The sequence below is a fragment of the Lactuca sativa genome, chromosome 9, assembly GCF_002870075.4.
Source record: "Lactuca sativa cultivar Salinas chromosome 9, Lsat_Salinas_v11, whole genome shotgun sequence".
NCBI classification, from domain to species: domain Eukaryota; kingdom Viridiplantae; phylum Streptophyta; class Magnoliopsida; order Asterales; family Asteraceae; genus Lactuca; species Lactuca sativa.
The window spans coordinates 34,784,515-34,856,603 of record NC_056631.2 but is presented as its reverse complement, the minus strand read 5'-3'; the positions used below and the strand labels follow the sequence as shown (position 1 = coordinate 34,856,603).

Sequence of the window (72,089 nt, the reverse complement as noted above, 5' to 3'; positions counted from 1 at the left end):
AACTATGCACTTGTAGGCAGTGTACCTAGTCAAATTATAGTATAGCTTGGGTAAGTCGGGTGTCGATCACAGGGAACGGTGTTATTAATTAATCTATTTACTACTAAATTAATCTAATTATTAACAAGCTAAAAGGGGTTTTTATCTGATTTTGCAAGATCAGACTAACTTAACTCAAATTCAATCAATAATTAAAAACACTCTTATCTAGTTCGAATCCACTTCGTCATTATGGCTAGCTAATAATTATGGATTATTAAGTTGGTTGTTATTATATTAGTAATTTAGGTCTAAATTTACCAATAGTTAATTAATTCATGTATAAGTATGTATGGTCACACACAATTAAACACATAACCAATTATGCTTATGAATATGCTATTTAAGATTTATCATGCAAACACAATTATGGTCATAATCTATGTTCTCTAGCACAACAAAGTTAATTACTTCAATTACTAACTAAGATTTTGGTTGATCCTAGCTCTAGCAATTCAATGTTCGCTAAATTACTAGGTTATCAAGTTCATGCAGTTAATGGTCACTAAGCTATACATAACATGAATTTAAGCAACTAAAGCAACAACATAAGCATGCTAGGTAACAATAAATCAAACACAAGCAAATCACCAACTAAATAAATCCATATAAAATTATGCTATTCATAAGTTAGAAGCTTCATCTAGCCAGATAAGAGTATCTAGATTCAGCTACTCATAATAGCAACTAACACATAAACACAACTCAAATAAGAAAACATGTTCATAAGTATCAAACAAGTAAACTAATTATGGACTTTTGCTCTTTTGGTGTTTAAAACCCTTTTTCCAGAACCTTACTTCTGTTGTAAATCGCCTCCTGGAACCTCTTCCTTCAGCCAAAAGTCCCCCAAATCGTAATGGGCAAAGGTATTTATATTTTTTGATTTTACCGAGTTCACGTCGTGAACCATAAGGATTCACGTCGTGAACATGAGATAACCGTGTTCGGCAAGGATTCATTCACTCGGATGCTTATCTTCTAAAACTCTATACTCACGTCGTGAACCATGAACTGTTCACGTCGTGAGTACGTCTTTTGGGTGTTTTTTCGTTCTTCTTTTCTTCAAGCCCCCCAAAGTTCCAAGTATTGTCACTTATGGGCCCTTTCTTTGAAAATGCTTTATTTTGGCTGCAAATAACATTTTATCCTCATAAGTACCATAATTTTGTGCAAATAACCAAAATATTAAATAAAATCTAGATCAATATTGCCTAAAACTGTGTATAAATATGGCAATATCATTCCCGAGAGGATACTCAGGTGTATGATCGCCTGAATTATATCGAGAAACTGGTGGTGATTCTTGATTGTAAGACGAAAACCTTGAGGAACAAGGTTGTTGAGTTGGTGAAAGTACAGTGGCAGCACCGCAAGGGTTTATAATGGATGTGGGAGCCAGAGGAACAGATGAGGGAGCATTACCCAGAGTTATTTGCGATAGCAGACTTTGAGGACGAAGTCTGATCCAAGCAGGGGAGAATTGTAACATTCATAATTCTTGGGTATGTTCCTTTTAACCCCTAATTGTAATTTATTTTCATTATTGGTCCCTAGCCAAGTATGTTAGGTGTACTCTATGAGTACGTTGAGCATACTGGCTCAAAGATTAGACGTGAAGGTAGCCATGTACGCTCGACGTACGTGGGAGTACGCTCAGCATACACTAAGCAGGGGCAAACCCTAATTTGTAGGGTTTGTGCCATATTTAAACAGCTTATGTCTCCTTGGGTCCATCTTATGGTCAGCTTCCACTTCTGTAAACCCTAAGAACTAAACCCCAATCTTCATTGAGTGTTTGTGAGTCTTTGTGTGAATTTTTATGGTGTTTGTGCCCCTTGAAAGAAGTGAAGCTTGGTGGCGAGGCTTTGGTAGACTTGGATCTTGAAGATTCAGTATCTTCATCAACTTGGTAATTTATTTGAGGTATAAAGCTCCTAACTTTATGGTTCCTAATGCTAGATAGTTTATGGCTCTATTTGTGCACCTTTGGGTCCTTTAAGACTTGTTTAGGAGTATGGGCTACTCTAACATCTTGGGATGATAGATCTAGGCTTTTCTGAGGTCCCTTGTACATAAAAATGATAACTTGATAGGTTTAGCTCAACCATGCAAGGTTGATGTTCTTCTTAATGGAGTTAAGATGCTAGAATTGGACTTTGGGGTGTTTTCAGCCATGCAAAGGCTTAGAGTCTTCGGATTTATGGTTTAGGACCTTAATATGATGTTAGTTACAGGGTTGGATGTTAAGTTCTTAAGTGGTTAAGACTTTTGATCAAGAACTTGGAATCAGGCTAGTACGTGGGGCGCACTCCTAAGTACGTTGAGCGTATTAGGTGCGAGACCCGTCTCCGGATCAATCGCATATGTAGGGTGTACGAGCTTGGTATGCCGAGCGTACGCTAATCAATGGGCCGAGGGAGTTGTGGGATTGGTTTATTTGGGTTTTTGTTTTGATTGGGCTTGGACCCTTAACTTCTATGGATCATTTATGGACTTTGGGTTATTGTTGGACATTTGGCTTTCTTGGATTGGTTTATAATGGGCTATGAGTGCCATTTAGGGATTTGGGCTATATTGGGCTTTTGGAGCTATTGGGTTGGGCCTTGGCTATTGGGCCAAGTGAGAAAAGGGTAAAATGGTCTTTTACCTTGGGAGTTGGACTAATGATTGAGATTCATAGCTTTGGTGTATGGGCCAACTTATTAATTGGGATTTATTTGATTGGTTAGCACGGGGATTTTCCGGATCATCAATCCAAGATTTTATCTGAGATATTCGAAAGCTTGAGGTGAGTTTCCTCACTATGCTTGATGGGTCGAAGGCACCAATGTCGACCGATGATTTGTTATGGATAGGATGCTAGTTGTCTTTGTGACTCTTGCATGTGTTGTATGTGATATGTATACCAGACAGGGACCGATGCCAAGCGAGGGCTAGCAAATATATTGTATGTTATTTGTCTTAGTGATTATTATATGTGTTCCTGTGTCTATATGTATACCGGGTGGGGCCCGATGCCAGACGTGTCCTGATGGATGTGATGTGGCAGGGCCCATCTCATGATATTGACAGATCTGTTCCGAGCGGAGCTCGATGGGTGTTGGGCAATGGCTCATTGTATGTTAGATATATGGTATGTGATGTTTTGGGGAACTCACTAAGCTTCGTGGTTACGATTTTCAGTTTATGTTGCAGGTATTTCCGGATCAAAGGGAAAGAGCTTAGGGTGATCACATCGTACACATCATATTGTTCCGCATTTTATTTGACTCTGATGTATTTGGATGTTTTGGTCATACTCTGATTTTATTTTGGTTTTATGAACACGTTTTGAATGATGATTTTATTATTCTAAAAATTGAAATTTTTGGTCTTAACTTTTGGGACGTTACAACATATATTGGGCATGCATGTCCATAAAGTTATGATTTTTATGAACCTTTAGGTTTCCATGAAGCCTTATGGAAAGTATGAGAAGTTGTCTTAATAGATTAAGGACTTAATGAAGATTTGGATCTGCTAGCTTGACCACGACGTGGTCGAGTGCTGACAACGGCGTGATGTGCAGATCCATTGTGTTTTCTAATCAAATAAGTCCACAGTGTGGCCAAGGTCTTGCCACGACGCGGTGGTATGTGTGGTTGACTTTGACCAGTAACCGTTTGACTTTTTGATCAGGTTGACTTGGGATCAACTTGTTGGGTTTAGGTAGTGGACTGAGGTTTGACCTTTTGATTAATGTTTAAGTGGTGTGTAGTCCTAACCTTTACTATTGCAATTGCAAGTTGTGGCGTTAGTCTATTTCGACTATAAGGTGAGTCTTCTCACTATACTATATAGGACATTTGGTTTCATGTTATGTTAGATTTTCTTTGTGACTTTTGCGTGAAATACCATAAGGGGGCCATGAAAATTGTATGAAAGACAATAGGAGACCATGACAATTGTATGAAAGACTATGAGGGGGGGGGGGGGGGGGGCATAGTAGAAAGACTACAACGGGGCTGTAGCAACGGAAGTAATTGTAATATTATGGGTGGACCATAGCGTTCACATGTGTTGAAATATATCCCTAGGGCATGGCATATTGTTATGTGTTGTATGTAGTATTCTGGAGAATTCACTAAGGTTTATGCTTACGGATTTAGCAAGGAAAAGAGTCATACTTGATTGCATCGCACCCGATGAAGATTTACACAGTATTTTTTTATGTTTCCACTATGATGTTTTGTAACTATAACTTATTACTTTGATTTTTTTTATGAAATGGCATTGAATGGTTTTTAGCGTATTTTGAAAATGAATCCCTTACTTTATATATTGGGGACGTTACAATAGGGCGATCAGTGGACATTATGTGGATTAACAAATACAAATGTTAGGCGATGATGGTTAAATTTATTTATATCAATGTTAAGAGAATATATTTAATTAATAATTTTTGTAAAACAAACAAATCAAATAAATACATAACTATACATATTTTCTATATATAAATTCCACATTTTAAAAATATAGCTAATAACCGATATTAAAAAAATTTCATGAATATATATATATATATATATATATATATATATATATATATATATATATATATATATATTAATTACCTTATAAAGCATTTTTGGTCAAATGTTGAATTTTAAGTCGTACAAACATACAATGCATTTGTACAATCAATTTATGCATTACAAAAAGAGTAGAGTACATATGGTCAACAGTTGAAAATGTCAAATCTCTTATCCCCTATTCTTAGGCTATTTTGATCCGGTTCATTCCTTATCTCCGTATTTCCCAAATCACGCAATTTTTGTTCGCAAATCTTGGATATATATCGTTGACGTTTCCATTTCTAGGGTTTAATTCATCTTTCAGCATTCAACCACCATTGTCATACCCGTCGCTTGACGTGGGTAAACGGCTAGTGTGTGTGTGTGTGTGTGTCTATATATATATATATATATATATATATATATATATATATATATATATATATGAGGTTTCAATTGAGAAAAAAAAAGGTTGAAATGGGGGAATCATTCTCAGTCAATCATTTAATTAGCATCTTAACTTAAAATACACGGTGACAAACTTGTAAATATGATATGATATCCTTCAATCACAGATATGTAACTGTGGATAATTTGATAACAATTCAAATTCATTACTACTCGATCGTTCATCATCTAAATTTCTTCTCTAACGTTCAACGGTCATCCAAATTTCTTCAATTAAATCATCGATCAACAACATCTAGTATTAATCAATCATCCATCTTCGTCAAAAACACGTTCATCAACATCATTCAACAGTAGACCAAAAAAAATTGTTTTTGGTTCTTTCAATCCAACCTTCAACTATGCTTGAATACGAGAATATCTTCAACATCTACGATTAATTTTACTCCAAGTGTCATTAGATCAATATCATCGATAATCAACATCAGTTTCACTTCATATCATTCATTCAACATCGATCATCAAACAAAACTTCGAAATTAAGGTTAGAAAAACATCAAATCATTTTTTTTTGAAAAATTTCATATAATTCTCTATCAATCTACTATTTTGTAAGTTTTAATTAGTCAAAGTATCATGTTTTTAGCATTTTTAAGAAAGCTTACTTGTATGCACTCCAACTGTTTGATGAAATGAATAAACTAAATTACCACGTTATATTCACATATTAATATGTTTTCACACTTTAATCATATATGACTATTAAAACACAAAACAAATATACAATTTTATATGTTATTCATATGTGAATAACATATAAAAATGATTTATATTTGTGAATATATCTTGTAATATGCATATGTTAATATCCTGTGTAATATTCATATGTGAATAAACTATGTAATATTCACATATGAATATATCATCTAATATTCAGTGAATATATCATCTAATACTTAATAATTGAAAATACTATGTAATATTCACAAGTGAATGCATCGTTTAATATTTAAATATGAATATCCTATATCATATTCACAAGTGTATATATTATATATTATTCATATATGAATATATTGTGTAATATTCATGAATGAATATATACTATGCAATATTTAGATGTGACTAGAATGTGTAACATTCACAAGTAAATATATCATATAATATTCACATGTGAATCTACCATATAATATTCATATGTGAATATGTTGGATTAGTGTCTAAGTCCATAACTATTTTGGTATGTACTTGACCCGATGGTGCATGGTCCTTTTGGGTTGCCTTCACCAAAGCAACTTGATAGGATGAATTATGGAGAGAAAGGATTAAATATGATTTATTAATATATTATGAGAATAATATATTAAAGGAGAAATCATATTGTTTAATTAATATTAGTCAAGAATTAATTGGTAATTAGTTTTGTAACTAAAAAAGATAAATTAAACTTAAGGGACTGGAATTGTAATTATAAGATAATTGCAATATGGGCTATGGATTGTCTTAAATTAAGGAGTGGACGAATTCTATGGGAAACCCGTTGGGAAATCGTCCAAGGCCTTAATTAAAAGAGTCCATGGGTTGCTTAGGGCTTAAGCATCCAAATTAGGGTTTCCTTGTTAGATAACCCTAATAGCCTCACTATATATATGATCCTTATGACCCAAAAACGTGGCTAAGCTTTGTTCTAGGGTTTCACACGTTTTTGGGCAGCCTCCATCCTCTCTCCTCTTCATCCTCTTGCTTATGGTGTTTGTGAACCATTAGAGGAGTGACATTTGTGACTCTAAGCTTTCTAAAGTCAATACAAGGAGGAATTGGATTGTTATTGCTACATAACAATCAATGTAATATCTTAAACCCATTCTCATATTAATATGATTACTTGTATGCTAGAATTAGGGTTTATAGTCTTGGATAACTTGCATGTACAATAGAAAAACCTAGATCCAAGCATTAAGGTTTGTATGAGCACATAGGACGTTCTTATAGCTAAAATCCATCAGAATATACTATGTAATATTCATTTGTGAATATACCATGTAATATCACATGTAAATGTACAATATAAACAACATATATCATATAATATTCACACATGATTATACATTCATATGTGAATATACCATGTGATAATTAGAATGTGATAAATCGCTATTATTATGAACTAAAAGTATATTTTTAACATTTTTATGTGTATTCACATGTTTTTCAGGCATCGTTATAACTCAATAAAAGAATAACATTTCAATCAATGGTTGGTTCATATCTCGGTGGTTGACGATTGGTTGACGTAATTGAGAAGATATCATTGACAAAGACAATATATTTTTATATTCACGTGTAAATGTTATACAATTTAATATATTCTTCATTTTGATCGTATTAAATTCAAATGCAAATGATATTCATTAACCAATACAATGTTGTATATCTTAGTATAATGTTGATTTTACATATAAAATAATATTGTTACATTATACAAAAATAAACTATGCACAAACCAATTCTTATAGTGTATTATTTATTTTTATATATAAAGGTTGTATTCACAAAATAAATAAATCAACATGTATAGTTTATTCACATAAATAAAAGTAACAAATTACAATAACGATGTTTTTACTAGTAGGATTGAAGTTAGTAACATCATCAGTAATTATGTCGTAATGATTTCTAAACTTTATTCATATATGAATAATGATGATGTCATCACTAGTAGGAATGAAATTAGTGACATCATCAAAACAATTTGCCGCAATGAAGTTTAGTGTCGGAATTGGACGAAATACGCATATTTGATGTAAAATGGTGCGATTTACAAAACTCACCGCTTCGCCGTGACGTTCAGTGTTTTTCGGCCATTCGGGACTGTTTAGGACCTCAAAATGACGTTTTTCTATTTTTATAATTTTCTGGAAAAAAAAGTTATAATTTATTCACAAATGAATATAACATTAATAAAAATATATATGCTTATATAATTATTTTATTAACCTAAAAAGATTAGTTGTATGTGAATAAATATATATATATATATATATATATATATATATATATATATATATATATATATATATATTCTTATCAAATATTTTTTTATCTTTAATTTTATATATTTTATAGTCCTCGTTTTATTGACAGTTTTATTCATTTGTGAATAATACATATATATTCACATTTAATTATTACATATATATTCATTTGTGAATATTACATATGTTTACATGCGGATATAATTCTTATATGTTATTCACATATGAATTACAAACTTGCTTAGGACGTTAAAATGACGTATTACATGTATTCATTTATGAATATTACCTGTATTCATTTGTGAATATTACATGTATTCGCATATGAATATATTTTTTATATATTATTCACATATCAATTACATACTTGCTCTGTGTTTTTTAAAAGATATACATTGAATCTCGTATAAAAGCATATTCACTTGTGAATATTACGTGATGTATTTAGTTTATTCATTTCATCGAACAGTTGGCGTGCAAATAAATTAACTTATACAACTATGGTAAAAAAATTCACAATTGAAGCCAATAATTACAAAACAAATCAAATCCTATCAAAATCGATTAATAATCAATAGGTTTATATAAAAAATTGTGAAAAAAAAATTTGTATGAAAAACGATTTTTAAAAAAATCTTCAAATATATGGTTATGTTGATGAACTTTCGATTGCTACCTGTTGTTTGATATTGGCGAAGGTTCCTTTGATGAAGTTTCGATGATTGGTGATCACTAAATGATGTGACATCAATAAATGTGGATTATTTTAATGATTTTGCTTGATGTCAACGAAACTGGACAATATTGAATCACGAGTTACACTTAATAGTACAAATAAATGTTTTTAATGACGAATCACAACATTTTGATGAATAAACGAAGATTTTTGATGAAGAATTGATGTTTTTATGAAGTGTCGATGTCTTTTTTTATGAAGAACATGTGATTTTGATAGCGAACAAGTAGTAGAACGTATGATGTTGAAGAAGAACATATGATGTTGATGAAGAACATAGAGGAACAATCGAGATAAATGAATAACAGATGGTGTTGATGAAGAACAGATAAACGATCGAGAAGAAATGATATTTGTGATTGAAGGTTAATATATCATATTTACAAATTTGTCACCGTGTATTTTATGCTAATATGCTAATTAAATGATTGGTTGAGAATGATTTCCCCATTTTCAACATTTTTTATTTTCTCAATTGAACTTATCTCTCTCTCTCTCTCTCTCTCTCTCTCTCTATATATATATATATATATATATATATATATATATATATATTGTCAACAACTCAAGCAAAAAATTAATTTCTAACATGTTTTCACATGAGTTGTTAACATACTAAGAAATACTTACTTATTTCAATATTTATACACTAATTATATCTACATCCAAAATTACATAAATATTGACGGTCTTTTAAACCCTATCTTTTTGTTTTGAACTATGGATTTTATTAAGAAAACTAGCAAGATGCTAGTGAAAGTTACAAACAACTATTACAAGCAAGCATATGAGAACAGCACCATGTATTCCTATTTAAAGAACTGAGATCAGCACGATGCTTGAACAACTGTAAGAAATAAGTTGAATCTCATCCGCCATTTTCATAAGGGAGCACCTCATCTTCTTGAAAACAAAAGTATTCTGAGCTTTCCAAATCATCAATATGCTATATTAAATAAGACCAAGCTTCATCATTTTAAACTTTTGCTCAAGCCGTAACAACACATCTTTGGAGGCCCCAAACTCGTCGAGTAGGAATGGAATTGGACGCAAGTTGTAAAGTCTACTCGACGAGATGAGAGCCTCAACTCAACGAGTAGGACTGGCAGAAGGAAACCCTAATTTTCATGGTTTTGCACCCTATTTAAACACCTTAACCTTCATAGGCTGGCCTCATTTACAGCCTCCAAGTCCCAAACCCTAAATCTCGAAACCCTAATGCATTGTGTGAGTTTGTGAGCCATCCTTAAGAGAGTTTTGTGTGTTTGAAGCTTGGGGAAGAAGAAGAAGCTTGAGGACTTAAGAAGGAAGTTTGTAGATCCAGAAACTTCACCTCATCCTCGTCACTTTTTGGTAAGCAAGTATCAAACTTGCCAAATGATTGTTTAGATCTCCTTTTAACACTTTTATTGGATTTTTGGTCCAAATATCTTGATCCTTGGGAAATGGACGTCCTAAGTGAATACCCTTTCAGATCTAGGGTCTTAAAGGGCTTTCATGTCATAAAGGTGCAAACTTTATGGCCATAAAAGCCCCATGAAACCTTTAAACTACCATTTTGGCCTTTTAAGCTCCAAAGGGCCATGCATTAAGAGAAAGTTGAAGGCTTTACGTGTTCATCTAGTATCTAAGGTCCATATCTCCGTTTGTACACCCTATCTTGAAGTATTTATGGATTTTGGATCAAGATCTAGGTCTTTTAGAGTTAGTGTTTGAGTTAAATATCTTGGAGAAGGGTATTAACGAGTAAAGTTGGAAACTTTACCCTTCTAAGGACATTTCCAGTCTATATCTGAAGTATGGAGCTTAGATCTGAAGATTAGTGACTTAATCCATTAAGAAAGCTTAACAGACTGAAGAACTCGATGAGTTGGGTCGAAGTGCCCCAATTCTAAAGAAGGAAAGACTCAACAAGTTCAGGACAGACTCGACGAGTGGGGTTGGAAAGTCCCGATTTTGTTGATAGGAGAAACTCGACAAGTTCGCAAAAAACCCGACAAGTTGGGTCGCGTTTTCAAGTTTTGTGATTTATGGAACTCAGCGAGTTGATGGATTAACTCGGCGAGTTGAGTCAACCCAAAATGTTGGCTTTGACCAGGGTGTTGACTTTGACTTTGACTTTGACCAATGTTGACCCTTAAGGGGGTTATGAGTATGAAAGGGTGATTAAAGGAAATCTTTTATGTGTAGGAGTTTGAGTGGGGTTAAATTTTGAGCCGAGGACAGTTCAACTACTTCATAGCATTTGAGGTGAGTTACCCTTTAGTAGAAGTGGGTCGAAGACACCAATACCGACCCACTAGTAGTTTATTATAGTTGAGATGATTGTCTTTGTGATAATTGTATGGTATGTCACTATCTGTTATGCTTATTGTGCTACTATGCTTTGATATTATGTAGTAGTGGTAGGAGGGATAGGATAGACCTCGTTACCGGTCGAATGGACCAAAGCGGTAGGCCAGCACTCAGATATGCTAGGCAGTATGTGACCTATGTGTTTATGTATTAGGATGATATGTGGTAGTAGTAGGGGTAAAATGGTCCCCGTTACCGGTTGAAAGAGATCGAAAGGGTAGGCCAACACCCATATATGCTAGGTAGTTACCGGTTGAAAGAGACCGAAGGAGTATGCCATCCCCCTGATATGCTAGGCAGTTACCGGTTGAAAGAAACCGAAGGGGTAGGCAAGCACTCGGATATGCTAGGAAATATGTTATTGTATGGTATGTGGTATGATGGGGGAACTCACTAAGCTTTGTGCTTACGGTTTTCAGTTTTGGTTTCAGGTACTTCATGTTCGAAGGGAAAGGAGCGGGCATGATCGCAGCGCATCACACTACATTTTCCGCACCAAAGATCTTTGAGATTTATACTCTGATGTTGTTTTATCATGGCATGTTTTGACTATGGATACATTGGCTTTTGATATGAGTGATATTATGATTGTTTTCAGACAAATGGTTTTAAAATTATTTAATTTAAAATGAAATTTTTTGTCTTAAATTTTGGGATGTTACACCTAAATAGAAACATTTCCTTAGATACCTATCCATACTTCAAAACCCATAAATGGTCAAAGTTGGCCAAATTCAAAGTCAAAGTCAACGCTTCGAGTTGACTCAACTCGTCGAGTTATCCCACAACTCGCCGAGTTTCCATCGAGCACAAAATCGCGATATTTCGATCCAACTCGCCATGTTTCCCTTTAACTCGTCGAGTTCCTCCTTTTTCAACAAAATCAAGACAACCCCAACCCTACTCGCCGAGTTCCCTTAAGAACTCGTTGAGTTCTTCGATCTGCCAACCCACTTAATGCATTAAGCCACTATTCTTCAAACCGAAGCCCTATCTTCCAGATCTAGACTGATAATGCATCTATAAGGGTAAAGTTTCCAACTTTACCCATGAAGAACCACCCCAAAGGCATTAAGCTCAAACCCTAATCTTAAAAGGCTTATGTCTTAATCCAAAACCACCATATCTTCAAGATAGAGCTCATGAACACATATTTGGACCTTAAAGGCTAAAAGGTCACGTAAAGTCTTCAACTTTACTCACATGCATGGCCAAAAGAAGCTCAAGAGGCCAAAACAAGGGCTTAGAAGGTGCATGGAGCTCTTATGGTCATAAAGTTGGCACCTTTATGCCATGAAAGCTCCTTAAGACCCTGGATCTGAAATGGTTTGTCCATATGGTACGTACAACTCCCAATGACCACTTTATTTGGAAAAAATCAAGTAATAGAACACTAAGATGAAGATCTAAGTAACCACAAAGCAAGGTTGAGACTTTTTACCAGAAAGATGTCGAAATTGAAGCAAAAATTCTGGATCTAGTAACTCCTTCTTGAATCTCCAAGCTCCTTTTTCTTCCTATGGATTCAAACACACACAACACACTCAAAAATGGATCACAAGCACTCAAAGATGCCTTAGGGTTTCGAGATTAGGGTTTAGGACAGTGGAGGCTGGAAATGAGGCCAACTGATGGAGCTTAAGTTGTTTAAATAGAATGCAAAACCCCGAAATTAGGGTTTTCATTTCATCCATGCATCTCGTCGAGTCGAGGCCTCCCAACTCGTCGAGTTGGTCACTTAAAACACACGATCCTTAACATTTCAATACGACGAGTTGGGGCTACCAACTCGTCGACTTGCTCTACAAAAATAAATAATTTAGAAGTTTAAATACATACTAGGAACCAGGCGTCACACAAACAGTCTACGAGAATTAGCAGTCGAAAAAAAAGAAGCTTGGTACCTTCATTAGTTGCATTGCAAAAAGGACAACTAGAGGATGAAAAGACTACCCCTCTCACCGTGAGATTCATAGCAACATGAATTCTATTCATTAAGAGGCGCCAAATGAAGCGATTTGTTTTTATGGGGACCCATGAAACCTATTTAAAACTAGGCAAGTGAGCATCAATCGCCTTGATATTCATTATAGCCCTCAAGGATTTAACAGAAATGACTCTAGTTGAATCACCTTTCTAGTTCCAAGAATCAACATTTGAGGAAAGTTGCATACTAGCAACAAGGTTGTTGAGATCCTTTGATTCCTTGCATTCAACACTTGTTCTTAGTTCTCCCTTCCAACATCAAATTCCTAAAGTGTTGCCATGTTGAATTCTATTAGCAATTTAGCAATTTTTTGAGCTTCAATAAGGTATAACTTTGGAAAAGAATTTTTGAGATTTGTGTTTACAAACCATGCATCCTTCCAGAAGTAAGTTGTATCACCTGTCCTAAATTTTCTTTCAAATAGGTTATCAAGTGATATGCTCCATTCTTCCAGCTCAAGACCGATTTTAGCAATCGATAACCATCTTTCCAAAAGACCATTTTTAGCAAAAGGCTTGCCATCTATACCTGAATTATTATGAAAAGAATTTATGCAAGATTTCCAAAGACTCTTAGATTCAGTTTTCAAACGCCATAACCACTTAGTAAGAAGAGTCACATTCACTGTTTTAAGACACCCAACTCCGAGACCCCCTTTAGACTTAGGATGAATTACCGAACTCCAAGCCACCAAATGTATTTTTTTTTTATCATTTTCTTTACCTCCCCACATGAATTTTTGCATTATAGCTTCCAAGATATCAATCACCTTCCTCGGACCTTAAACAATGAAAAGTAATAAATTGGAAGGCTTCCTAAAATGGACTTGACAAGAGTATTGTTGGGATCATCAATGATAAATGCTATGAGAGCTTGTCTACTTGGTATTAGTTGAGACTTCGAGCAACACATTTTACACAGTTAGATTCAAAACCACCTCAAGTTACCAACCCGTATCCACTTAAATAACCCTCATATTTGGTAGGACTCACGGTAACAAAGGCATAATTTTGCGAGTGCCACATGTGAAATGATAATTTCTCATTGAAAAATATAATTTTGCAGGCACCTGCTGAATTCTTATTTTTCAGTGAGAAAATTAACTATAATTCAACTTTTGGGTCTGTGTACAATTTGCTATTTACATCTAAGAAGCAATAACTTTTAAGTAAACCCTCGAGTATACCTTAAAGTATATTTGAAACGATGCTTGTGAATAACAATGAAAACTATGTATTTGAGAGAGAGAGAGAGAGAGAGAGAGAGAGAGAGAGACCTTGAGAGGATTTGGAAGTTTTTCTTTTATCCATACTAGTTGTAAGACCCATGTATTACATGAGTTAATTTAAAAAAAAAAAAAGTTAAATATAAAGATCAAAATACTTGAGAACTTTGAATTTATAAGAAAATAAAAAAAATAATGAATTATTTTAATGGAAATATTTTTTATCTTTTAAATTTAAACGAATAATTTAAATAAAGAAAAGAAACTAATGAGTTTTGATTTTGGGATTTTTGAAATTAAAAGGTAAGTTTATTAATGAAATTAATATTCATTTATTACTACATTTATTGCAATTATTACATTAAAATATTATGTGGAATTTAATAAAATAGAAAAACTCATAAAATGACATGTGGCAAAAATATTAATTCAAAATAACCACAAAATGACATTTGACAAATTGAATGAGAGTGTGATAGGTGGCAAAAAAAACCTTAATTCATTAGAGAGGACTAAGGACTAATAAATGAAAATCTTTTGCTACATGTCACATTTTCATGCATTTTGAAACATGTAATTTTGTGGTTAATTTTTAGAAATTAATTTACATTTATCATTTTGTAAATTTTTTATTTCTTAGTTAACTATCTAATTTTCAGGTTATAGAAAATAATTAATGTATCATTAATTTGTTTCCTTATATTTTCAAATTTTAATATGTTTTCTTCAAAATATATAATTCAAAATTGACATATTTCTTTCAAAGTTCATTGTCATTTTAGGTAAATTAGTTTATATAGAAAAAAATAATCAAAATTTGTTGCTTTTTATTGACAAACTAAAAAAAAGGTTATATGGTCAAAATATAATTATTTTTCTGTAGTTTGTTTTATTAGTATAAATTGAATTATTTATTTATTCATCATTTTGTTTGTATATATTTTGAAATTTTATTTAAAAAATATTTAATGTTTACACTTTGATATTTAATGGTTTGTTTAACAAAAAAAATACTTAATATTTATATTTTCATATATAAATTTTTTTTAATCAACCCGTGTAGTACACGAGTTTCACATCTAGTATAAAATGAAATAAAAATATGAAATTTAAAATTTTTACACAACAAAATTTTTAGAAAGTAAAAACCGTTAGTTTCGCATACATCGCCTATAAAGTTATGGTTCGTCAAAATCATCAAAACAATGTTTTAAAAACAAGTTTTTTAGTTGAACCGGTAGGTGACCGATTATCGGTTCGACCGTCGGATCAACCGATTTCTATAATTTTTATTTTTTTCTTCTATTTTCCTACAAATACATATTTATATAAATCATGAATTTGACGTTTACAAGTTTAAACATTAATATATACAAAAATAAGTTGTAGATCAATACAAATACAATAAAATAACACATAATCATAAGTTTTACTAGTGTTTTACATCAATCCATATACGTTAAAAAAAATAAAATATAATACCAAAAGAAAATATAGTTTTAGATGAATACAAACATATAAAAAGTTTTATAACATTTACCACATGTTTTTATTTAAAGAAAACTAAATAGATTTGAAAAAATCATCAAAGTTTATTATGCAAATAGTTATTTTCCATGTGTTTTTATTCGTTTTGGCCAATTCAACCAAGTTTTTTTTTAATCGGTTGGTTCAATATAGTTCAGAAATCGACGTAAAACCAGTAATATCTAAACCGCTCCCTCCACCGGTACCGGTGATTCAATACGGTTCAGAAATTGACGTAAAACCGATGATATCTAAACCGCTCCCTCCATCAGTTTCGGGTCCAATCCACCGGTTCAAACCGATTTTTAAAACATTGCATCAAAACAACGTAGTTTTGATAATGTTGCAAATATAATGCCATTTTGAGATTTGATATGTGAAATTAATCTATTTTCAAAATATGATTAATATCTTTTAATTCTTGGAAAAACCTTAATTCGTTTTAAATGTTTTTTTGTGGTTTTGTGTTGAATTAAAAAACTAGGAAGACATGTTTTGTTTTTCTGACAATCCATAAACAAAGTGTTTTTATGGGATTGAGAGAGAGAAAGTGGGAAGTGGCAGGCAATCCGCCAAACGCTTTTGATAAACACAGCAAATACGCACAAACAAACATACGGCGACCAGCACATAGATTCTGCGCAATATTATAAGTTATATTATAACAACAACAATACAACATTGATTCTAACTAAAAACCCTTCAACACACTCATAATCATCTATTAACAGCTTAATTCCATCATCTTCGTCATCATCATCATCTAACCCCAAAAAACCTGGAAAAGCAAATCATGTCTTCTTCATCTTTGCTGTTCCATCATACGCGTAAAGTCCTCGAAGCACACGAACCCGTCTCCGTTCTTATCCACGCTACTTATCATACTCCTGCATTCTTCTAACGTGCACCGCCCGTCCCCAATCGATTTGAACACCGCAAATAATTCGTCCGCCGTTATCTTCCCGTCGCGATCGGTGTCGAAAAAATCAAAAGCGTCTCTTAGCTCAGTATCGCAAGCTGGCGGACCAAAAGCGGAGCTTATGGCTCCGAACTCCTCCAGAGTAATAATCCCGTCGCCGTCTCTATCGAGTTCACTCAACATCAGACTTAGCTCCTCCCGGATCGGAGGTTCGGATCCTCCGATTCGGTTCAAAACAGCCTCGAGCTCCTCCCTCGTTATCCTTCCGTCACCGTCGCTGTCAATAAACCTGAACGCTTGCACCAACTCAAACTGTACGTCGGTAGAATTCTCCGACCATTCATCGGAAGATATTTCGTGCGAGTGCGAGTGCGAGTTCGAGTGCCTAGGGAGGACGCTGGTTGGAGTAGCAACACCGCTTGACATGGACTTGTGGTGGCCATGGCTGGGCTCCGGCGAAGTAGAGGACGTCGTGGCGTAGGAACCGAAAGAGGATGGATCAGATCTGGAAACCGAACGGCTTTTATTTGATCGGAAGAGATGTTTGGGGTTGAGTTTGCCGGAGATTTTCATGATTGCAGCGATTGGGCAATAAGAATGTGGTGGGTATTAAGAGTTGGAGAAGGAGAATGAGAGAGAGAAAGAAGTTGATGTGCAGAAGGAGAGAGGAAGGTGAGGTTGGTTAAATGGAGGAAGGGAGGGAGAGGCATAGTGAGCTTCCAGGAAGCTTCATTGGAGGCAATACAATGACTATTTATCTATTTATTTATTTATTTATTTATGGGGTTGTATAAATTAATTATTAAATTATCAATGTCGTCCCCAAAAAAATCCTCAAACTTTGGTTTTGGAACCTCGACGTTGCTATACATCTATATAAAATTATACCATATATTAAACAAATAGGTTTAAGAATAGTATATTTTTATAGTTTCATATTTTCACCACAAAAGTTTCTTATTTTACATCTTGGCCACAAACAAAAGGCTTTTATTTCATATTTTGGCCACAAATGACTTCAAGTCTAAAATAATTGTACCTTTGATCATTCTTTATGTGGAACATTCATTTTGGCCACAACACCTTTGTATGTTGACAAGTTTGTCAAAAACAAATTACAAAAATTGTCCATGTAATGTAGAAAATGTACCTATGTAGATTTTTGTTACAAAAACGGTCAGTGTGTTTAATACTTTCCCAAATTTGGCCAATGAAGATAAATTATAAAATTTGTCTTTATACTTTACAGAAAATCCCCATGCATATTTTGTTTATAGAAACGATACATATGTTTAAAAAATATATATATAAACATGATCCCTACCAAATAGAAAATTTATGTGTTACCAACAAAGCGGACATAAGTAGACTCATGCCTTGCATCTACCGTAAAGTGGGGAAATGGCAATTTCTTGTTCTCATAAATTTTAGATGACAAATCTGTTCTTTGGATTTTTTTATTGGATTTATTAATTGTAATCCATAACAATATATTTTTTTGGTGATTTTAATATTGTCATATGTCCTGAAGAAAGACGGTGGTCAATGTTTTGTCAAAATTCAACAGATCATTTCAATAATTTTATTATTGATAATGAGTTGTTTGATATTACAATGAGTGATTTTAATTTTACTCGATATTCCAATGAGCTGTTTTATTGGATTTATGAATTGTAATCCATAACAATATATTTTTTTGGTGATTTTAATATTGTCATATGTCATGAAGAAAGACATGGGTCAATGTTTTGTCAAAAATCAACAGATCATTTCAATAATTTTATTATTAATAATGAGTTGTTTGATATTCCAATGAGTGATTTTAATTTTACTTGATATGCAAGAAGTGGGAATAAAATGAGTACGCTGGACAAATTCTTGGTTTTGGAAGGGATGGTTGATAGATTCACAGTTTGATGGCTATTACGCTTGATAGGTCTATTTCAGATCATAAACCCATTGTTTTGACGAAAGGGAATGTTAATCACGGGACATCTCCTATCAAGTTTTTTGATTATTGGCTCAAGTTGAAGGGATTTGATGAAGTTGTTCGTGATTCTTGGTCTAATTTTCAGGGTGATATTTCTGCTAACCCTTTTATTTATTTTAAGATAAAATTAAGTTCTTAAAATCCAGGATTAGAGATTGGCTTCGGGTTTTTAATTTAGCTAACAAAAATGAGAATCCGTCTATTGAAAAACGTCTTTGTGAGATCGATAAACTCTTGGACATGGTTATGGCTCACAACAGCTCTTAGTTAAGAGTCATAATCTTATACTTCTACTTCTTGAGATGGAGAAAATAGTGGTTAGTGATTTGGCTCAAACAGTAAAATTCAAATGTCCGGTGGAAGGTGATGAAAATGCAAAGTTCTTTCATGGGTTGCTCAAGAAGAAGCATTGTTAGAATAATGTTAAAGGTATTAATGTGAATGGTGAATGGGTTAATGAGTAAAGGATTAATTTTTTAATTTCTATAAAGAAAAGTTTGATTCGTTTCACGGGGCTCGAATCTCCAATCCTAGTCCTCGATTTAGGCTTCTAAATCTGAATCAGGCTCAGTTTCTAGATGCTATTCCAGATATTGAGGAGGTTTGTGTTGTGGTGTGAGCTTGTGGTAATGATAAGGAACCGTGTTAATACAATTTTCTTTATCTTTTGTTAAGAGGTATTGAGATATTATTCATGAAGATATATTTCGGTTCGACGCTTTCTTTTTTAAGTCAGATCCTATTCCTACGGGTTGTAATTCTTCTTTTATCACGTTGATTCCTAAAATTGATAACTCGTTGATTGTTAAAGATTTTAGACCAATCACTCTTATTGGTATTCAATATAAGATTATTGCCAAATCGTTACCCCTTTGTTTAGCCAAAGTTGTCGACTCATTGGTAGGATCGATGCGTACTACTTTTATGAAAGGAAGAAAAATCTCGGATGGGCCTTTTATTATTAATGAGGTGGTTGATTGGTGCAAGATGAAGAAAAAAAAAGCTAATTATTTTCAAAGTTGATTTTGAAAAGGCGTACGACTCGATTTTGTGGGACTTTCTTTTCCAAGTTTTGGGATTCATGGGTTTTTCAGAGTTTTGGATAGATTTGATTTGAGCTTGTTTGGGTAATAGTCGGTCTTCTATTCTTATTAATGGCAACTCGACTCGTGAGTTACCTATAAACATGGGTCGAAACAAGGTGATCTATTATAACCTTTTCTTTTTATTTTGGCAATGGAAGTTTTGCAAGTTGTTGTTCAAGATGCAGTTGCAACTGATATCTTTCATGACATTCATATTGGCGATTAGAGTATTCTTCTTTCTAATTTATTTTATGCTGATGATGCTATGTATTTTGAAAAATGGTCTTGTGATAATACTGTGAATTTGATTAGTGTTTTGCAATGCTTTTATATGGTTTTCGGACTTCAAATTAATCTTCAAAAATCTAATATTTTTGGGATTAGTGTCTCGCAAGAGGGGGTGGATCAATTTGCTTTACTTATAGGCTGTAAAAGTGTGAAATTGCCTTTTACTTACTTGGGTCTCCCGTTTGGTGCTTGTATGCCGCGGTTTAATGCTTGGAAAATCATTTTAGATAAGTTTCAAAAGAAACTTGATTCTTGGCAGATTCGGTTACGTTCCATAGGGGTCGTTTTATGCTATTAAATTTGGTGTTAGGTTCTTTAGGAATCTATTATATGTCTCTTTTCCGCATGCCAAATTTGGTAAAAAAAAGTATATTGAGAAGGTTAGAGCAACTTTTTTGGGGAGATGGTGAAGGTGACCGTAAATTACATTGGGTTAAATGGGAGATTATTTTAGCCAATAAACAAAAAGTGGTTTCAGATATTGGTTCATTGGAAGCGTTAACCAAATATTTTTTACTTAAATGAAAGTGTCGTTTTTAGGTTGATTGTGATTCAATTTGGGTTAAAGACAGAGTTAAAAGTCTTTACATGGTAGACATGGTGGTTTTGGTTGGAATGATGGTTTGGTTCTGAAAGGCATTCGATCATTGGTACAATCAATCAACTTCATGACACCAGAATAACCTCAAGGGATGCGATTATTCAAAAAATTTGGTAATGGAATGAGTACTTCTTTTGGAAAGATAAGTGGATTGGTGATAGTCCTTTGATGGTGTGGTTTTGGAAACTATTTATATTGGAGACTGATAAAAACTATTTTATTAATCAAAGATGGAATAGTGTTGATTGGAATTGGAATTGTTCTTGCCCATTATTATTCAATTTGTTTTTTTTAGATTGTAGAGATAAGTAGGTGTGAGATTTTGGCGATTTGATGAGTTCATCGTTTTAGAGGCCCGTAGACTTGTTGATGATATATCTCATCCCAATGTTTATTATTCTACCAAATATAATAAATATGTCTCTCGTAAAATAAACATTTTTTATTGGAGATGTGAGAAATGATATTATTTTTAGTGGTCAAAAGATGTAAATGAGTATGTTGATTGATAGTTTGATAAATTAATCCTACATTTGGTTTATTTTTAGAAATAAGAAGCTTTTTATTAGTCAGATTGCATGGTTCTTCCATTCCTTTGTTAGTATGTGTTAGCTCTTTGCTAACTTTTTGATAAAATATTCAGTTGTTAAAAAAAATAGATGACTAAAGTAAACACCATTGCACCAACCATCCAAAAAGTTTATGATAATATTAGTTTAACATGGAATATAATTAAGATCTCAATTGTAATTGATCTCCATCGTATATATATCAAAGCCATATATAAAAAGAAACAAATATTCATGTGGAGAAGTTAAATAAGAAAAAACCATGATAGAAAAAGTTGAGAATACATAAGGTATAAACAAAATTACATTAAGTTTGTATTATGATTTAGTGATTAGGGTTTAAAAGCCTTCTTGATTTCTATTTATGCTATATGTCAAAGAAAATAAAACAATATATTCACTAAACTGATCATATAAAACAAAAGTGTATCTCCACATTGATAGATTTTATAGGTTACAAAAACATATGTAGCGGAAAAAACTTAACCCTAAGTTCAAACGCAACCTATTGGATCTAAGTTTTCTCTATTAATTACAACAAACAATTGAACAACAAGAACCCTATGAATACCCTACTATTTTCGAAATTCATAAAGGGTTGTAGGGTTTACATACCTTTTGATTATTGTAGTAAATAATCAACAATGCCTTCTTGAAGAAGCTTCAGAAAGTAAACACTAGAAATCTCGTGCCTCTAATGGTTTGTACCCAAACCCTAGCAATATAAGACTTGAGAGGAGAGAGGGAAGGTGGAATTTTCGGCTTCTCTTCTTGAGAAAGGAGTGGCCGAAATTATGAGATATAAGGCTCCTTATATAGCTGAACAAAGAAACCCTAGAAACTCTAATTTGAATATAATATTATAATATCGAATTAGGTAATTATCCATATTCCTAATTATCATCAAGGATCAATCTAGAAACCTAAGGAGACTTCAAATTCAGCCATACCTAGAAAATTCTAGAATCATGCTTTTCTTCAACTATTGAATAATTGCAGTTTAGGTCCTTGTACTTTTAATTAATTCAATTAATTCCAATTATTTTCTGATTAATTATTAATTAAATAATACTATTTCTAATTAATATATTAATCTCCTAATATATTAATAAATTATTTATTTCTATTTAATAATCTTATAATAAACTAATAAATCAACCTCTCTTTCCAAAAAGTCATTCTGTCAATTACTAGTTTTGAGGGCAATCAATAAGACCTTTGCTTTTAATGCAAGTATATACCAATTTAGTTAGTGGCTTAGACACCTAATCCAACACGCATAATCATATTTTTTTTCAAATTCTAACAAAATAAACATATTCTTCACGAAGACATAAATGTTCATCGATAAAGTATCGCAATGTCAACTACTTCCATCTATGTAAGTGTTTGGTGATTATATGATTACATATTTTCTAATTGTTTCAGTTTGATTCTTAGTCTCATTCCAATTGTTGATAATTTGTTATCATCTTGTTTCTATTGTGTTTCAATTCAACACCACGTTTAAAGTATGTTGTTCCCTAGTTGATATTGATTGTTGGTGCTTAGGCTCCCATCCTGTCATTACTTTATTTATGTGAGATTGAAGACTAGTGTGCAAGGATGCAAAATGCAACTTATAATGATTAATATCTCAATTCTCACATAGAATAAATTATATCTCTACGTGCTTTAGATGTTATAATTTATCAATACTGTATCATCCTCAAAGTCAAATTATGATTGAGAAATGACAAACTAAAGGATATGTGATAATCTATCATGTAACACCCAAAATTTCAAACCAATTTAAACTTTTAAAAACATGTCAAGTTCATCAAAACATTACAACTTTGTTTTCAAAATATTAATTATCAGAGTTTTCCCAGAAACATAAACATAATATGAGGAGCTGTACGATCACGCCTTCGCTTTGCCGCGATCCCCTGATATACCTGAAACAATAAACTAAAACTATAAGCCTAAAAGCATAGTGAGTTACCCCCAAAATACCGATACACATACAATACACATAACCATATCAACAACAACATATCATAACAATCTGCAACATGTAATGGTCCACAGCTTTACAAGCTGGACTACCCCTGGGCCCTCAGTACGAGTCTGGAATGCCTACCGGGCCCTCAGCTCGTATCTGGAATGCCATCGAGCCCTCAGTACGAGTCTGGAATGCCTATCGGGCCCTCAACTCATATCTGGAATACTCTAGGGTTTGTTGGCTACTGCATGGAGCAGTACAACCTCAACCCAACCCACATAACGTATAAAATAACTACTGAACATGCAATAATCATATAACATCACAAGTATTCCTACAGGTCTACCTAACTGGCATAACCACTAGCATGCAGCACTAACTCATATTCAACATCTAACACTGATAGGATAACATATCCAATGGGTCGGCCTTGGTGCCTTAGACCCCTTAGTATAGTGAGGATAACTCACCTCGCAACTGTCGTCTAAACTAGAAAGCTCAACTCCCGGATCACCAACACGAACTTCACCACCTATAGTTACCATAAAATCCCTTTTTCATAAATCTCCAAGTTACCAGAATACCCTCAGAAGTCAACTGGTCAACTCTAGGTCAAAGTCAAAGTCCGTAGTCAAAGTCAACAATATATGTTGACTCGAATCGTCGAGTGTAGCTTACCGACTCATCGAGTCCTCCCTGAACTCGAGAAGTCGTGAAATCCTTGATTGGCTCGTCGAGTTCCCCTTTAACTCGCCAAGTTCATATGTGTCCAGGGATTAGGAGAAACCCTAGCCGACTCGCTGAGTTCAAGGCAATCTTCAACGGACTCGTCGAGTTGTTCATCCTACTCGTCGAGTACATGGCCATCTTCATGTGGCTCGCCGAGTCGATCTTGCGACTCGTCGAGTCCCTTTAGTCCATCATCCATACAGACGCTTTTTAAGCCATGCAACGGCTCCATATTTCAGATCCAAGCTTCTAAGGCATGTTTATCACGTAAATTTGCAAACTTTACGTGCATGGAAGGCCCTAGGGGCTCTAAATGACCAATCTAAGTTTCTAATGGAGCTTTACACCTTAGGAGAGTCTCATCCTTGCAAGAGTTGGAAACTTTATGGACTTAGGACTCAAAAGAGGTTTAGATATGAAGTTTCAGCTTTAGATCTAGTTCCCATAACAAAATACCTTAATGAATAACCAAAGAAAGCCCTAGCCTCCACATATGAATGATTCTAGAAGAAAAGTGGTTAAGGTAACAACTTATTACCTCCCAAAACGTGCCCAAGCTGGAGTGGATTCTGGATCCACATGAAATCCTTGATGCTAGCCTCTTGATCTACAAGTTTCCTTCACAAAAATTCACTTCTCAAAGCTCCAAACACTTTCCAAGCTCACACTCACGGAAATTAGGGTTTTTGGCTCTCAAAGGGTGATAGAGGATAGTGGGAGGCGCTAATGGTCCAATATATAGGGTGCAAAAACCTTGAAATTTAGGGTTTCCACTGCCAGCTCCTACGTGTCGAGTCCCTCATGCCGACTCGACGAGTCACTCATTAAATGACATGTCCTGGCCCGCTGCTACTCGACGAGTCACAGCGTCAACTCGTCGAGTAGACCTTAAAAAATGAAATCTAAATGGAATAATAATGATACCTGACGGTTGGGATGTTACAATTCTCCCCCACTTAACTTAGACTTCGTCCTCGAAGTCTGCTGTAGCGAATAACTCCGGGAAATGCTCCGCATCTCCACCTCTGGCTCCCACGTCCACTTGGACCCTCTCCGATGCTCCCATTGTACTATCACCAAAGGTACCTCCTTGTTCCTCAAAATCTTCACCTTTCTCTCCAGTAGGGCCACAGGTCATTCCACGTAATTCAGGCGCTCATCGACCTGAATATCATCCAGCAACACCACCGCCTCCTGATCCATGATGCATTTTCGCAGCTGCGAAACGTGGAAAGTGCTGTGGATCCGACTAAGCTCTTCCGGCAGCTCTAACCTGTAAGCCACCTTGTCAACCCTGACAATGATCCTGAATGGCCCAATATACCGGGGACCCAATTTTCCCTTTTCCTGAAGCGGATCACGCCCTTCCAGGGCGAGACCTTCAGGAGTACCATGTCACCGACCTGAGACTCTAGCTCGGACCGGCACCGGTCGGCGTAACTCTTCTGCCGACTCTGAGAGGTCGGCAACCGCTGCCTAATCTGCTGAATCTTCTCGGTAGTCTGCAAGACCACTTCCATTTGACCCATCACCCTGTGACCAACCTCACCCCAACAAACCGGGGTGCGACATCTCCGCCCGTACAACAGCTCGAAAGGCGGGGCGCCAATGTTGGAATGATAGCTGTTGTTATAGGCGAACTCTGCAAGCGGTAGGTGGGAATCCCAGCTCCCACCAAAATCAATGACACACGCCCTCAACATATCCTCGAGGGTCTGAATGGTCCGCTCGCTCTGACCATCAGTCTGCGGATGGAATGTTGTGCTGAAGTGCAACCGCGTGCCCAGTTCCTCGTGGAACTTTTGCCAGAAACGGAAGGTAAATCTAACATCTCGGTCGGAGACAATGGAGACCAGAACCCCATGGCGAGCCAAGATCTCGTGGACGTACACATCGGCCAACTTCTTAGCCGATGAACTCTCCCGTATGGCCAAGAAATGGGCACTCTTGGTCAATCAATTTACGATTAACTAAATGACATCAAACCCCTTCGCCGTCCTTGACAACTTTGTGATAAACTCCATCGTTATCTGTTTCCATTTCCACATGGGAATCTCCAGGGGCTGCAGTTTTCCATGCGGCATGTGATGCTCAGCCTTGACCATCCTACAGGTCAAGCACCTCTCGACGTACCAAGCAATCTCGCGCTTCATATACGGACACCAATGGCTCAAACTCAAATCCCGATACATCTTGGTGGCCCCCGGGTGAATAGAGAGGTGGGACTTATGTGCCTCCTCCATAAATGCCTGCCTAACCCCACTAGACATCGGAACCCAAACTCGGCCGCATCGGGTCAATAATCCCCGACTATCCTGCTCAAACCGGGTATTCTCACCCTTGATCCTTTCCATCTTCCAATTCTCCAGTCGCATGCCCTCAACCTGGGCATCTCTGATCAGACTCACAAGCGGAGAGTCCATTGCTATCCTCATACATACCGCTGGGGTGGAAGACCCAGCTGACTTGCGGCTCAAAGCATCCGCAACCACATTCGCTTTACAAGGGTGGTAAAGGATCTCGCAATCGTAGTCCTTGACTACATTTAGCCACCTGCGTTGCCTCATGTTTAGGTTCGGCTGATCCATGATATGTCTCAAGCTCTTATGATCCGTGTATATGGTGCAGCGGACCTTATATAGGTAATGTCTCCATATCTTGAGGGCGAAAACCACCGCCCCCAACTCCAGATCATGAGTAGGATACCTCGTCTCATGCGTTTTCAACTGCCGTAATGCATAAGCTATCACCCATCCCCTCTGCAAGGTTTGTGTAGCGCTCATCAAAATACTCCACCATGGCGGTCTTAATCGACCCGAACATATCCGGAAGTTGTGCCCGGAACACAGCAGCAACCTCATCATGCAGGATCTCCCGAATCCTAGCATCCAACTCCTATGTACTCATTTGCACCACCTGTTCGGGTGTTGTTGGCCCCTCCTGGCCTCTGTCTCCTGATACTGACTCCGAATCGGATCCAGCCATAAAGCGTCTCGTCATCACCATTCTGAAACATACCACAAGATGTCAGATAATCCACATAAATATCTGGGAGCCAACTCCCGACTCACCCTAGGGGTTGTGACTTCCTTGCTACATGTATGGCTCCCGTGCTTTTAGTAGTATGGGCCCCTACTACCTTCCACACCTACCCATATTTGTCTCAAGTATCACCACAAAGCCCTAACTGAATACACAACATAGCGAGCGCTCAATCCTCACTCCTAGAGGAATGCTAAATATCTCATAACTGACCTTCCGACCTCTCACATCCCACCTATCCCTGAAACTTTCACCAACCCTGCATCACTAATGTATGCTAGCCATACATAATGTTGGACCATATAGACTTTCAAATATCCAATCCTACCCTAAGCTCCCAATCAAACAAGAATATAACATAAGGCTAAATCAAACATTCTCTGGCTATAAGATCTTAATTATGTATAACCACAATGCATACACTGAGCAACTACAATAATGATGTCAATTTCATATAAGGAAAACCTTAGGCTAGCAGGCATCATATAACCAGGCAATTTTATCATGCAGTTCCTGAAGATCCCTAGCCTACCTCTAGATGTTGTTATAACATATCACATAATCAAGTAACTGTATGGTATTTTGGGGTCTACTTACTGGCTCCGGCTGATCGTAAACCCTGCATCCTCCTTTACTTATTTTGAAAACATTTAAAACCATTTTGAAAATCTTTCCTTGATTTGAGACTGGATTCACACGAATGTTCATCCAATTCACTCAAGCCAAGGCTCTGATACCAACTTGTAACACCCAAAATTTCAAACCAATTTAAAGTTTTAAAAACATGTCAAGTTCATCAAAACATTACAACTTTGTTTTCAAAATATTAATTATTAGAGTTTTCCCAGAAACATAAACATAATATGAGGAGTTGTACGATCACGCCTTCGCCTTGCCGCGATCCCTAGATGTACCTAAAACAATAAACTGAAACTTTAAGCCCGAAAGCTTAGTTAGTTACCCCCAAAATACCGATACACATACAGTCCACATAACCATATCAACAACAACATATCATAACAATCTGAAACAACATGTAATGGTCCACAACTTTACAAGCTGGACTACCCTTGGGCCCTCAATACGAGTCTGGAATGCCTACCGGGCCCTCAGCTCGTATCTGGAATGCCATCGAGCCCTCAGTACGAGTCTGGAATGCCTACCCGGCCCTCAGCTCATCTACCCTAATAAATGAAAATGACTTTGCCACATGTCATTCTCTCATAAAATTAGCCACATGTCATTTTTTCATAATTTGAGATATATTTATTTTCCACTTGTCATTACTTTAATTTTCATTTTCAATATATCATTAATTTAGTTTCCATAAATTAAACCTACCATAATGAGTATTAATTTCAAATTTTAAATTTCAAATCCAATTTAAAATAAATTTATAGTTTAAACCTTTATGTTTAACATTTTGTTATAATTAACCCGTTTAGTACACACCAAACACATAATTTTAATTTATTTATTTTTTGCATGTTTTTTTTCCTGATAATTTTCACTTATTTCAATTTCAAATTCAAATAAATTTTTGATTTAATCGTTCGTACTTAACATTTTGTTTTAATCAACCCGTATAATATATATCTTAAAATGTTATTGCCACTTGTCATTCTCTCATTCAATTGGCCACATGTCATTTTGTCATAATTTTGAGATATATTTATTTTCCACTTGTCATTTATTTCATTATTCATTTTCAATATATCATTAATTTAGTTTCTATAAATTAAACCTACCATAATGACTATTAATTTCAAATTTGAAATTTCAATTTCAATTTCAAATAAATTTACACTTTGTGCCTTTGTATTTAACATTTTGTTATAATAACTGGTTATGACTATTAATTTCAAATTTGAAATTTCAATTTCAATTTCAAATAAATTTACACTTTGAGTCTTTGTATTTAACATTTTGTTATAATAACTGGTTTAGTACACGGGTCTAACAATTAAACATATAACTTTAATTAATTTATTTTTTGCATGTTTTTTTTCTCATAATTTTCACTTATTTCATATTTCAAATTCAAATAAACTTCTCATTTAATCGTTCCTATTTAACATTATGTTTTTATCAACCCGTATAATATACGGGTTTCACAACTAGTATATGGAATACTCTAGGGTTTGTTGGCTACCGCATGGAGCAGTACAACCTCTACCCAACCCACATAACATATAACATAACTATTGAACATGCAATAATCATATAACATCACAGGTAGTCCTACAGGTCTACCTAACTGGCATAACCACTAGCATGCAGCACTAACTCATATTCAATATCTAACACTGATAGGATAACATATCCAATGGGCCGACCTTGGTGCCTTAGACCCCTTAGTATAGTGAGGATAACTCACCTCGCAACTGTCGTCTGAACTAGAAAGCTCAACTCTCGGATCACCAACACGAACTTCACCACCTATAGTTACCATATAACCCCTTTTTCACAAATCTCCAAGTTACCAGAATACCCTTAGAAGTCAACTGGTCAACTCTAGGTCAAAGTCAAAGTCCATAGTCAAAGTCAACAATACATGTTGACTCGATTCGTCGAGTGTAGCTTACCGACTCGTCGAGTCCTCCTTGAAATCGAGAAGTCATGAAATCCTTGACTGGCTCGTCAAGTTCCCCTTTAACTCATCGAGTTCATACGTGTCCAGGGATTGTGAGAAACCCTATCCGACTTGCAGATTCTTCGAACGACTCGCCGAGTTCAAGGCAATCTTCAACGGACTCGTCGAGTTGTTCATCCAACTCGTCAAGTACATAGCCATCTTTATGTGGCTCGTCGAGTCGACCTTGCGACTCGCCGAGTCCCTTCAATTTTTCATCCATACAGACTCTTTTTAAGCCATGCAGCGGCTCCATATTGCATATCCAAGCTTCCAGGGAATGTTTATCACGTAAAGTTACAAACTTTATGTGCATGCAAGGCCCTAGGGGCTCTAAATGACCAATCTAAGTTTCTAATGGAGCTTTACACCTTACGAGAGTCTCATCCTTGCAAGAGCTGGAAACTTTATGGACTTAGGAATCAAAAGAGGTTCAGATCTGAAGTTTCAGCTTCAGATCTAGTTCCCATAACAAAATCCCTTAATGAATAACCAATTAAAGCCCTAGCCTCCACATATGAATGATTCTAGAGGAAAAGAGGCTAAGGTAACAACTTATTACCTCCCAAAACGTGCCTAAGCTGGAGGGGATTCTAGATCCACACGAAATCCTTGATGCTAGCCTCGTGATCTACAAGTTTCCTTCACAAAAATTCACTTCTCAAAGATCCATACACTTTCCAAGCTCACACTCATGAAAATTAGGGTTTTTGGCCCTCAAGGGGTGATAAAGGACAATGGGTGGCGCTAATGGTCCAATATATATGGTGCAAAAACCTTGAAATTTAGGGTTTCCACTGGCAGCTCCTACTCGTCGAGTCCCCCATGTCGACTCGACAAGTCACTCATTAAATGACATGTCTTGGCTCGTTGCTACTCGACGAGTCACAGCGTCAATTCGTCGAGTAGACCTTAAAAAAATGAAATCTAAATGGAATAATAATGATACTTGACGGTTGGGATGTTACGTATCATTTGTTGTAAAGGAAGCCATCAAGATCCATAACATCAAGGAGATCAAATGTAACACACAAGGAATATGAGATATATGCCTCACATAAAGAATGTTCCATGGATCCAAACGAGACTACTTAAGAGCTCTTCATACATAGTAATTTTAGGGATCTGATTTTGCAATTGCATATTATAGGGTTCTGGTTTGGGATTTTTTTTTATTTCTTGTTCTCTGTTATTCTTATTCAATTAATTTATGAGTGAAGCAGGTTCTCATCCACAACATATACGAACCAATTCGAAGAGCTTATAATCATTTTTTTTACTTTGTTCAAACTTTCGTAGACCTAGAAGATCGCAACCTAAAAATCACCAAAAATATGGGTCTTAAACCTTCATCTTGAAAGTTTCACCTTTAAGGGATTCAAATCCTCATTGGTGGGTTGATGATGATTATGAAGCAACATCTCTAATTTGAATATGAAGCCCCCACTCACTTTTTTTTTCTAGATCCACACTCATTAAAACCCCATCGCTCAAACTTACAAAAACACATCCGCTTTTTAAATTTCAAACTCATCAACAAGATCATTGGATACTTGAGGAAGTCGTAGAGAGGAAAGGGTGAGGAAATTTTGGAGACGAATGCGTGAGAAACCATCATCTTCGCCTTTTTTTAATTTTAATTAAAGAGAAATTATTATTTTTAAGCAACCCAAATCATGAAAACCCAATACCAAATACAAATGTTCCAAAATCAATGTATCATAATTTCTCAAAAACATGTTACCTAAGGATGTGTACGATCACACCTTTGCTTTTCCCCGATCATCTGAAGTACCCGAAACATAAAACTTAAACTGTAAGCCAAAGCTTAGTAAGTTCCCCCAAATATCGCATAATAGAACATATAAAAATAATACATACTGGGTCCACAACCTTCCGATTGGATTACCTTTGGCCCACTACCTTCCAGTTGGATTGCCTCCTTCTGACCCACAACCTCCCGGTTGGATTGCCCGGGTTTGTTGACTGGCAACACAAAGCAGTATGGCCTCAACCCAACCATACTATGTCGACTTCCATAACAGATAAAACACGTAACAACAAATAGATAATCATGCAAATTTTAACAGATCACTTCAACATAGCAACATTCTAAACTAGAATACACAATCTACTAGGTCGACATTGGTGCCTTCGACCCACAAGTACAGTGAGGAAAACTCACCTGACCCACTCGACAGAAGCTCAACAGCCACCTCAGCATCAGAACAGCCAACCCAAACTTCCTAAAACCAAACCGAGACCAATCCTTAGGAAAATACTCAATTCTACCCATGTTTGACCAAAAGTCAAACAATTCAAAAACTCAACTGTCAAAGCCAACATCACGTCGTGACCATTCCTTGGTCACGTTGTGAGAATGAAACAATAAAACAATCGTGATTCTGGGTACTGTCACGTCGTGACACATCCTATGTCATGCCGTGTCTTCTTGTCAGAAGCCTAAAATCTTCATTAAATGCTTAATCTCTTCAAAACAAGGCCCATAACCTCAGATATAGATCCTAAATTATAACGACCGAATCCTGGTATGTATTTAAAATCAAATTATTCATTTTTGCAAAGGGAATCGACGAGTTGGAGGCCCCAAACTTGTCGAGTATGAACGAAATTTAGACGCTGGACTTGAAGTCTACTTGACGAGTTGAGAGCCTTAACTCGACGAGTAGGCTGCCAAAGTGAAACCCTAATTTTCATGGCTTTGCATCCTATTTAAACATCTTAACCTCCAAAGGTTGGCCTCATTTGCATCCTCCATCACCCCAAACCCTAGTCACGAAACCCTAATACACCTATGAGTGTTTTTGAGCCATTGTTGTGTGTTCTGTGTAATTTTGAAGCTTGAGAAGGAAGGAGAAGCTTGGGGATTCAAGAGGAAGATAGTAGTGTTGGATTAGTGTCTAAGTCCATAACTATTTTGGTATGTACTTGACCCGATTATGAGCATGGTTCTTTTGGGTTGCCTTCACCATAGCAATATGTAGGATGATTTAAGGAGAGAAAGGTTTAAATATGATTTATTAATATATTATGAGAATAATATATTAAAGGAGAAATCATATTGTTTAATTAGTATTAGTCAAGAATTAATTGATAATTAATTTTGTGGCTAAAAGAGATTAATTAAATTTAGGGGACTGGACTACAATTATTGGATAATTGAGTTATTGGGCTAAGTAGTCCTAAAGGAATAAGGGGTGACCGAAATTATGATGAAAGCCCATCATATTTTCGTCCATGGCCTTATCCAGAAGGTTCCATGGGCTGCTTAGAGTTTAAGCTGTCCATTAGGGTTTTGACTGAAACCCTAGCTGCCCACACAAGTATATAAAGGACCCCTTAGGCTCCAAAAACGTGGACAACTGATTCTCTAGGGTTTCTAGTCGTTTTTGGGTAGCCTCCTCTCTTCTCCTCTTCATCCAAGTTGCATATGGTGTTTGTGACTCCATTAGAGGTGCAGCACTTGAGGCACTAAGCTTTTGAAGCCAATTCAAGCAAGGAATTGATTGTTATTGCAATATAACAATCAAAGGTAATTCTATAAACCCTTATTCAGTTCATAATATGTTAGATCTAAGTTTATTAGTCTTGGATTCAAAGCATGTACAATAGAGAAACCTAGATCCAAGCATTAGGGTTTGAATGAGCACATAGGATTGTTTCTTATGCATAAAACCCATCAGTGGTATCAGAGCCTTGATTGGTTTCAGTTGTATGTGATGCTTAACTGCTTTATTTGCTGAAAAATCGTTTTTTGGCCTCTGCCCGACCTGACTCGGCTAGTCAGTGGATGAACTCGGCGAGTCTGTCCCTGACTCGGCGAGTCCAGTCCCTGAGTCGGCGAGTCCAGGGGTCAGACAGAGGGAATTCCGGGTTTTTGCTGCTGTTTTGACTTGGATTTGATACCTAATTCGTTTTTGAAGTTAAAATCCGATTTTTATCTTAAATTAGTGATTATCCTTGCCAAAACAATTAGATAATTTCAAATCTTCTAAATATTGGTTATTTATATGATAAATATGGATTATTTCAAATTATTTGGTAATTATCTAATGACTAAAATAAGATTAGGTCAAATATAGATAATTGTAAAATTAATTGTTTAATTTGAATTATTTGTTGTTTGATCCCTAATGTTTTGAAATGTTTCAAAACTTGCCCTCACGTTTTGGAATTTAAAATTTGATTAAAAGTTTAATTTTTGAAATGTTAAAATTCTAAAACCCTAGTAATTTGAAAAAGTTCAAATCACACCCTTATGTTTTATTAATTAATTAAAGTGTATAATTAAAAGTGATTTAATAAACCCATAAAGTTTTGGTTTACATTTAATTAAATTAAAAGTATAATTTTACTAAATTAAACCACCTAGTATGTTAAAAGTGTAAAATACACCCTATACTATATATAACATTAAAAGTCTAATAATATATATATGTATGAGTAAACAGTCAGTCTTACCGTTAGTAGACTTCATTCACGAAGCTGGTCTATAAGGGATGTTTAAGGAAATTGCCTATAAAATGGCGATTGAATGGGTATCCACTCTTACCCACCGCACTCTTGACTAGTGGAGGGTCGTTAGCCGAACGGGTAGGATAGGACAGAAACCTTCCATTATAAGTATAATGAAGTACAAAGTAACTAAATGCTTTTACAAATTCCCAAATCATAGTTACTTTAGGAAAAATGTGAAATTGTATGCTAACCCATGGAATTACACTTCGTACCCTTGTCAAACGTTAGTGGAGCGTGTGTGGTTAACCGACACACTAATTTGGGGATGACATTGGTGGCGAAGGGTTACTCGATGCTTATCATAGATCAATGGAGCGTGTGTGGCTAACCGGCACATTGATTAGGTGATAGTAGCATTGGGCGCACCACGTGACTCACATGGTTATTCACACCTTGTTTGTGATCCTCGGCATCCCAGTCACAAATAGTAGGGCATAATCGAGATTAAACATGCCATTGAAAAGTTCAATGAATCTCAAAAGATCTAGGAGTTTCAATTCATTTAAAACTTAAACTTCTTTTTCGTTTTTCATGGTGGAAATTGGTAAATCGTCATTTACCTACCTTCAAATATTCTGCAACTAGATTACGGCATCCCTCTTCTAGGTTGTAGGGTATTGTGTTGGATCCTAGCTTGATGTTTCATTTGGGTGTTGCATCAAGAACTCTAATCAACTTAACTTGAATTTTCTCCCGTTTTGTAGATGTCTAATCGTGGTATTCCCGAATCCCAAGGAAAAGGGGTTCCTAATGAAAGTGAAAGCTTGATTCAAATTGAGAAATCAATGTGGACTAGCTTAATTTCACTTCCTCCTCTTCCTCCCGTTGTTCTCCCTAGTGCTAATGATCGAAGACTTGAAAGGTTCAAGATCACCGAATCCCTATTGGAAATGGAACATCAAGATGGCAAACCCGTGTGTGCTCACATCCTAGGGATGAAATCACACATTGATAGGTTGATCATGTTTGGTGCGTCTATCTCAAATAAGTTGGTTGTGGACTGGGTTCTTCAGTCACTCCCTGTATCGTATGATAAGTTCATTAGAGAGTATCATATGATGAATCTTGACGCAACCCTCATTGACTTGACTTACATGCTTATTGCTGCTGAATCAGAAATGATTTGGCGAAGTAATGGAGCATATTTGTCTAATAAGTCAACCAACCATGCTTCCGTGGACAATCTAGGAGAATCCACATGTTCCTGCTGCCAAGGAAAAGGGAAATGGATACGAAGCTGCCCGAAGGACCTGAAGAATCTAAGAGATGGGAGAGTCGATAAGTATGACTCTACTTCAGGTATAAAATCCACTATCTAACTCCATTTAAATTCCTATTCTTTATTCATAATGTGATAAGATTACATTTGCATGTTTTGCAGGTTTAGAGAAAAGAGAGGAAGTTTGATGGAAGAGCAAGATGAGTCTGATCACAAAGAAATGGATTTCGATCGCATGAATTCGAAGATCAGATTTTGAGCTTAGGAAGTTATGATAGATTTGTTAGGAGTACATGATTACATAGTTTTTCATTTGAATTTTGCATTGTAAGGACATGTTTTCCGCTGTTTTATGAATAAAATAAATTTTGGCTTTTATCTTATTTGTTTATCCTTGCAATGAAATATATGAAAAATTGATGTTTGAATGTTTCTATGGATTTGATTCTTAATTATGTTATTTGTGGAAATGTCAAAAGTTTACCAAATAGGGAGAGTTTCTCATCGCCCAAGTTTCAATTGGACAGAAACTTGAAATCATGCAATGTGTATTGTATGATGAATGAAAAACTTTCACATTTGGGAAACTTAGACTAATTCTTTGACAAAGTGTCAATTGAAGGACTAGGAGATCAAGTACACTAGGTTGTGTGTTGATCAAGTCCACCACAAGAGTGACCAAGAAATTCGTCATGATTTACTAAAGTTTAGTAAATATGGTTATACTTATAAGATTGAGTATAATTCTGAGTTAACTGAAATAGTTTCAATCAATAGCAGAACGAATAAGGAGAATCAAGAAGGCAGAAAGATAAAAGTTTCTCCATTCTAAGAAGAAGGGAGAGTACCTTTTATTGTGTTTTATGATAAGTCTTAATGATTAAGAACCATGTCTCAATTGATCCTCTAAGTGAGTCTTAGTGCAATTGCATGTCTAAGAAGAGGAATCAAGAATTGTAGAAATGGTTAAATCAAAGAGTCAATCATACTTCGTTCCAATATCAAGTCTTGGAGTCATACTCCAAGATTGTGACATTGAGTGACAAGTCTTAAGTAGGTTTATAACACTCATCAAATGAGGAATTTGGAAAAGTTTTCTTATTCTACACATTTGAAATTGGTAAGTTGTGATGTCTTGGATAAGACAAAGAACAACTAAGACCAATTTGTTAAGTGTTTTGTCTTGATAAATGCTTCACTAACTCTTGAATATTTGTTTGTCAAGAAATGTTTCTTGACAAGAGAATCTTATATGTCAAGGAGTCAGTGGGAGTCTTAATGGTCTTGAAAGGTTTCAAGAACAAATCAAGAATAAACCTTATCGATCATCACTAGCACACGACTTGAGGTTTACAACCTATCGTGCTGACATTATTTTGTTTCTATGCCATTCCAATTGAGTTAATTGTGTATATGAGTTCTATGAGTTCTCATTTGAATGCATACTAACGCCTTAGTCGATGGAAAGTACAAGTTACTAAACTACTTGGAAGACATGGTGGGCACTCGTGTTACCATAAGACAAGAAATCAAGATTAAGAAAGTTCAGTCCATATGAATTTGGATTTGTCACAAACCTTGTTTTTGGCAAATTCACATGGATAGGAACTCATACACCATAAAATCTAAGTGTCATAAGTTTCCTCCTTCAAAATGACTGTGAGGAAATGCTTTCACTAAGAGAGATTTTAAGAGGATAGCGTTTGTGAAAATTGAATTCTCAAATTCGATTATGGTTACGACATCCCTTTGCATAGTTCGAATTGTGAGATTTGGCAATTAGTTTGAACATTTGGAACTTAGTAACATAAGTTCTGAATTGTTTAAACACACATATGAGCTATCTAAGACAAAAGTGTATAAGGTTAAGAAGCCTAGATAAAGGCTTATCGAAGCATCTGGTATTAGAAATATGAATTCCAGAAATTCAATAGGCATTGTTTTCTGAAAGTTCATTTGTTTTCTGAATACATGTCAAAGCTAGTGGGAGCATAAGTGTTATGCTTATATGATAATAATCATCATGATAGTGGGAGCATAAGTGTTATGCTTGTATGATTATTATGGCGAGTATTGCAAGTTAGCAATATTAATTATAGAAAAACAAAGATTCAATTTGCAAAGTTGCATGGGTTGAAGAGTTGTTTTGATATAATTAAGGGAGAGAATATTATACTTCGTTTCAAAATCTAAAGCTTAGATGGAGAAATTTTAACATTTTCAGTCAAAGGATAGATTGTGTGTTCTTAAAATTCGATTATGATTACGGCATCCCTCTTCATAGTTCGAATTGTGAGAACATGACACATAAAATATTATGGCAAAAGATTGGTAAAGTATCATATCTTTATGTAAGACATTATGCATCGTGTCCCATACGCTTCGGGTATAGGATCGATTGCAAATGCTATAATATTTACCATTCTAAAATTTTTCCAAATGTCTAGCGCATTAAGAGGGAAAAAGGACTAGAATTTGTTTTGACTAAAATAATTAAACAACTATAAAAGGACGATCCAAAGTTCGCTGAGGATTGGTTGCTTGTGAGTAGTTGGGAGTATGATATTGGATGGACCATATCGACATTATTATTAATAGATAAGATTCTATTAAGAATGAGTTGTCATATGGCAAATGTGGAAATGTTTCCATATTGGGAATTGGATATTGAGAATCTATGTCTAGATTAGAAACTTTTATGCAAGAAGGATGTTCAAAGGAATGTACTTTGAATGTGAGACTTCACGTCTATAGAATTGTCTAGTAACAATTTGAGATAGAGTACTTTGTAATTTCATTGGTCAAGTCTTGGTGACTTTTGTGCTATGACTTTACGAAAGGATCGTTGCGTAAAATGTCAGAATCTAGCATATTCTAGTAGTGGCAAGAACCTTGTGTTCTTACACTAATGATAAGGATTGGGAATTGTGAAATGAGCATCATTGAAAAGGTTTTTCAATTGTTCTATTTCACAAAGTATAGACCATAGGAAACAAAGTGTGCATGCTTAGAGTATGGGACATTTGTTGGTGTAATTCAAGTTATAAGTTGATTATCTAAAACATTAAATGATAAATAATGAGTAATCAATATGATGGATAAATAGAAGTGTTTTATTTACTCTCACAGGTTTGGGACCATATAGGATTAAGTATTATTATCATGTTTCAGTTTGCATGTTTTGACTTCCATAATAACTAGGTTATTCAAACATCCACAGTCGGTCATACGTTGGGAGTAGGTATGAATAAAGACTGTCATGAATCTGTCTGTAGATTGTCTGAAGTGTTTAGACATAGCACAAGTTTGCTGCAGAGTTCATGAGTGCTTTGATAAGATTAGAGTATTGGATTAAACCCACGATCACTTGGATCACTTCAGGGATTTATCACGAGTGATTAGTGAGACGATAACATTATATATTCTTGAAACCGAGACGTGTGAGTTGTTATTTGTTGGTCGGTTGCACATTTATAATAAGTAAACGCACCAGTAACTTGGTGTTATAAAACTTATTGTTGTATGTGATTTGATCAATAAATGCAAGCGAGCATTTGAGTCGAAGTTTATCCATTCCTTTTACCTTAAGTGGGATAAAAGCGATATCTGTGGGCCTCTCGATGATTTAGTGATGCACCTAAGCGCTTGGCCAAGCCGGGACTAAGTTGATGTGTTCAATTGTAGTCTGTTATCAGTCGTCATAAATCGGAAGTCGGGAAACAGTATAGAGAGAATGATTGAAATTCATGTCTTTTGTCTATACGATATCTTGAGAATGGAGGAATATATAATCCCTTATCTAGAGGACACGCTATCTGATAAGATCAGAGTTGACAGCGGCTTTGAAAGCTACGATTGCTGATTAGGTTCTGAAGTCATACGGAAAATAGTTATTAGACTTATCCAAGTGGGAGACTGTTGGATTAGTGTCTAAGTCCATAACTATTTTGGTATGTACTTGACCCGATTATGAGCATGGTCCTTTTGGGTTGCCTTCACCATAGCAATATGTAGGATGATTTAAGGAGAGAAAGGTTTAAATATGATTTATTAATATATTATGAGAATAATATATTAAAGGAGAAATCATATTGTTTAATTAGTATTAGTCAAGAATTAATTGATAATTAATTTTGTGGCTAAAAGAGATTAATTAAATTTAGGGGACTGGACTACAATTATTGGATAATTGAGTTATTGGGCTAAGTAGTCCTAAAGGAATAAGGGGTGAACGAAATTATGATGAAAGCCCATCATATTTTCGTCCATGGCCTTATCCAGAAGGTTCCATGGGCTGCTTAGAGTTTAAGCTGTCCATTAGGGTTTTGACTGAAACCCTAGCTGCCCACACAAGTATATAAAGGACCCCTTAGGCTCCAAAAACGTGGACAACTGATTCTCTAGGGTTTCTAGTCGTTTTTGGGTAGCCTCCTCTCTTCTCCTCTTCATCCAAGTTGCATATGGTGTTTGTGACTCCATTAGAGGTGCAGCACTTGAGGCACTAAGCTTTTGAAGCCAATTCAAGCAAGGAATTGATTGTTATTGCAATATAACAATCAAAGGTAATTCTATAAACCCTTATTCAGCTCATAATATGTTAGATCTAAGTTTATTAGTCTTGGATTCAAAGCATGTACAATAGAGAAACTTAGATCCAAGCATTAGGGTTTGAATGAGCACATAAGATTGTTTCTTATGCATAAAACCCATCAAGTAGATCCGGAGTTTGAGCTGCATTTCTGAATCATCAGAGGTATAAAGTTGATACCTTGGCTTTCTATTACTTAGATCTTCATTTAGGGTAGTATGTTGTCACGTTTGGGCCATATTGAAGTCATTTTCAGGATTTGAGGGTATTATGAAGTTATGACTTCAGATCTAGGCACTCATGAGCTTATGAGGCTTAAAGTTTCCATCTTTATCTAGCCTTGGCCCTTCCCCATGCCCTAGACCTCTTATATAGCTTAGTTTTGGTGTTTCTAGCTTCATGACACCATGCATGAACGTAAGGTTAGCAACTTTACGTGGTAACTTAGTCCTAGGGGACCAGATCTATGGTTTGGAGGAATTGAACTCTATTGGAAGTGACTGAATGGATTTAGACTAAGGGGGACTCGATGATTTGTTCATCCAACTCAGCGAGTTGGGTCGTGGTCCCCCAACCTTTTCTGTTACCGAGCAAACTCGTCGAGTCTAGGAGACGAGTCAACGAGTTGGCCATGTGTAACAACGTAAAAATTTAAAAGCATTTTTCATTTTTAAAAATGACAACCATAACTCATAAAATAGTTCTCAAAATCTCATAATGTCAAATGTCATAATAATAACAAATGCCAGAATCTCCAACAACTCTTCTTCTAGTGTGTACAGATCATGCTGACGCCTTCCCGCGATCCTCATTGGTACCTGAAACACATATCACGCAAACGGTAAGCATAAAAGCTTAGTGAGTTCCCCAAAATACCACATACATAACAATTAGCCACTCGAGGCTATAGATCTATGATGCCTTCCAGCTAATGTGTCTCAGTGGACCTTCCGGCTCCACGACTCGGGTAGACCTTCCGGCCCTACCCTGATGACCTTCCGGTCCATACACTATTGACCTTCCGGTCCATATCATAATGACCTTCCGGTCCATACCATACTATTCAAACCATACATAGCACATACATATCATATAACAGCATACATCGCATTCTACTCGTAGCACATAAGACCTTCCGGTCACACATAATTACCACTCTAGGTAAAGTATAGTGAGAAGACTCACCTCGTACGATGTCGGATAACCTCTCGTGCTTGATAACCCGACCTAGCCTCCTCCTATTCACATAATAACATTTCTAATCAATACCTTCTCATGTCCTTACTTCCAAAGGATAGGTAGAAGACCATTCTACCCCTCCCCGATCTCTCATGAACCAGCTTGACCATAACCCTAAGGTCAACTGAAGTCAACTCCAGTCAACGGTCAAACTTTGACCCGACTCGTCGAGTGCACTCGGGTGACTCGGCGAGTCCAACATGTCCTCCTAATCCTTCTAAGGCTTCACTCGAATCGTCGAGTGAACCTTCCACTCGACGGGTTACCTCTGGTCATGAATCGCGGGGCAACCCCGACTCGACTCGTCGAGTTCTATTATGGACTCGACGAGTTCCTTCCATAGCCATACTCAAATGACCTTCTGAGGTCAGATCTGCTTCTCTAACTTATAGATTTGACCTTTAAACACTCGAAGGTCATGTAAAGGTTTAACCTTTATACTCATGCAACACTCATAAGGCTCTTTTTGGTGAAATAACTCCTAAAATGGCAACCTAGGTTCAAAACTCCATTGGAAATGCATAAAGCTGGATGCTTGGGACTTCCTGGACCTAAAAGGGTCCATATCTTTAACACAACTCGAATGAGGGGGGTTTGAGGCATCCAAAACCCTAAAAAGGAATGATTCAAGCCCTAACCCCAAATAATGAAATCCATACAAAAGAGAGAAAGAGGAGTCCGTTTTGGTACCTCAAGATGAAACTTCTTGCTTGGCTAACTCAGAATAGCAACCTCCTTTGACCCTTCTTGCTGGAGCTCTTCTCCTTTCTTGCAAAATCACACCAAAAGCTCAAATGGCCTTCTCTCTCTCGCTCTACACACTCAAGCTCGATGGGGTTTCTCTCTCTGCGATGGTAGCTGCAAATGAAGGCCATAAGTGCCTTTAAATAGGGCTCGGGACCAAGGATTTAAGGTTTATGTCCACAGCGCGGACTCGTTGAGTCGACTCACCAACTCGTCGAGTCCATTCATTAAATCCAGTCAGCAATCACGATCCTACTTGACGAGTCTAGGCGTCAACTCGTCGAGTCCCTCTTCTTGACACAAATAAATAATGAACATTTGATACTTGGAATTATTGATGTTACAATTCTCCCCTAATAGAATCAGACTTCGCCCTCGAAGTCTCGCTCTGCAAACAACCCTGGGTGCTGCGCCCGCATCTCCAACTCCGGCTCCCAAGTCAGTTCGGACCCTCTCCGATGTTGCCACTGGACCTGAACCAGGGGCACCTCCTTGTTCCTTAGAACCTTGATCCTCTGATCCAGGATCGCGATCGGCCTCTAAACATAATTCAGGCTCGCATCCACCTGTATATCCTCTAGTGGCACTACCGCCGACTCGTCGGCTATACACTTCCTCAACTGAGACACGTGGAAGGTATCATGTATCTGGCTCAACTCCGCATGTAGCTCTATTTGATACGCTACCCTGCCCACCCTTGCGGTCACTCTGAAAGGACCAATGTACCGGGGCCCCAACTTGCCCCTCTTCCTGAATCGGATCACTCCTTTCCAAGGAGATACCTTCAGGAGTATGAAGTCACCAACCTGAAACTCGAGCTCTGATCGTCGCCTTGCCGCATAACTTTTCTGGCGACTCTGAGCTGTCAACAACCTTTTTCTGACCTGCTGTATCTGCTCAGTTGTTTGAAGTACTATCTCAGTGCTATCCATCACTCGTTGCCCCACCTCTCCCCAGCATATGGGAGTCCGACATCTCCTCCCATATAACAACTCGAAGGGAGGCATACCAATACTCGAATGGTGGTTGTTGTTATAGGAAAACTCAACCAATGGCAAATACGTGTCCCAACTTCCCCCAAAGTCCAACACACATGCTCGAAGCATGTCCTCGAGCGTCTGAATTATCTGCTCACTCTGTCCTTCCGTCTGTGGGTGGTAAGCGGTGCTGAAATGCAAGCTCGTACCCAACTCCTCATGGAATTTCTTCCAGAATCTGGAAGTGAAACGTACATCTCGATCTGACACAATTGAGATCGGTACTCCGTGCCGTGATACCACCTCTCTCACTTACATCTCTTCCAGTCTCTCTGTGGAAGAGCTCTCGCTGATAACAAGGAAGTGAGCGCTCTTCGTCAGCCGGTCAACGATCATCCAAATTGCATCGACACCCCTCGCGGTCCTCAGCAATTTGGTGATAAAATCCATGGAAATTTGTTCCCACTTCCATTGGGGAACCTCGAGTGGCTGCAACTTTCCATGCGGACGTTGGTGCTCGGCCTTAACCTTGCGACAGGTCAAGCACCTCTCAACAAACCACACCACATCCCTCTTCATACAGGACCACCAATACTCTCTCTTCAGGTCCAAATACATCTTAGTGGCCCCGGGATGGATCGAGAACCTCGATCTGTGTGCCTCCTCCATCAGGATGGTACATTCCCCGCCCATAAATGGCACCCACATCCGACCTTGAAAGGTCATAAGCCCCCGGCTATCGGTAACAAACTCAGATACCTGACCAATCACCCACTCTCTCTTGCGGTTCTTCGGTTTCACAGCCTCTACCTGGGCCTCTCGGATGGTATCCAATACCGGAGTCATCATCGTCATCCTCATATAAATATCTCGAATCGGGGCATCCTCCACCCTACGACTCAGGGCATCGGCTACCACATTAGCCTTGCCCGGGTGGTACAAGATCTCACAATCATAATCCTTTACTACATCCAACCATCTCCTCTGGCGCATATTTAGGTTGCGCTGATCCATCAGATACTTCAAACTCTTATGGTCCGTGTATATGGTACACCGAACCCCATACAAACAATGGCACCATATCTTTAGGGCGAACACCACCGCCCCTAACTCTAAATCGCAGGTGGGATAGCTCGCCTCGTGAGGCTTCAGCTGCCTCGTTGCGTACGCTATCACGTGCCCTCTCTGCATAAGCACCGCACCCAACCCCAATATCGATGCGTTACAATACACCACGAAATCCTCCATTCCCTTTGGAAGGGCTAACACCAGGGCTTCGCACAGCCTCTGGCGAAGAGTCTCAAACGAGGTCTACTGCTCTGGACCCCACGTAAAAGCAGCGCCCTTCCGGGTCATCTTGGTGAGAGGCACGACAATCTTGGAGAAATCCTTGATAAATCTCCGATAGTAGTCGGCCAACCTTAGAAAACTCCTGATCTCGGTGGGGGATCTCGGCACCTGCCAGCTCATAACCGCCTTAATCTTGGCCGGATCGACCAGTATCCCATTCTGGTTGACGAGGTGTCCCAATAACTGGACCTCTCATAACCAGAAATCACACTTGGAGAATTTGGTGTAAAGCCTCTCTGACCTAAAAACTATGAGAATCTCTCTTAGGTGCTCCTCATGTTGCTCTCTAGATCTCGAATACACCAGGATATCGTCTATAAACACAATCACCGATCTATCCAACATCGGTCTAAATAATCTGTTCATGAGATCCATGAACGTTGCTGGTGCATTGGTGAGCCCGAAAGGCATCACCACGAACTCGTAGTGTCCATAATGAGTCCTAAACGCCGTCTTCTGAATATCCTCATCACGCACCCTCATCTGGTGATATCCAGACCTCATGTCTATCTTGGAGAACCAAAATGCTCCCTATAACTGATCGAACAGATCATCGATCCTCGTTAATGGATAACGGTTCTTGACCGTCAACTTGTTCAACTCCCGGTAATCAATGCACATCCGGTGTGAACCATCCTTTTTCTTGACAAAAAGGATCGGCGCTCCCCACAACAAGCTACTCGGTCGAATAAACCCCTTCCCCAGCAGCTCCTGTAGCTACGAGGATAACTCCTGCATCTCTGGCAGCGCAAGGCGATAATGCGCCTTGGCGATAGGTGCTGCCCCCAGAACCAAATCGATGCGGAACTCTACCTTCCTCTCGGGAGGCACACCCGGCAAACCTCTGGAAAAACATCCGGGAACTCACGCACTATCGGAACATCATCAACCGAACTCGGCCTCTCAGCGGTCACTCGCGTATCCATCACATAAGCTAAAAACCCGCTGCAGCCCTGTTGTAAACTCTGTCTCGCTCTGGCAGCCAAACAAAATGCTGACCCACTTCAGGTACCCTCGCCATATACAATCAGCACTCCCCCACTAGGGTCTCGTATCGTCACCATCTGCCTCTCGCAGTCTATAACCGCCCCAAATCGGCTCAACAAATCCATGCCCAATATAATGCAAATGTCTCCCATCGCAATCGGGACCAGATCTATCGGGAACTCAACACCGAAGATCTCGAGTACACATCCTCGAATCACGTCAGTAGCATACACCGCTCGCTCGTCAGCTATGGAAACTCATAGGGGTCGACTCAACACCTCTCGTCGAATGTTGATGTGCTGACAATCTCGTAGAGGTCCATATCCGCCTTCCAAACTACCTACTTGTCTTGATACATCTTTTATTTTATTACAAAACCTGAATAACATAAAATTGAAACCAATTAGCAACCTAAAACCAATTTGCCGACATAACTTATAACTTTAATTTATTACGAATTTTCTTCCATGGCCACAATAGCAAACACAGACCAACCACATATTCACCAGCAAAAGTAAGTCCAACTTGCAGGGGTTAGTTGCAGTTGTTCTTTGGTGTAAGGATCACATAGTTGTACATTTTTTTGGTGCGATAAATCAATAAAAATGAATAAATAATTGAAAATGTAGTGAGAAAAATGTTAAGTAGTTAACATGGAAAAGATCACAAAAGCTACCAACAGGAATGTGGTTATACACAAGCAATTTTTTATCCTTTAAGTAATATACGACTCTCAACGGAACCCCATTTTTGTTATCTATCTTCACTAAAACCTCCGATTGTGATTTTAATTCACTGTTTGCTTACCACCATATCTTTCGTTATCATCACTATATGAAGCAAACACCTTTAAGCTACTTTCTAAATCACACCGGATTCTATCAATTCTCAAAAACAAAGTCGTAATTTCCGAACCATAAAAATACGTGGCATACCTGCTGAAAGGATGACATAAATCGGTGTCTAGGTCTACTAGGCCTTCAATTTCAGGATATTAAAGCTAAATAAGAAAACAATCATCAAATAAATATAAAATATAATCACTAATATTTATTATTTGGATCATAAATATAAGATTGAGATGTCCAAAAGATCGAAAGTGGATGAAAAAAAGAGATAAATTGAATTTGGGTTTGGAGAGAAGAACATAAGCAATCACTTGAAGGCCAAAATGTTAAAATGTTGTTTTTAAACATTATCTACTTCTACTGGGATTTTCATTGAATACCTGGAGTACGGGTCTGGTGACACCATCACACCTGATCAAGAATAAAATTGAAACCAATCTTCTATAGTCTAGACCACCTTCTTCACGTCATCAACCACCAAACATAAAGGAGGCGACGTTTTGACTGGCATTCCTCCACCCCGTCGTTCTCGTCCCCTATCCCTGCGCCATACATATCCTTCATATCCTACACATGAACACCACATTCAGATTACTACCGACTAAATAGAAAAAGAAATGAAGGAAATAAGTAGATGAAGAACGAAATCAACAATCACGTGAAAAATTAAGCCGTCGAGAAAAAAATCTAACAGTTGGGAAGAAGATAGCAAAGAGACGAATCTTGAAATTTTTATATTTCTGTTTCTTTATCCGACCGTCGTCTGTAGTTTGCTACGCTAGAGCATGGACGAACCCTAGATAGAAAGATGTAGGTGGTAGTGCTGGTCTGACGACTTAAGAAACATCAGGGAAATCAACGACTTGATTGTGGTGAGTATCTGACGGGGTGGAGGGAGAACCAAAGATGATAGAAAAAAGAAGGCGGTGGGAAGCGAGGAACAAATATAGGAAAAAAAAGAGGCAATGAGAACAGCGGTGGAGGAATTTAGAACACAAAAAAAAAATGGTGGAAGCAACAAATTTGATTGGGGGTAATGGGCGGTGAAGGGACCAAAATGTCAATGCCACAAACCACTATAGCCAAAGTCTGAATGAGCATAAATAAACTGTTCACAAAGGGACTTAAACGTCAATAAATGAAAATAGACAAAATTTCACGATTGGTCCCTGTGGTTTACACAATATCGCACTTTGAGGACTTTCTAGCAAAAAGTCACGCGAATGATCCTTAAGGTTTCATTTAATTGCGCGATTGGTCCTTGACCCTAACCCCGTCATTTTTGAGCCGTTAGTGAAGGGGTAAATTGGTCTTTTCATCTTGTTGTGCATCAGAGTATATAACTTAAGGTCCGCCTTTGTATCCTTCTACTTCTCGTTCCTTGCCTCTGTTCTTCCCTCCCTACTCACATTCTATTCCAAAATTGAAGAAGATGGTGATATGCCACTGTGGAAGGCCGGCGATTTTGGTGACATCGTGGACTGACTTGAACCCAGGTCGTCGATTTTGGTCATGCTCAAGGTTAGGAGGAACATGCAGCTTTTTTGGATGGTTCGACCCTCCCATGTGCCCTAGGTCAACTGTTGTGATTCCGGGGTTGTTGCGTGGAAGAAACAATCTCGAAGCAAGATTGATGATGGTGAAATGGCTACTTTGTATGAGTTGGTTGTTTTTCATGGTGTGTTACCTTTTCAAGTAAAAAATCAAGAAGCATTTGGGGGGGAAATCTATAACTTGGAATCTGTGTTTTGGTCCCATTTTTTTCATAGCTTTTGAAGGATTTTCCCTATGATTGTATGTAATGTTGAGACAAGAAAATGTAACAGATATAATATGTAATGTATGTTTGATGTTTTGTTTTAATGTGATGGATATTATATTAGCAAGGAAGGAAATTGTCAATTTGATTGCATGTAAGTGTAATGTTGATTATTAAAGTGCAGTAACATAGCCAAAAAACTAATTACCAGAGTAGCATTACCATTAACCATAATGCATGTAAGTGTAATATCATGTTACAAACATAGAATACCCAAAAGACCTATCAAAAGTAGTTGTTTTGACTGACATACCATAACCAAACTTAGTAAACATGTTCTAACTTTAATTAGACATAATAGCAAAAGATTACTTAGAAATACAAACTAAGCTACAACATGTTTTCCCTTCTTTTGTCCACCCCCTATCCAGCTTCACTAGGACCTCCCTGTCCCTTGCAAGTCCTAGCATTGTGACCTTTGTTGTGGCATTTGCTACAAGTGACTGTCAAGTGTTTCCTACTTAACTTGGTACTTTGAGTTGGCTCATCAACTGCCCTCTTCCTTTTTTTTCTTTGGCCTACCAACCTATAAACAAATTCATATGGTTACATATTAACAATTTTATTAAATAGTTTCAAGTTAAATTAAACAAAACATGTATGACAACAAACCTGTTTGTGATGTTTGGGTGGGAGAAAGGTTGTTGGACAATCAGATCTAGGCCACATGCTCCTTCCATTTATTGGGTCAATTGTGTGTTGGTACATAGCATTCCATGTACTGAGCCAGTAACATTTGCTCACCCAAGCCTCAGGATCTCCACATTCTGACCCATTCTGCATCTTATCATACATTGCAACAATAGCATGCTGGCATGGAATACCTGTAATGTCCCATTTCCTGCAAGTGCAACTCCTCTCTTTCAAATTCACAACATACTGCTCCATCCATAGACCAGTCACTTGATATTTATCAGCTCCATTAAATAGAACCCTCATCTTACTTGCCTCTGTCTTAGTGTTTTCTAAGATTGTTGTTGCAGTTGTACTTAGAGAACCTTTGCATTTGTCTAGCACCTTATGAACATTTACTATTCTCTTTGTGAGTTATTCTCTAATATATTCCAAACAAGTGATTATAGGCTTGTCCCTTGCCTCATCTAGCTTGGAGTTAAATACCTCACACAAGTTATTTGTTAAACTATCAGTCAATGCCCTTCCTATATATAAAACCAAACAATTAATTACTGAAATCAGTTATGAAATATGTTAGTGAAAAGAGTATGATACTTACCAGAGAAATGGGATCTTGCCCAGTGTTTTGCAGGAATTTTACTTAACGACTCATGTGCTTCTGGGTTAAGCTTTTTCAGTTTCTCCATAGCCCTATTAAATTTTGGTATGTTGTATGCTTTTCCACAACACCATACTGCTTCCCTCAATTCATCTCCTTTGTGTTTCAATTTCATGTTGTCATACACATGTCTTAAACAGAACCTTTGCTCAGCTGATGGAAATAACTTCTCTATTGCAGCCAAGATTCCCTGTGAGTACAATTAAAATAAGTTAGTAAATGAAATAATAAAAAAAAGTAAAAGTGAATAAAAAGTTAGAGGGTACCTTTTGCCGATCTGAAATGAAAGTGAAGTTAGATGAAGAATTCAAATCTAAGTCATCACCCAAGTGTTCCAAAAACCATGTCCAAGAGTTAATATTTTCAGTCTCTACGATGGCATATGCAACTGGGTAAATGCCATTGTTCGAATCAAGCCCAACTGCAGTAAGAATTTGTCCTGGAAAGGGACCCTTCAAAAACGTACCATCAAATCCAAGAAAATCCCTCAAACCTTTTTTAAATCCCTCCTTTAATGGACCTAAGCATATATATATATATATATATATATATATATATATATATATATATATATATATATATATATATATCCGTTTGAAGATCCTTGTCTCAGAACACACATTGGGTTCAGTTTCGACATCTATCTTCACAGTTGTTCCTGGATTCTTTGACTTCAATTCCATGGCATATTCTCTCAAAACACCGTACTGCTTTTCATAATCACCATAAACATATTGTTTTGCCATAGCTTTGGCCCGAAATACTTTCATCTTTGATATTGAAAGTGAATACCTCTGTACTAACTCCTCTTGTAAAGCACGTGTAGGGATCTTGGGGTTACTTTCAACTTGATGCAATATGTTGTTAGCTAGAAACTTAGATGAACAAGCCCTCACTGTCCTTGTTTGCAAACAAGAATGAGAATCTTCGTATGTTTTGACAGTCCAAAGTTCTTTCTCATCTGCCCTAGATATAAAAAGAACCCATGGACAAGTTGTTTTCTTGGAAAGTACTAAATTGCCCCTATCTTTATTATTGTCACCAGTCAATTCAGGAACAATACCCCTACACTTTACCCTAACTCTTGTCTTGTCATTCTTTACATAATGTAGATCCCTCCTTTCTTTTACAGAGTAGTTGGCAATAACTTCTCTTATTTTTTCCTTTTCCTTGAACGTCTGACCAATCTTAAAAGCTTTAGTGTGAACCTCACCAGATGAACAAGCAACTGGTTTTAGAATGGACCTTAACAATTTCTTCCTAGGCTCTTTTTCATTAGCAAATGACTCAAATACATCATTGTCTAAGACTTCTAAAGGTTCATCTTCAATGTCTTCATGTTCCTTAGTATTATTGTTTGTCGGATCAAGCTGGCCCAAGTCAATGTCTTCATCAAGTACACTACAGAAGTTGATCATGTTCACCTCCACATCATCTATCAAATGTTCCTCATCAAACACTATTTTTTTTTGCATCATGCTGACTATCAAAATCACTTTCATCTGCACTATCCTCACAATCATATTCATCATCTACAACTGGATCATTATTCATAACTGGCTCATCATATTGGTCATCTATGATTGGCACATCATTCATAACAGGTACATCATTCATAACTGGTTCATCATTCAAATCTGGTTCATCATTCATAACTGGTTCATCATTCAAAACTGGCTCATCAGTCATAACTGGCTCATCATCCATAACTGGCTCACTATCCTGTATCACTTGTGAAGGTCCATCAAATGTTCCATATGGCACAATGGACTGGGAGTAGTCTAATTTTTTCCTAGAAGACCCAACAACTTTTCCCTTCTTTTGGTTCCTATCTAGTTCAGGGGATACATCAGTAACCAACTCCTCAATAATAACCTTGGTGGGGGACAAAAAATAACTGTTAACCCTTGTATGCCCATGCTCTATGTAGATACTTAAAAGGTTTTTTTTTTCCACATAATTTGACAATACATGCACATCCCCATCATTTCCTAGAGGTAACAGACCAAAGTCCAACTCTACTTCTGGAATAAGAAAATGATAATACAAAGTTTGCCCTTCTACGTACTCTATTTCTCGAACCATTGTATCCAACTCATGCACAGAGAAAACGTCAATATCTACGAAGTCAACATAGTCTATTGTTCCATCTACGTACCTTCTCCCAGGGCTTTTCGTGAATATCCCACCATGATGGATTTTCAGAGTGAAATAGTTGCTTATTCCCTCTGAAATAAAGAATAACAAAAAAAATTTCAACAATTTGGGCATAATATCAAATCGAGAAAATCAAAGATCACTTTAGTAAGTCACTTACGGTATATCATTTCCAAATCATAATTTGATGCTTTAGTGTGTTTGGAACGAAGTGACCATAACGTTAACACCATTATCGTTTTCAATCGACAAATGATCCTCTGCCTTGTGTTCTGTTGGAGAAGACGAAGATGAATGCGAAAGGGTAATGGGTAGCTGAGGAAGATGATCTTTGTACTTAATTACAGAGTTCATGCGTATATTATGTGCATAATGATCGATTATTAGAGTGACTGCAAGATGAAAAGACAAATTTACTCCTTCACTAACGGCTCAAAAATGACGGGGTTAGGGTCAAGGACCAATCGCGCAATTAAATGAAACCTTAAGGACCATTCGCGTGACTTTTTGCTAGAAAGTCCTCAAAGTGCGATATTGTGTAAACTACAGGGACCAACGTGAAATTTTGTCATGAAAATAAGGTAGTAAATGTCAACAAATGGAAATAAGGGGGCAAAAGTCCGAAAGTGGAAAGTTTGGTGGCGAAAATCTGAATGGGAAAAATAACTGTTGGTAAGGCTACTCACAATTTATGTTATATATAATACATAGTGGGTGGCATATAGAGTGAGTATGTTGCATTAGGAACCAATGATGTTTGTAGTGCTCTACCTTTCGAATTACTTTCAATTGCAGATAAATTATAATAATCATTTTTTAACATGAAAATCTACAATATCTTTATGGACAAATAAAATATAAATAAAAATGGTGAATTTTATATATATCATTTCTAAAAATTAAAATATCATATTTATTTAATTTAATTTCTAAATATCAAATTTATTTTATATAAGTTTATAAAATATTATATTTACTCAAATCCTTACCTTTTAATATTAAATAATCCTTTAAAATCATTGCATTTACAAGTTTACTATTTTACCCTCCCAATCAATAATACATCACACGTCTTTCTCAAAATCAGAATACTTTCCAAAACTGTGGCTTTCATAATAATCACATGGTGTCTATATCTTCTTCAAACCCTCCTTACATTTCTTAATAACGCATTGTGGAATCCCGAATCCCATTAGCATACAACCAATAATGAATTAGCATACAAACGAAGATGAAATCCCAAGGAATCAAAGTTCTCCTCAATGAATTTTATCGTGTAAACACTAGAGTAATCATTGCGATGACAAACCAATCCATGGGCTAGTCAATCGATATATTATACAATATATTTGCAAGAATTTAGCCATATGTTAAATTTTATTTCTAGACATAAACAATATTGACTTAGATTACACAATATTTTTTTTGTAAACATGAATTTTGCAAATACACATAGTTCACAAGACAATTTTTTGTTGTAAAACTAGTTGTGAGACCCATGTATTACATGTGTTGATTTTAAAAAAAAAATGAAACACAAATACCAAAATATTTGAGAACTTTGAATTTATAAGAAAATAAGAAAAATAATGATTTATTATAATGAAAATGTTTTTATCTTTTAAATTTAAACAAATAATTTTAATAAAGAAAAGAAACTAATAAGCTTTAATTTTGGGAATTTTAAAATTAAAAGATAAGTTTATTAGTGAAATTAATATTCATTTACTGCTATTTTTATTGCAATTATTATATTAAAATATTATGTGGAATTTAATAAAATAGAAAAACTAATAAAATGACATGTGGAAAAAAAAACTAATTCAAAATAACCACAAAATGACATTTGACATACTGAATGAGAGTGTGACAAGTAACAAAAAAAACTTTAATTTATTAAAGAGGATATGAACTTGTAAAGGAAGTATTAAATAATCGAGAAGGATCTTTTCCTAAAATGGAAATGGAAAGGTATGCAAAAAAAAAAATACTTAGGAAGAAAAGGGTATAATAGTCGATTGATAAAGAATATTTAGAATGATTATAAAATATTATAAAATACATATTTTGGGCAAATTCGATATTTTGAAAGTTTAGAAGGGTAAATATGATATTTAAAAATTATGCTGGACAAAATATGATATTTTGATGTTTAATAGGGTATATACAGAATTATCCTTAAAAAATATAAAGAACATATTTCTACATATTATTAAGTTGCTAGTTTTTTTTAGTAAAAAAAGTTGTGTTTCTCATATGATTTTATCTTGGTAATCATTAGGATCTTTTTTTTAGGATCGGAGGTATGATCGTTGTTGTTGTTGTTGTTGTTGTTATATATATATATATATATATATATATATATATATATATATATATATATATATATATATATATATATATATATATATATAATTCCTAGTATTTTATTTTGAAAAAAACCTCGAAAAAAAAGTTTCATTTGGAAGTAGGAGTTTTTAGCTTTTAGCTAAAACAAAAACTCTAAATCCAAAAGCTACTTCAAGTAAAGTTTAACAAAAAAAACATTTTATAATTTTGCAAATTGACTTAATTATCATTTTTTAAAATTAATGGTGTGTTTTAGATAAGTCTTTTTATATAATTTTACATGTTTTAAAAGTTTTCAACTACTTTTTTCTAACACTTACATATAAATAAAAAAATAGAACTTTCAACTAGTTTTGCCGAACATACTATGAACACTTCAAAACTTATAATTAATTAATTATTGTTAACGGTTGTATTGAAGATGTATTTTCTATGTTTTAAACTATTTATTATTAACTAAATATGTATTTTATATGTTTTAAACTATTTATTATTAACTAAACGATTAACTGATTTGTTATATGTATTTTTTATGTTTTAAACTATTTCTTCTAGGATTTAACGACCCCGATTCGATCTTACAATCACGATATTGCAAAATAAAGAATGATCATACATAATTTTAATATATTTTTCATAGAAAATTTATAATTGACAAAATTTCACAAATGGTGCTTATGATTTATTTTTTCCTTAAAATGGTTCTTATGAAACATTTTTTTAATGTCCACAGTCTGGTGTTGGAGGGAGAGATAGAATTCATCTCATCGCATTTCCCGATTGGTTAAGCTATTGACCTCCAAAGAAAGATGTGGCATTAGAATCTTCTGTGGCAGAAGCCTATGGATAGAGATCACCTTCTCCGCGCATCAATGGTCAAATTCAACCAAAAGTTGTTACACCAATAATCATTATGTGAGACATCCATTTGAATATGTTAAAAAGTAAGGGTTAGGGTCATGTAAAATTACCAATATATCATTAATGATTTAAATATATATATATATATATATATATATATATATATATATATATATATATATAAAATTAAAAAAGATACTTGGTCCATTTGGTTTCCTCATTCGAAGCATTGTCTCTCTCCCACTCACCTTCAACTCAACACACTAAAATTTGATAAACATACACACATACACAATGGTAGACCTTGGTGGTACTTAATAGTTTCATAATAGATAAAGTTTCCAACTTTATCCATTAGGATGGTCCAAACAACCAATATCTAAACTTTAAGTCTCAAAGAGTCCAAGAATACATCTGTAACATCCCAAAAATAAGACTATAAATTATTTCATTTTTAGACTAATAAAGCCACAAACCATATCATTGCCATAAAATCCAAAGTAATCAGTTTTATCAATACACCATCGTTATTAGAGTAAACCACAACTGCGGAATCGAATGGTGTGTGCTCTGCAATCATCCCGAGCTCTTCCATTTGAAAACCGAAGTACCTGAAACATAAATTGAAAACTGTAAGCACAAAGCCTAGTGAGTTCCCAAGATACCACATACCACACATACATAAGTCACATATTGGGCCCTCGCTCTCCACCAGGCCTCGCCCGGTATCTGTCACAACTAGCAGATTAGGGCTAATTTTCTTATCCATGTACAAGATAGTTTCTTTGTGTAACTATGTAACACTACGTGTAGTATAAATCGACGTCATTGCTATCTAAGTTTATACATCCAAAAATTTTGAATTTAGTCGAAACCTCGTCGCGAAAGCCCAAAACCTAACCCAATAAGCTATGTCCACTCAACTTTGGACCTTAGCCCAAGCCTTCTCGGCCCAAGCCCCTATTTGGGCCAAGCCTCTCCTATTGGGCCCTAATGGGCCGAAAACCTCTATTAGGAAATATTTGGGGCCAAAAACCCTCTAATGGGCCCTTTTGGGTTGAAAGCCTTCACTTAGAGTCTCATTAGACCAAAGACCGTTCTTTGGGCCCTAATGGGCCAAAAATCTCTATTGGGCCCTCTCTCTAAACCAAAAATCCTTATTGAACCCAATCCATTTCTTTTGGACCTATTATTGGGCCGAAACCATTTTGGGCCCAATCCAAGCCCAAAAACTTGTGCCAACCGAAAACGCTATTGTGCCTAGGGTGTTCTCAGTTTCCCTTCAATCCCAAAAATCCTTTTTTTCCGCTTTCTCCTTTGGGCCGATCGGTTAGCCCATTTAATAAAAAAAAGACTACATAGGATAAATATGATGTCGCCTCAAATTTACACTTCATATAACCATGCATTACCCTTCATGTATCTAAGCAACTCACATCAAACATAACTAAAGTCAACCCTATCACCCCCTTCTCCCCCTTCATCGGCCAAGCACCACCACCATTCCCTCTCCACTTTTCATTTCCAAACTCAAACTCTTAGCTTATTTTTTCTCAACACTCAAAAAACTCTCTCATCTCTTTCTTCAAATTTTGTAGGTTTTGTGTGTGTGTGTGTGTTTACAAGAAAGTCTTCTTCAAGCTCCGTAACTTGGTATGTTTTTGATAAACTCTATAGTTCTATTCCAAGCTTACACTAAAAATCTTTCCTCATACCACTTCATTTTCGTGATTATGCTCTTAGAACACCATAACTTCACAAATCTCCTCAAGAAGCAAGCTAGGGCCGAAAACCTCCTTCCTCTTCCTCTATAAACGGAAAAGCCCCCAAGGTGAGCTTTATACCCCTTGTTTTCGAGTTTTCCTTCTTTGGGGGGGGGGGGATATAAGTCAAGGTCTTGTGTAAAATCTTTGTATACTTGCTTGAATGTGTATGTTTTACATGTTATGTGTGTTGAAATGTTGTGAAATCGTGCTAAAAGTCCATGAACTCGAGATTTTGGTTGAATCTCAAGTTATTGGAACATAGTTAACTTGATATGTTGTTAAAAATGAAAACTACTTTCTAGGTGAATAATGTTTTCACTTGATGCATGTTAAAAACCACAAGGATTAGTCCAAGAATATGTTTAAACAAAGATTGGTTATGAAATCTTGGAAAATAATCATTTATAAACAGTTGGTAAAAATGGGCCGTTTATGGTAATTATGGTAAAAATGGGCTTTATATGATAATTTCAGTATAATGGGGCTTTTATGATAATTTGGGTAAAAATGGACCTTATGCGACAATTTTAGTAAAGTTGGGCGTTTATTAACAATTTTAGTAAAATTGGGCCTTTATTGACAGTTTTAGTAAAATTGGGCCTTTATTGACAATTTTAGTAAAATTGAGTCATTTGTTGACAATTTTGAAAATTTGGGCTATTTTTGACAACAATGGTAAAAATGGGCTATTTTTGACACTTATGGTAAAAATGGCTATTTTTGGCACTTACAATTGTAGTCGAAAATATACACTAGTAACATTATCTATAACGTTAAATAATAGAATTCAATATTCGCATAAATTCCGTTAAGGCTCTTGTGAGACGCTCCTTCACTCGTACCTACCTACTGTACATCGTAAGTCCTGTAACTTATAATCAGAGTCTCCTGGAGGGAGAATGGGATATTGTGTATAGATCTATACGGGGTTGACACCCCCGCACATGAGCTATTCGCTACAGCTAGACAAGCCAGTTTAGGGTGACAACTATCTTTAGAAACCGACACCTGAAGAACGTCAAGACAGACGTTCTCGTCATATTAGTATGGTTGAAATGACTCACATAGAGAATGACAATATTATATAAAAAATTACGTAAAACATATACTCTACTCATTTTACGAAGTACAAAACTATGTGTTGACTATTTTGCATCTAAATTCACCACTCGGGTCTTAGGACTACAACTTTTCGTATAACAGAAAATATAGGATTTTCTTGGAATCACTCTCTATATATTCTCAAACAAGATAAACAAAGAATACACATGCAATTATACATGATTTGAAACGAGACTCACGAACTATTTTTACAAGAAACTATTGGATTTTCTGGAAGTTTACAAACTATTACAAAGTTTTCCTACAAACATGCTTATGAACTCACCAACATTCTATGTTGACGCTTTTCAAAACGACTTGTATTCTCAGGGACTCAATAAGCAGGTTGGCAGCTAAGGAATTTGGATAATTGTTGTATTTTTGAATTATCATACATTATGTTATTTTGGATGTATTTCGTAAACAAACACAATGATGTAATCAATGCATGCTGATATCATTAATGTATGATGATGATGGTTGCTATTTTCATTTATATTTAATTGTTATGATCTTACAAGATGAAGTCACCCGCCCCTGGACATTTCCGCCGTCCCAGTTCGGGGGTGTAATAGATTGGTATCAGATCCAACTTTATAGTGAACTAGCATATCTAACCAAACAAGATATGCAACTATAAATACAATGGGACTAAAACACCATGAAAAAATAATAATAAGAAACAATTTAGAAGTCTTTAGAAGAGGTGGACATCGCTATTAAACCCATGCAGTTATGTAATCGTATTGGGGATAAATATAGCCGGATCAAATATATTTATTCAAAATACGACCAACATGTGTTTGGGAGAGATCGGAGTGGACAATGAATCTAAAACTTACCAACCTAATACCCAAAAGATTTAAGGAACCGAGCATAAACAATTAAAAATACTATATGAGTATTTTGGCATTATGTGGAGTCTTCATATATTTTCTTATATCTCCTTGTGTACTCATATTCTCATACAGACGCTCTGTCTGTTTTTCATCTTCCTGGAGACCCCTACTTCCCCAATCATGGGAATGGGGGATGACTAGAGGAAGAGTCGGAGGAGGATCCAAAAGAAGAGCCCATGGAAGACCCGAAAGAAAAAGAAATTGACGAGGAAGTCAATGAGGATGACGAGGAGGAAGAGGATGACTCGGACGCGAAGTACGAAGTCATTGACCTACCTTACATGGCTAGGGTGCCCGCACATCGGATGGGCCCCAATGGCCCTATGCCCCCGTGGGCACACGGTATATGGAGGTGGAGCAGGCAGCAAGGTTTGCGTCCGCCGTTTGGCATGGAGCAGGGATTTTTAGACCTCAGACATGGAGGGTCAGTGGACCGAACCCTTCTGGTGATGGTCAGACGGACCAGGGATATTGGTGAGCAGGCCCAGGCCACCGCCGATCAGATGGATGTGATGAGAGCCGCGGTGGAACGCACTGAGAGGCAGACCCAGGACATAGTGAGGGACTATTATGAGCGACAGGCCGCACTTGAGGCGAGGATGCGAGTCATCGAACGCAAGCTAGCCAGTCTCCAGGGCGCTTCCACTTCGTCATCAACACCACCAGATACCTCCCGCCACGAGTAGGACTCATCCTACTCACCGCTACTATCGATGGGAATCTATTTTATTTTACTTTATGTATGTAGGACTGACCCTACGATTAAGTGATTACACTACTTGTAAGGTCATTATGCTGGCAGATTATTATTCTTTATGTACTGTAGACCTTTCAAATGTCAATTTTCATGTATTGTACTACAAAATTTATCAGTAATGAAACGGTTCTATGTTTTATTTGTGATGTTGTTATCTGCTATTTTCTCTCTCTTTATGTATATTTGACATAATACAGTTCAATTAAAAGTACAATCTATCCACCGTAACCGTTAGAAACAAAAAGATTCATAAACTCATCGTCGATCCTGTCTCATAGCAGGAAATGCCAAGAAGATATATCCACAAAAACGCTACAGCAGCACCACCACCACCACCACCACCGCCGCCGCCTACGGAGATGAACTCTGCTGTTTTCCAGGCGGCAGTCTCGGCTGTGGTTACGACAACTTTAGCACACATTAACCACGACACTAATGAAGGTGGTAACGGAAATGGGACAAGAAGTTACAACCATGGGGGTAACCAAGGACCCCAAATAACCTACACATACGAAGACTTCACCAATGCAAAACCGAAGTCTTTCAACAGAAGTGGAGGTGTAATAGACCTCACCCGCTGGATCGAAAATATCAAGTCGGTGTTCGAGATTTGTGGGTGTCCAGAGGAGAGCAAAGTTAGATTTTCCGCTTGTACCTTTGCTGACAGGGCTCTTTCGTGGTGGAATGGCCACATTAAATCCCTTACTCTCCCGGTTGCAAATGCCATGTCATGGGAGGATCTCAAAATGATGATGCCGGATGAATATTGTCCCCGAGGCGATGTACAAAAGCTTGAGCAGGAACTGTGGAATTTTACCATACAAAACTCTGGCATCGAAGGATACATTGCTCGGTTTAGTGAACTCGCACTCTTATGCTCAGGAATGATAACTTCCGAAAGCAAAAAGATTGAGCGCTTTATTTTGGGGTTAACACCTCCAATCCAGGGGAACGTGATCGCTGCGAACCCCTCGACCTTCGATAGTGCCAAGCGCCTGGCACAAAAGTTATACGACCGCGGGGATGGAAAGGGCGCGAAGACTTCCAGTGCTGAAACAAAGAAGAAGGACAAAAACAAAAGCAATCAGGGAAACAAAAGAAAAAGGCGACAGAATCAGGAATCATCTAAGAAGCATCAAACTATAGCAGACCATGCTGCTACCACTCAGATCACACCAACTCCAGCTGCACCAACCTCAACCACACCAAAAACTGCAAGGCCTTACGTGGGTTCTCTACCCAAGTGTGATAAATGCAATTTCCAGCAAAGTAGCGCATGCCGAGACTTACAATGCACCAATTGCAATCGTAAAGGGCACACTGCCCAATATTGCAGATCTCAGCCAACAAAACAACCCCCAACCCAACAATGTCAGGGCCAGTCGAGCATGCTATGGATGTGGGGAAACTAACCATTATAAGCAAAACTGCCCCAAAGCCAACTATCAAGGTGCAGGGGGATCAGTCAGGATCCTAACAATGGGACAGGGGGAGGCGGTGCAAGATCCGGCTATAGTCACTGGTACGTTTCCCCTCAACAACACTCATGCATGCATTTTATTCGATAGTGGGGCTGAACGAAGTTTCGTGAGTCATAAAGTCAAACACATGCTAAATCAAAACCCCCAAAAGCTAAGCGAAGCCTTCACGGTGGAAATGGCTAATGGGAAAACTGAAACAACCAAAGACATTTTCATAGAGTGCACATTAACACTAAATAATCACTCGTTTCAAATAAACTTGATGCCGGTTAACATTAGAAGTTTTGATGTGATCATCGGTATAGATCGGTTAAGCCCCCACTATGCCAATATTATGTGCCACGAGAAGGCCGTTCGCCTTCACCTACCCACCAACGAAACACTAATTATCTATGACAATAAACCCAGTGCAAAGCTCCACCTTATCTCGTGCATCAAGGCACAAAAGTGCCTGTATAAAAAGAATCAGGCCTTTCTAGCTCACGTAGCGGACAAACTGAAAGAGGAAAAGAACATCAAGGATATTCCGGAGGTGCGTGACTTTCCATACGTATTTCCGGAAGACCTCCCAGGAATACCCCCTGAGCGACAGCTCGAATTTCGAATTGACTTACTACCAGGAGCCACACCGATTGCTAAATCGTCGTATAGATTGGCCCTTGCAGAAATGCAAGAACTATCTAGCCAATTGAGTGAATTGCTAGACAAAGGATTCATAAGACCGAGCTTCTCACCCTGGGGAGCTACAGTGTTGCATTTCAAAAAGAAGGATGGATCTTTCCGAATGTGCATCAACTATCGGGAATTAAACAAGCTCGCCATCAACAACCGATACCCCCTCCCTCGGATTGATGATCTATTTGACCAGCTTCAAGGAGCCAGTTACTTTTCCAAAATAGATCTAAGATTCGGATACCACCAACTACGGGACCGAGAAGAAGATGTACCCAAGACAGGTTTCCGAACTCGCTACGGCCATTTCGAGTTTGTAGTAATGCCCTTTGGTCTAACAAATGCACTCGCAACATTTATGGACCTAATGAACCAAGTCTGCCAACCGTTCCTCGACAACTTTGTAATTGTCTTCATCGATTGTGACATCCCTATTTTCACGGCCAGAAAAGACCGATTTTGTTTATGCTTTATAAAAATCAGAGTACCACTTTTAATAAAATGTTGTGAAATTTGTTCCCAGAAAAACATGATAAATACGTTATCAAAACATTTCCGAAGAAATGTATTTTTGTTCATTTTAAAACATTTGGGATGTCATCATCAATACAGAAACATAAGCATAAACAGAACTTACATTCATTTACACTAATGATCTACATCTCTTTAATCTCTCAGTGTAATGTAACTTTATATCGACATTTGTGATACAAATAAGTTTGAGTGGGTCAGGTTGGAAAACCCAGTGAGTACGTAAGGTTTTCAACCTATAATACTTTAATTATTATGTTTAAACATCAAACAATCAACCTAATTACCCATCCCCATTATCTTCCTTACTCTTAAGGTCTACCCTAAGAGTCATCTATCCTGCATTCGTTCATTCTGAAGTCCATTGATTCCAGGGTTTATATGACAGACACTAAGTCCATAGCTGCCAATGCTCGTTCGTAAAGCACTAATTCCATAGCTGCTAAAGTTCATTCATCGGGTACTAAATCCATAGCTACCAGTGTTTATCTAATAGGTACTAAGCCCATAGCTACCAACGTTTATCTAATAGGTACTAAGTCCATAGCTACCAACGTTTATTCAATATGCACTAAGCCCATAGCTGCCGATGTTGTTTTTTAGGCACTAAGTCTATAGTTGTTAATGTTCACTCGTATCATCTTGTTGGATTAGTGTCTAAGTCCATAACTATTTTGGTATGTACTTGACCCGATGGTGCATGGTCCTTTTGGGTTGCCTTCACCAAAGCAACTTGATAGGATGAATTATGGAGATAAAGGATTAAATATGATTTATTAATATATTATGAGAATAATATACTAATGGAGAAATCATATTGTTTAATTAATATTAGTCAATAATTAATTGGTAATTAGTTTTGTGACTAAAAGAGATTAATTAAACTTAAGGGACTGGAATTGTAATTATAAGATAATTGCAATTAGGGCCATGGATTGCCTTTTATTATAAGGTGGACGAATTCTAATGGGGAAGCCCATATGAAGTCGTCCAAGGCTTTAAGAAAAGGGCTCCATGGGTTGCTTAGGGCTTAAGCAACCAAATTAGGGTTTCCTTGTTAGATAACCCTAATAAACTCACTATAAATAGAACCCTTAAGGCTCAAAAACGTGGACAAGCAACCTTCTAGGGTTTTACACATTTTTGGGCAGCCTCTAACCTCTCTCCTCTTCATCCTCTTGCTTATGGTGTTTGTAACCCATTAGAGGAGTGACACTTGTGACTCTCAGCTTTCCAAGGTCAATTCAAGGAGGAATTAGATTGTTATTGCTATATAACAATCAAGGTATGTTCTTAAACCTATTTACATGTGAATTCTGATTTCCATATGCTAGAATTAGGGTTTATAGTCTTGGATTCAAAGCATGTACAATAGAGAAACCTAGATCCGAGCATTAGGGTTTGTATGAGCACATAAGATGTATTATGACCAAAACCCATCAGTGGTATCAGAGCCTTGACTGGTTTCTATTGTATTGATGCTTGCTATGTTTGAAAAATTCGATTTTTGGTGTTCTGCTTGATGGACTCGGCGAGTCCCACTGAGGACTCGGCGAGTTGCCCCTACTCGGCGAGTTCCAGAGGGTGACTCGGCGAGTCGGTGCGTCAGACAGAGGTATATTCGGGATTTCTTGCTGTTTTTGATTATGGATAGTTACCTTATCATGTTAGATCAATATTAATCCGATTATATGAAATATTTGACTATATTTTGATCTAATTGAAGATATTTATCAATTAATAAGATAATTGTTTTCTTATGTGATAATTGTTTAAATTATTTTGATAAAATTGATAAATTGTTTTGCAAGAAATCATTAAATAAATCAAATATGGATAATTATGTGATTAAATGTTAATTTGAATTATTTGTTATTTGATCCTTGTTGTTATGAAAAGTTTCATATTTTGCCCTTTAGGTTTTATAGTTTAAATTTGAACCCAATAGTTTTGTATCATCTTTCATCTCTCATCATTTATCTACCCATGTTTCACCCAACATATTTGAAGATATAAAATACATATACATTTTAAATCATTTAAAACATATATAAAATCGTTCATCATGCATAGATAGCAAGTATACAGGTTATATGTACACACAACACGTAATTTGTATAAAATAATTCATATCTATGTGTTAGATGAAAGTAACTATGCACTCACTTGTTAAAGTGACGACTCGAAATTTGAGCAGCGCTTTTCTTAATAATATGATTTCCTTCGACGAAACCGAGTATTATTACCACTAGATTTTAGTCTAATCATTATTGCGACTAATTATTAGTCTAGATTCATCATTAACTCAAAGTCTACTTCATGATCTATCAAGTAAGGAACAACCAGGTAGGATCATATCGGAGGTAGGGTCCGTTTGGTATACGAAGTATACTCTTTGGAAATCCCACTTTAAACACTTCACTAAATCACAGCCTAGACATCATTCCCGTAAATAGATCAATCAGTATAACGACTTTGGATCACTGATAAAATCTTATCTATAACGATATTATATTTATATATAAGCTATATTCAAAGTATGGTAGGCATATCTCACTTACAACGGGTTTTTATTAAAAATCGGGCGTTGGTGGAGTAGGGGTTCTAAGCGGAAGGCTCTTCTTTTCGGAGCCGTCAGGCGCTCTGGGGCTTTGGCCTCGTGCTAGGGGGTTCCCTAGGCTTTTTTTTTTTGGGGGGGGGGGGGGTAGGGCTTAGAGAGAGGTTATAGAGAGAGAGAGAGATAGAGAGAGAGAGAGAAGTTGGAAGGTGTGAGGAAGAATGGAGCCCTTACCTCTTATTTATAGGGGGCTGGAGGGTCACTCACATCGTGAACCATTGATGCTCACTTCGTGAGCCAGCTGGAGACACCCAGGCACAGCCTAGTGCTAATGCGTGGCATCGCACACAGGGTGGAAATCAGCCGATTTTCAAAAATTCATAACTTTCTCATACGAGCTCCATTTTCGACGTTCTTTATATCCACGCATAGGTAAAAATAATATCTAAAACTTTCATTATGACTCTGTTGGCTAATTCTCGACCGATCTTATATTTAATAGTACGAGGAGATTACACTGTTAAATGACCACGTAAAATTCGTAACTTCTTCACACGGACTCCGTTTTCGTCTTTCTTTTTATCGTTGAGTTCCTATTAATGAGATCTTCAACTCTCATTTCGTTCGCGTTGGCCAAAAACCACTCGATCTAAAATTCGAATTCTGGGCTATGCACTACTAAGCCAAATCTTAGAAAAATCATAACTTCCCCATACAAAGTCAGATTTGGGCGTCTTTTTATACACTCTCTCGGTTTAATGTATAATACGAATTTGGTTTAAATTGCTAAGGCTAAAAAGTCCTCTATCGTAAATTCACTATTTACGTCTCACAGCGTCGTGCCGGTTTTGTTGCGAAACTTCGACGGGCCATAACTTCTTCATTACAACTCGGATTTCGGTGTTCCATAAAAAACTCATTTTTGATGCTTATTGTCTCTAAATTGACTAGCCCGAATTTGTGGGCATTACATCGATGATATACTCATTTATTCTCGGAGTAAGGAAGAGCATGGCTAGCATCTATGGCAGGTCTTGGAAACTGCAAGGGCAGAGAAGCTATACGCAAAATTCTTCAAATGCAAGTTCTGGATTCACATGGTGGACTTCTTAGGACACGTAGTCAGTAAAGAAGGGATACATGTAGACCCTTCCAAGATCAAAGCTATTGAGGGCTGGGCAACCCGGAGAACACCAACAAAGATCAGACAATTCTTGGGACTTGCTGGTTATTACAGAAGGTACATTCAGAATTTCTCCAAGATCACCAAACCCCTCACCACTCTAACCCAGAAAGGCGTACCCTTCAACTGGGATGCAAAACAAGAAGCTGCTTTTCAAACCCTGAAACAAGCCCTCTGTAGTGCTCCGGTGTTATCTCTGCCAGAGGGAACAAAAGATTTCGTAGTGTATTGCGACGCTTCCAACCAAGGGCTAGGCTGTGTACTTATGCATCGTGGGAAAGTGATAGCTTATGCATCCAGACAACTGAAGACCCATGAACTAAACGACACCACTCATGATCTCGAGCTGGGAGCTATGGTCTTCGCTCTAAAAATTTGGAGGCACTACCTCTACGGGACAAAGTGCACCATTTTCACAGACCACAAAAGCCTCCAGCATATCCTGAACCAGAAAGAACTAAACATGAGGTAGCGGCGATGGGTCGAGCTGCTAAACGAGTACGAATGCGAGATCAAGTACCATCAGGGCAAGGCTAACGTGGTGGCCGATGCCTTAAGCAGAAAAGAATACTCGGGCCGCCGTGTAAGAACACTAATGTTTACCATCCATTCCCACTTGTCTTCACAAATCAAGGAGGCCCAACTAGAAGCCTTAAAGCCAGAGAACGTTGCAAACGAAGCCTTGCGGGGAATGGACAAGAATCTCACACTCAAAGAGGACGGAGCATACTATCTCATGGACCGGATCTGGATCCCAAAATTTGGAGGGTTCAGAGACGTAGTAATGAATGAAGCACACAAGCCACGATACTCCGTCCATCTGGGTTCTGAGAAAATGTACCCGAATATCAAACAACATTATTAGTAGCCGAATATGAAAGAAGAGATTGCTACCTACGTGGGCTAGTGCGTGACTTGCGCCAAGGTCAAGGTAGAATATTAGAATCCCTCAGGATTATTAAAACTACCAGTGATACTCAAGTGGAAATGGGAACAAATAACAATGGATTTTATAACCAAATTGCCTAAGTCGGCAGACAGACTGGATGCCATTTAGGTGATTATTGATCGGTTGACTAAATCCGCCCGTTTCCTACCAATAAAGGAAACGTATAAAATGGAGAGACTAACTCGGATCTACATAGAGGAGGTGGTGAGACTACATGGAGTACCAATATCTATTATCTCTGACCGAGATATTAGATTCACCTCTCGATTTTGGCAGTCGCTCCAGAAAGCATTGGGAACTCAGCTCGATATGAGCACCGCCTATCATCCCCGGGCCGATGGACAGAGTGAGAGGACTATCCAAACATTGGAGGACATGTTAAGGGCCTGTGTGATAGACTCCGACAAGGCTTGCGATGCCCACTTGCCATTGGTTGAATTCTCATACAACAATAGCTATCACACAAGTATCAAAGTTGCTCCATTTGAGGCCCTTTATGGACGAAAATACCGATCACCTCCCTGTTGGGTTGAGGTAGGAGACACCTAGCTGTCAAGAGGACAGGTGCCAAACAACACTCTCACTGGGCCCGATATCATCTGGGAAACAACTCAGAAAATCATCCAGATCAATGCATGACTCCAGGCATCTCGAGACCGACAGAAGAGCTACGCAGACCACATGCGAAAGCCCTTGGAATTTCAAGTAGGAGAATCATGTACTGCTCAAAGTCTCTCCCTGGAAAGGGATGGTATGATTCAGAAGACGAGGAAAGCTAAATCCACGATACATCAGACCATTCGAGATCCTTTCCAGGATCGGTCCGGTGGCTTCAAGCTGCAATTACCATCGGAGCTTAGCAACGTACACCCTGTCTTTCATGTGTCGAACCTGAAGAAATGCGTATCAGACAAAATCCTTGTTGTTCCACTCGACGAGATTGAGGTGAATGAAAATATCCTGTTCGTTGAGGAACCTGTTGAAATCATGGAAAGGGAAGTGAAACGTACAAAACAAAGCCGCATTCCGATTGTGAAGGTTCGATGGAGTGCCAAACATGGACCTGAATTCACATGGGAACGTAAGGATCAAATGATGCAGACATACCCTCATCTCTTCTCTAGTTCTTAAGGATTACTTTCAAAAGAATTTCGGGACGAAATTCCATCTAACGGGGGGATGATGTCACAAGTGGCATATTAGGGCTAGGTTTCCTATCCATGTACGAGATAGTTTCTTTGTGTAACTATGTAACACTACGTGTAGTATAAATCGACGTCATTGCTATCTAAGTTTATACATCTAAAAATTGTGAATTTAGTCGAAACTTCCTCACGAAAGCCCAAAACCTAACCCAATAAGCTATGTCCACTCAACTTTGGACCTTAGCCCCAGCCTTCTCGGCCCAAGCCCCTATTTGGGCCAAGACTCTCTTATTGGGCTCTAATGGGCCGAATACCTCTATTAGGAAATATTTTGGGCCAAAAACCCTCTAATGGGCCCTTTTGGGCCGAAAGCCTTCACTTAGAGTCTCATTAGACCAAAGACCATTCTTTGGGCCCTAATGGGCCAAAAAACTCTATTAGGCCCTCTCTAAACCAAAAATCCTTATTGGACCCAATCCATTTCTTTTGGACCTATTATTGGGCCGAAAGCATTTTGGGCCCAATCCAAGCCCAAAAATGTAACAACCCGATATTTCAAGTCAATGTAATAGTCTAGGTCAACCATTGTAACTAATTTTAATGTAATAAAGAGAAATTATTTCAATATTATGTGCATTTATTTATTTTTAAAAATGTATAAATTAAGATAAAAATGATCGTCAAAATTAAAATGTTATATAAACCCGACATCTATGAAGAAACTTGTAGTAGTCGTCACAACTCACAAGGTTTCCGTACATATAAAGAATGCTGAAATCCGAGTTATAATGAAGAAGTTATGACATGTTGAAGTTTCGCGACAAAACCGGCACGACATCGGGAATCGTAAAAAGTGAGTTTAAGATAAATTACTTTTTAGCCTTAGTGATATAAAAGAAAGTTGTAGAGTGCGTCTCCACCTACGTGTGGATATAAAGAACGTAAAAAACGGAGCTCATATGCAAAAGTTATAACTTTCCGAAGATGTAGCAGTATAAGAGCATGACACGTGACAGAAACCCTAATCAGCCATGCTCCACGACATGGAAATAAGGCCCACAACGTGAAACTAGTCAAGAACACTAATCGAGGCTAGAAAAACACGTGCTACGTTTACGGGAGTGATGTGTTAAGTTCCCACGACGTGGACATAAATGCCACGACGTGGAAATGTCATCCAGACACCTTTTGAAGCTAGAACGCAGATGGTAAATCTACGAGGTGACATCAGCTCCATGACGTGGACCTTAAGCCCACGATGTGGACTTGACTTGATCAAACTATAAATAGAAAGTCCGTCCTCCTGGTCTTGTTACACCAAAAATATACTCACACTCTCTCGTGTTGCTGAATTCGAGCCATTCTCGAGCCGACGATCGCTAACCACTGTCAGTTTCTAGCTAGATTCTACCTACAATCAAACTTAAGGTGAGTTCATACCCCTACATTTTTTATAGCTTCTTCCATGTTTTAAAAGAGGTAGGGCGGGGGGGGGGGGATACAAGTAAAATACCAGGATACTTGTGTTAAAATACCAACCATTGTTTATGTTTTCTTATAGTTTATATAACTATTATATGAAAACATATGCATACAGAACATCTTATGATACAATGGTCATCGGTTCAAATGTAACATATATTATAAACTATAATAGATATAGTTTGGGTTACAGTCTCATTATTTTACCCCTTTCAGGGCAAAGAAACGAATATATAAAAATACGATTATTTTTATATTATAAACATGATGAATTGGGTAACAGTTTCATGCATGAATATTTTCAAATAATAAAACATGTATCTCGTTGGAAATTTGTGAGTCATTCGTTTTCATTGTACCTACCCAAAGTGTACATGGAAGTCTTGTTTTATAACCAGAGTCTCCTCCCGAAGAGTGTGATACTTGTGTATAGATCTATATAGGATTGATGACCCCGCACCCTTGCTGTTAGCTACAACATGACCGACAAGTTATGGGTGACAAATATCAAACATAACGACGCTTGAAGAACGTCGTGGCAGACAATTCATTGGTTAACATGGTTATGAAAACTCACATGATAAACGGAAATATATTACTTTTACGTGAAATTAATATTATATTTATTTTATGTAATTACTCGGCACAACAAATGGTTTTATTTTTCAAATAAAACTACATGTTACAAAATTAAGTATAACATTTATACTTATAGTTTTCAGTCTTGGAATATATATATATATATATATATATATATATATATATATATATATATATATATATATATATATATATATATATATATATATAAAAGACTACAATTTAGTTTTATGGAGAATATATGCTTTTCTGGTATAGATACGATTACTTACAATCAAATAACTTACAACTCAGTTTTATAGAAAATATCGGATTTTCTGGAAACAAAAGTGATTTCATATCATTGAATGACATATATTTTCATACAAATGCTTATGAAGTCACCAACTTAAATGTTGATACTTTTTCTCAAATAACTTATATTCTCAGGAAACCGGTAAAACAGGTACAACCACGAGCTTTTGAGAAGACGGAGTATTATAGACTCATGTCTTTTAAACTTTTGTTTATATATTATGGTGTCAATATACAATGATTTGAACACATATGTACAAACTTATATTTTATCAATGCATGGTTGTTGTACTTTGTTTACTATTATGCATTGTTGTGATACTCTACATCACGTCCTATATCCCCCAAATGTTTCCGCCGTTCAGGTTTGGGGGTGTGACAGATTGGTATCAGAGCATTGCTTATAGTGAACTAAGTATATCGAACCATATGATATACAACTATAAATACAATGAGACTAAAACACTCTGATCAAGAGTTATACTTTTTAAAATATAATAATATTTTAATATAAAAAGTATACATGCATACATACATACTAGTACAGTGTCGTAATAAAAACAAAACAAAAGTATTAAAGATGCGTTGAGCACTACGAGTATGCCTGAAAGTATGTTATCAGGTTTGGAATGAAAATAGCCTGATCAACTATATTTATTCGAGAGGTGACTAGCATACGCTTGGTAATAGTCGTAGTGGGCAACAAATCTAAAAACTTACCAACCTCATAAAATCGAGAACCAAACATAAAATTTAAAATAATGTAAGAGTATTTTATGATGCCACCAATTACGAGTCCAGGAAAAGGATGTTCTCAAAACGGCATTTCGAACGCGTTATGGTCACTACGAATTTGTAGTGATGCCCTTCGGTCTAACCAATGCACCCACAATGTTTATGGACTTAATAAACAGGGTTTGCCCTTCGGTCTAACCAATGCACCCGCAGTGTTCATGGACTTAATAAACAAATTTGTTGGGATCTATTTAAAATTTGTATTCTGGTAGATAGGATGTTGCTATGCTGTTGTAATTTGTTAGATCTGTATCCTGGTAGATAGGATGATGCTATGCTTAGTGATCTGTAAGATCTGCCTGTTTGTCTGCTGGATGGTTATATGTTTAATTTTTATGTATATGTCGACATGGTTTGTGTGTGGTGGGGTTAAGACGGTCCTGCTTCGTGGTGAAGGCCAAGATACCGTGGGCGGTCTGGATAGACTGTAGGCCCTATGAGGCGATCCAGTCATGCCGAAGGCCCGACGAGCGGTCCGGATAGGTTGTAGGCCCTATGAGGCGGTCCATTCATGCTGAAGGCTCGGGAGTGGTCCAGATAGGCTGAAGGCCCTACAAGGCGGTCCAGTCAGGATGAAGACTCATTATGCATGTTGTTATTGGTTATGTTTATGTGGTGGTATTTTAGGGAAGACTCACTAAGCTTTGGGATTACAATTGTGGATTTTGTTTCAGGTACATTGGATGATCGCGGGAAAACAAAGGCTTGATCGTGCACCTCCTCATATTTATGTTATGATTTCTGGGATTTCTCTGATGTTCAACTATTTTGAAAACGATTTGTAAACAATGGATGGTTTTGGAATGTTTGAAAAGTTTAAAATTTTAAAGAATTTTATGGATGTTACGGATAGGCAAGCCAGACTTATACTGTAGGTGTAATCCAGTCTTTTAGCTGTGGACCCAATAGATGCTGTTATTTGTATATGATATTTGTTTGTGTGTTGGTACTTTGGGGGAACTCACTAAGTTTCGTGGTTACAGTTTGTTTATGGTTTCAGGTTTTTCAAATGATTCGTGGCAAAACGAAGACGTGACCGTATAAAGCTTTGGTTTTACAACGGAATGGATCTTGGGTGACTCTGATTTTAAATCATGTTTTGGAGACAATGTTTTTGTAAACACTTTTGTTAATAAATGAGTTGTTTTGAAAAGTTTAAATTTGTTGAAAATTTTGTGATGTTACACCTTTAAATTTGA

At 36.9% G+C, this 72,089-nt stretch overlaps 2 protein-coding genes across 2 annotated transcripts; both read right to left on the bottom strand.

Annotated features, from left to right (window-relative positions):
* Window positions 1-16,503: 16,503 nt before the first annotated feature.
* On the bottom strand, window positions 16,504-17,498 carry LOC111879388 (probable calcium-binding protein CML36). The gene has a single exon (XM_023875831.2). The coding sequence runs from the start codon at window positions 17,358-17,360 to the stop codon at window positions 16,671-16,673; it is 690 nt and encodes a 229-aa protein (XP_023731599.1). The 5' UTR covers window positions 17,361-17,498; the 3' UTR covers window positions 16,504-16,670.
* A 31,006-nt stretch (window positions 17,499-48,504) lies between these two features.
* On the bottom strand, window positions 48,505-48,956 carry LOC111879468 (uncharacterized). Its single transcript, XM_023875939.2, has 2 exons — window positions 48,630-48,956; window positions 48,505-48,543 (listed from the first exon to the last, which is right to left on the bottom strand). The coding sequence occupies exons 1-2, from the start codon at window positions 48,954-48,956 to the stop codon at window positions 48,505-48,507; spliced, it is 366 nt and encodes a 121-aa protein (XP_023731707.2).
* Between the last annotated feature and the right edge of the window lie 23,133 nt (window positions 48,957-72,089).

What these genes read in the sequence shown, in the direction of transcription:
- LOC111879388 (XM_023875831.2), bottom strand. Translation starts at nt 17,360, where the DNA reads ATGAAAATCTCCGGCAAACTCAACCCCAAACATCTCTTCCGATCAAAT.
- LOC111879468 (XM_023875939.2), bottom strand. Translation starts at nt 48,956, where the DNA reads ATGAGGGTTCTATTTAATGGAGCTGATAAATATCAAGTGACTGGTCTA. An exon ending in CACCCAAACATCACAAACAG is followed by an intron (nt 48,544 to 48,629) that starts GTTTGTTGTCAT and finishes ATTTGTTTATAG; the next exon opens with GTTGGTAGGCCAAAGAAAAA.